This window comes from Peromyscus californicus, unplaced genomic scaffold (assembly GCF_007827085.1).
Source record: "Peromyscus californicus insignis strain IS unplaced genomic scaffold, ASM782708v3 Scaffold_6__1_contigs__length_162567912, whole genome shotgun sequence".
Taxonomy (NCBI): domain Eukaryota; kingdom Metazoa; phylum Chordata; class Mammalia; order Rodentia; family Cricetidae; genus Peromyscus; species Peromyscus californicus.
Window position 1 is genome coordinate 85,443,601 of NW_026294584.1, and position 66,558 is coordinate 85,510,158.

Genomic DNA, 66,558 nt, shown 5'->3' on the forward strand with positions numbered 1-66,558 from the left:
CTTTGCTAATATCTTAAATTTTCAGCCAAACATGCCCTTTTCAGTGACTTCCATGCTGCAGAGGAGGGAAGTGATTGTTAGAAAAGAGCATTATCTGGGACTTGGCTAGGATTTGTCTTCAAAGTTCCACCTTGGGCGGAATTGATGGTGACTCTGAGAAGAGTAACAAAGTACAATTATCGAAGCCTCCCCATGTTTCATAGTGAAGACAGTGCTGCTTTATCTGATTCTCTGCCCCCCAAACCAATCTGAGACTGCTGAGTTAGAAGCTGACTGACAGGATTCCTGGGTCCAGACTGAGTGACTGTTCCCAGCTTAAGTTCTCATGAGCACATCTTCTGTCTTTAGGGTTGATGATGACTTTCAGACCTTCAGTCCTCACACTTTCCTTGTAGTGAAGGGAAGTGACAAGAATGTTGGAGACTGACTCAGGACTGTTTGACCCAGGACTGTTATGTCTTGAGTTTTCTGCTGCGTGGAGTCTTGCAAAAACAGGGCGTCCTTGGCCTAACTGCAAAATGTACATTTAGATAAACCACTTGGCATAAACTGTAATCAGCCAGCTGCAAAAGCCTGGGACCAAAGAAACACCCACCTTGACCACCCTGACTTCTTCTCAAAAATTTTCCACTCTCCTTTCCCTGCTCCCCCTCCCTGCCTGAAATCCTGCTTATAAGCTGCAACATACTGCCAATAAACAAGACCTTGACACGACTCAGACTGACTCTGTCTTTCCTTATGTGCCTGGTCTCCTTCTTCTCTCGCCCCCATTGGCTTTCAGGTGGTTCCCTCCTCGAGACCCTCGAATAACCTGACCTGCTGGACGGGTCAAGTGGCGCCCAACGTGGGGCTTGAGGCACGGCGACCCAACGGACGACAGACGAAAAGGTCCGGCCGGACAAACATATTTTGGACAGCATCACTCGTGCGACGCGGGCTACCTTGAGGTAAGACTTGTCGTCCCACAAGCCATGGGCAAAGTTTTGACTAAAGAAGCTCTCTTCATAAAAGAGATGCAGGATAGTCTCAGGGAGAGGGGAATAAGAGTAAAAAACAAAGATTTGATAAAAAAATTTTTTTGTTGTTTTGTGGAGGAGAAGTGTCCCTGGCTGGTTATCAACGGCCCGGGCATTCACCCTCTGACTTGGAATAAAGTAGGAAAAGATATTAATAAGATGCTCAAAGATGGGGAAAACATCCCCGACACATTTTTTAGTTTCTATGGAGTAATAAGAGATATCCTAAAAGATTCAGAAAAGGATGGTAGGGTGTTGCATCTACTGGCACTCGCAGAGGATCTATTAAATGAGGTATCCTATCCAGAAGAAAAAAAGGGTGAAGTAGCTTCAAATAGGACAGGTCAAGAGAATAAGAACGTCAGCGCCGCAGCCAACACAGACAGACAGGGTAAAACCTATGGTAAAACTGAAAGTAAAAATGGTCTCGTTAACGAGGCCACAGGGGGGACTAGCTCTTGTGCTCCTTCCCTGATTGATGAGCCCGTATTAGAAAAGGACTTGGACCCCCCTTTAATCAAATCTCCCCCTCCCTTAGAAAAGGACTTGGACCCCCCTTTAATCAAATCTCCCCCTCCCGTTAAGTCTGTGTATCCTGTTATCCACAAAGACAAGGGTGATCATTGGCTAGACCCCACTTCGGAAGCCAGTTTAGAAGAAGAGGCAGCCCGTTATGAGAAGGAGAAAAACAATTAAGGGGGCTAGAATGGTAGGTTGGAAAAGATATTAACAAATTAATCAGAGACGGGAAAAATGTCCCCGACGCCTTTTTTAGTTTTTATGGTGTGATTAGAGATGTTCTAAAGGAAGCAGAGGGAGGTGGGCGTGTTTCACATTTACTAGCCCTTGCAGAGGATTTTCTCTCAAATTCCCCCTGCCTGACACCCAAGGGTCCAGAGGTTTATTGACATCTACTGGTAAGAGCGCTCTCTGTCTTGTCTGTGTCTCTCTGTCTTGTTACTTTTGTTTTGTACTTTGCAGGCTTGATTTGTACTTTGCAGGCTCACTGGGACAGACGTGTCCAGACAGTGAACCTGGCGGCGAAGGGAGACGTCCCAGAGCCCTAAGGCCACCTCAGAGGTGACTGTTTGGTTTAGGAGCATCTTTGGGTATCTTCCCCCACGGTGGGAGGAAGTGCCACTTTGTATTTTGTCCCGGGAAATTGTCAGAGCCATTTTATGTGTTTTTTTTTTTTGTATGTTTTGTTGTCATCATTGTTACTTTACTCTCTCCTTCTCTTCCAAGAAAAAAAGGTGCATGTCTGACAGGGATGTGGAAGCCCCTGATGTCTGTTTGATTAAGGACAGAGATCCTCTAGTCTGGATTGTTTTTGATGTGATTGAGCCTTGAGGGTTAGCCCCCCCCACACCCAGAGCACATCAGGCTGTCATTGTTCTTGGAGCTTTGTTGGTTGTTTTGTTGGGGCAAAGTTTTTTCGTGTGCCCTTGGTCTTGTGTGTAATGTATTAACTGTTCTCATTGTTGACTTGACTGTGATGGACGCTATGGGACAGTTCCCTTCTTCTCCACTAGACCTTTGCCTAGCCCACTGGAAGGATGTTTGAGCCACAATAGAGGGAACTGGGTCCCCCACCTCCACTCCCCGATTGAACTGAGATAAACAGGTAGCTCCTGCCAGGTGGGGCTTGCATACTGTAAGAGGGACTTGCTGGCTGTGAATGAGGCCGTCGTCTCAGTGCTGATGTACCAGTTCTTGGACTGTCTGTGTAAATGTTATTTGTTTCTGTCTACTAACCTCCCTTATTTTCCTAAAGGAAGAGGAGGAAAGAGAGGCATAAATAAGGCCCCCTCCCTCCCTCCATAGCTCTCTTGCTATCAGGACTGCAGCCAGCTGGCTGCTCTCACGAGGGTGGGGGTGCGTGCTCTCCATACAGGCGGGCAAAGACAGGAGCTCTGGACAGGGCAATGGGGACTGCCTGCAATTGACAAAAAACTGTGTGAACACTGAACAGAGAATCTGACTTTAGTCAGAGGAGTTAACAAAAACTTTTTTTCAGGAACACTGGCAGCCAAGGACACATTCTATGCCCACTGCTCCCCCTCCCTTCCTTTACTGTGATAACTTCAAGGTCTCTTCTGCCGGCCAGCAGCTTCTCTTGTTAACCCTTCTCTGTCCTGATACTGCTTAAAAAGAAATGTTAAATTACCAGTTCAAGATACAGGGAAAATTATGCTTTTGTTTCCACAGGAAAAATAAAAATTTACATGGGTTTTGGTCATTTGAGTTCAATGGGTTACAAATACTTGCCATCATTTAAGAGAATTGGTTTCAAATTATTGTTGGTTAAGATAAAAAAAATGTTTAAAAAATATGTAAAATGCAAGTTATTAGAATATGTAAAAGCAAGGTATAAAGGTCTGAGGATAAAAAGGCTTAAGTAATGATTTAAAAAATGAATGACTTGAGATATATATAAAAAATGAAACATGTTTCAGATTTCTTTGTCTTACTATTCTGCTGTTACATTGAGACTCCAAAGGGTCATAGTTGTAAAAAATGTCTGTCTACTCTATAGGTATGAATGAAAAATGTGGCCACATGTGTGTTTGGTTTTGAATGTCTGAGTTTGCATGTCCTTTATGTTAAGGAATACAAGTTAATACTAGTCATCTGGCTATTCAGATACTAGTTTAAAGCATAAACTGTTCTATTTTAATAAAAAAAAAAAACCTGAGAGGTATACTTAACTAATATAGCTATAAGAGAACAAATTGGCCTGGTTATTGTTACCAAACTTAGAGATATTTTCAAGATTGGGCCTAGATTTGTTTGGCTCAGATACATTTAATAGATAATGGTCCTCAAACCTGTCAAGGATCTGTTAAATATGGCATTTACATTATTTGATAAAAAGCTTACTATAGCAAACAGAGACTCCAAGCTCCCCAGCAGCCAAGACTGATGCTGTCCTGACACCTGTCCTGCCAACACTATGAAGACTATAGGAGCCTGGGATGATGGCAGTCTGGGTAATGGATAGTCTCTGTTGTTTTTAAATAGATTTAAAAGTCTGCACTCAGGTAGAGTTTATCCTTCTCAGATCTTTGATAACATTGATGACTGGGCTAGCTATACCTTTGTCAGCTTAGTAATTGATTGATCAATGGATTAATTAATTAAAGAGAATAAAGCTAATAAGGAAGAGAATAAAGCTAAAAAATAGAAGGCTGAGAGACACTGCCAGTCGCCACGATGGCAAACAGCATGTAAAGATGCCAGTAAGCCACGAGCCACGTGGCAAGGTATAGATTTATAGAAATAGATTAATTTAAGCTGTAAGAACAGTTAGCAAGAAGCCTGCCACGGCCATACAGTTTGTAACCAATATAAGTCCCTGTGTTTACTTGGTCAGGTCTGAGCGGCTGTGGGACTGGCAGGTGAGAGAGATTTATCCTGACTGTGGGCCAGGCAGGAAAACTCTAGCTACAAGTCTCTTTAAAAAAGATAAACAGGTTCTAAATATAGACTTACAGATGTTTTTCATTGGGCCAAAGAAATTTCAGTCCAATCTATACTTGGCTCTCTAGATAGAAAAGACGCTATGGATTTCAGGGCAAATTGATGATACTACAATGACTAAGACTATGGGTCTAAAAGTTCCAAATAAGTTCGTAAGTTTTAACTTCTGTTCCTAGTTTATATCTATCTCAACAGGTTTCTACTTGGCTGACAGATACATCCAAGCATCATTTGCTGGTGACAACTTCCTGCAAATGACTGTGAGCCCTGAACTTGCTGAAAGTTGATATGGACCAATTCAGCCGATACGCATACCATCTCTTCAGCTGGTCAATAAAACGTTCCCTCTTGTCTTTGACTAACATTCTGGCTTTCCAGGACCTTGACAACAACATCCCAATGTCAGCAGGAAGTAATTACAGAAGAGAAAACATCGCCCTTGTTCCCATCCCCTGGAATGTTAGATCAAAAGAAAATTTCTTGTTATGGGGAACCTGAGATATAGTTCCAAGTTCCTTGAGGATAAGGAACTCTGTCAGCCATCACAAGGCTTTTGGCCCTTGTGCTTGTGCTAATTACTGTTGGCTCTTATATCACTGATGTCTTAACTAAATGATGATTCATGTCTGGGTACCACTAAACTGAGGATGCTAGAATTCCAATATCCACCTCTGAACCCATGACACACTTGCAGATGGCAAAACCTGAATAAGGGGAAGCTCGCTTTGCCATTGCTAATGGGAAAACTCTTATGTTCTGGTCCAGTTTGTCTCCGATATGATCTACTACCCTGGTGATAAAGTCTTTTACCAAAAAGCAACATCTCCATGATTGGAGATGATATACAACTCAAGGGGGGGAATGATAGGAACAAGCAGATGCCATAACAGGCTGCTCAGTCTTCTCTCAGAGATCAGGCCTCAATTTCAATTTCCTGAGACTTGAGCAAGCAGTTTCTGGGAGGGCCATGAACAAAAGACATAGTCCTTTAGTAGCTCCCTTTCTGCACGTACTCTGACTGCTCAAAGTTCAGCCAGATGTTTACTGTCTGGGGCCCCTCACCAATTTAGAGTTATGTGCAGTATGTGCTTGGCCAGCCAGCCCCCATGGTGGCTCAAGGACAAAGCCTGAGACTTGTGCTGGACTGTCCCCCAAAGTGATAATTGTAACCACCAACCAGTAAATTCAAAGGTTACGTACCCTCACCCAATTAAAAGAAAACAGAGATAAAAATAAACCAATCCAAGTTGCACTCGTGCAAAACTCCCCCAACCCCCCTTATTATGAAGGAATTGCCTTCCAGTCCGCTGCCAGCAACCTCACTTCCCCTAGCAGCAGGTGCCAAACTAACCCTCATAGATTGACACTCTCTGAAATCTCAGGGCAAGGATTTTGTTTGGGTACGGTACCATCGACTCACCAACATCTCTGCAATCAGACAATAGCACCCACCAAGGGAGGCTACTATCTTGAGGCACCTAATGGGTCCTACTGGGCCTGCAACACCGGATTAACCCCCTGTGTGTCTGCTCAGATATTTAATAACTCCCATGAATTCTGTGTACTTGCTCAGCTGTGGCCTCGTGTCACATATCATGAGGAAAGCTCAGTGATAGAATTCTTTGAGCAGAGGGGTAGATACACTCAAGAGCCTGTATCTATGACTATTGCAAATGTTAGGCATTGGAGGCATTGCTGCTGGAGTCAGTACAGGAACCACTGCTCTTGTACAAAATAACCACCTGATGCAGTTACAAATGGCCATGACTACTGATCTAGAGGCTATAGAAAGATCCATTTCAGTCCTTGAAAAGTCCCTCACTTCACTTTCAGAGGTAGTACTGTGAAACAGAAGGGGTCTAGAAATGCTGTTCCTAAAGGAGGGAGGTTTATGTGCCGCCCTAAAGGAAGAATGTTGCTTTTATGCAGACCATACTGGTATTGTCAGAGAATCCACGGAAAAATTAAGGGAAAGGCTAGCTCAGAGAAAAAGGGAGTTTAAAAATCAGCGCGGATGATTTGAAGATTGGTTGCAAGGATCCCCCTGGCTCTCCACCCTGTTACCCACCATTTTAACTCCTTTGATTATTCTTCTCCTCCTCATCACCTTTGGCCCCTGGGCTTTTCAGCGGTTGACTCGATTTATCAAAAATCAAATTGATTCGACTTTGATTCGACTTTACCACAGCATATTTCAATTCACTATCACAGACTAGATACAGAGGAGAGTGGCCAGGAGCCCCCTCAAAGACTCAGGTTCAATGTCCTCGGGTCCTAACATCCCTTGGTTTCATTAGGACCATGATGAAGATGCCCCAAACAGACCCCTCGACTCGAGCAAGGCAACCCCTGTGTGAGGGAAAGCTCCAGGCATGACTGGAGTGCAGCTGTGACTTCACAGGCTGGGGACATGGGTGCCCTAATATCCCGAGAGCCTGGATTACATGCCCTGTTGCATAATGGTTGTGCGGTAGCAGCCTAACGCTCAGCACTTATCAATTTCCATTCCCTCCAAAAAACCGCATGGTCCGCTGATTCCCGCACTATGGGGATGCCTGTAGTGTTTGAATCTGGGGAGATGCTGTCTCCCGGACCTCTTTCTCATAGCATAGAGGGACGGGGCCCCTGTGATCCTCCAGAAGCCATTCCTTCAGACCCCCAGACCTCTTAAAGCTCAACCACAAACGTGGTTCATTTTTAAAGAAAAGAGGGGGATTTGTTGGAGACTGACTCAGGACTGTTTGACCCAGGACTGTTATGTCTTGAGTTTTCTGCTTCGTGGAGTCTTGCAAAAACAGGGCGTCCTTGACCTAACTGCAAAATGTACGTTTAGATAAACCACTTGGCATAAACTGTAATCAGCCAGCTGCAAAAGCCTGGGACCAAAGAAACACCCACCCTGACCACCCTGACTTCTCAAAAATTTTCCACTCTCCTTTCCCTGCTCCCCCTCCCTGCCTGAAATCCTGCTTATAAGCTGCAGCATACTGCCAATAAACGAGACCTTGACACGACTCAGACTGACTCTGTCTTTCCTTATGTGCCTAGTCTCCTTCTTCTCTCGCCCCCATTGGCTTTCAGGTGGTTCCCTCCTCGAGACCCTCGAATAACCTGACCTGCTGGACGGGTCACAAGAACTACAGCTTTACTGAAGCATTCTGGTCAATGTTGATTGGTGTACACAAAGGACTTTCTTAAGAGTGCTTGACAAAGATTTTGTTTACTTAATAAAAATAATGTCCTACAGAATTTAAAATAAATGAATAGAGTATATAGAGTAAAATAACTCATGTCTAACCAAAAATGTCAACTATCTGACACTATAATGTTTTTAACCCTTTGTATTAACTGATATATGTTTGTCTGTGGGTTTATTTAATAGAAATCTTTAAGATCTTTCAATTGACTCCTTTCATCTAAACCTCCAAGCAATGTTTTAAGTTAAAAACTTTAAGTGATTCTCTATTATTCTGAGAGAATATTAACAAGTTTTGGTGGGATCATTTTCAGACAGCATAGTTGAAGTAAAAATAGTGGTTATTTTACTTAGAAAATAAGGCAGAAGCCCTGCATTGGATCTTTGATAACGCATTTGTTATTACTTTGAATTTTAAAAGACCACAAAGTGCAGATTATCTTTAAAATACTCTAAATATTTGTATTCATATGTACATTTATTTATATATGTAACATGATTAAGGCACAGACATAAGTTACTATAATCTAAAGAGGGGAATCTTATCCAGTAGGAAACTTGTGCTCTAGAGCAGGAAGAATCACCTCTTTAGGCATTAAGACCCAGCATCTCTTCAGTGGCAACAGCTGGCATTATCCTTTAAGGATTTTTGCTTGTTTGTTATTCTGTTGTTGATGAAATCTTTCCATCCAAAAGTGTTAGCACTTTCTGTTAGTATGTCAGTGTTCTGTATCATGTGAAAACTGTATCAAAATTAAAACATTAAAATCAAAACATAGACATCTTTTTAGCCCAGGGAAGCTGAGTCCATGGGTAGTTGAGAGGGTGGTTGGAAGAGAGGAAGAATGATAAAATGGGTAACATTTAGCTCTCCCTAAGGAGTGTTACCAGCTCAGCTTTACCTTTAACTTTTTGTAATTACCTTTTAGACTGTTTCGTTTTCCTTTTTCAGGTCACAGAGTCAGAGGGCCCTCTTCCCCCAGAAAAGGAGTTCAGGATATCCGGAGAAATAACACATTTGATTCTGAAGTAGGAGGGCTGACTCCCACATTCCAGAGCCTTCTTCTCAGCTCAAACTTACACAGCACAGGACAGGTCATCAGCAGAGGCACTGCTTTGACAGGGAAGGGGCCATCGGCCTGATTAGGTGAGAGAGGGTTCAGGGAATTAAGTTTAGAGGTTTGAGCTGCCAAAACCTGATGTGCAGAAATGAAGAACTGGGGTGAAAACAGAACGGAGATGGTGGCAAATATTTTAGATCTTTTGTCATTTTGAAGTTGTCTGAGTCAATGCCTGCCTGTCCCTCGCACTCCTCTGTTTCACAGGGTGGCTCCCTTGCAACACTGTAAGCAGATTTCGGTCTCAGACAAGCTCCATGCTGGACCACACTATCAGGAAGAGATGGGGCCTTTCATCAGCTGGCATACACACACACACACACACACACACACACACACACACACACACACACACACACGCAAGCATGCACACACGCACTCACAGCACTTGACAGGAGCTAGAGCAACCTCCAGCTAGTACCTCCATCTGCTAAATCCTTACAGGGAATCTCTTGCTCTAGTAGATACAGTTAGTTCAGCTAAATGGATAAGAGCCATTTTAGGAGATCTCATAACTGCATTATCAAATGAAAACAGCAAGAAGAAAAGAAAAGAAAGAAACTCCCTCAATGTGCCACTATTGATCCAGCATATCGTGCAAACAGCTCACAGTTGTAGATTATGTATGTTCAATATTGGAGAAAGTTCCATGAGCTGCTGAGAAAAAGGTATATTCTTTTGCATTTGGCTGAAATGTTCCGTGAATATCTGCTAAACTCATTTGAAGTATGACATTATTAATTTCAGTGTTTCTTTGTACAGTTTTGTCTGGATGATGTTTATCAGCAAGTGTGGAATACTGAAGTCATCCACAATCTCACTTTGTGAGAGTCAATATGTGCTTTCAGCTGTAGAAGCAGTATTTCTTTTATGAACTTGAGTGCCTTTGTGTTTGGTGTATACACGTTTAGGGTTGCAATATCCTTTTGAAAGATATTTTTCTTTGATGATTATGTAGTGTCCTTCCATATATCTTCTGATTTGCTTTGGTTTGAAATCTATTTTGTCAGATATTAAAATAGCTATACCAGCTAGGTTCTTGGGTCCATTTACTTGGGATAGCTTTTTTCAAGCTTCTACACTGCAATGATGTCTATCCTTGATGTTAAGGTCTATTTCTTAGATGCAGCAGAAAGATGGATCCTGTTTTCTAATTCACTCTGTTATTCTATGTCTTTTGATTAGGGAATTGAGGTCATTGAGAGTATATTCTTTCATAATGTTTATTCTTTTAAATTCTATTTCCTGGAATTCGTTTAGTAAATTCTCATTTTCAAACATTTCTACTGTACTGGTAGGTTTTGAAGGGGAGATCTTGGCTTGATCTTTCATATTGTTGGTAATTTTGAGATGAGATCTGGGCATGAGGACTTCTTTGGTTAGTTCTATGCTGTGGATGATTGATAAAGTGCTGATTGGCCAGGAGCCAGGCAGGAAATATAGGCGGGACAAGGAGAGAGGAGAATTCTGGGAAGTAGAAGGCTGAGGCAAGGAGAAAAGCTGCCAGCCACTGCCATGAGAAACATGATGTAAGATACTAAGCCACTAGCCACGTGGCAAGGTATAGATTTATAGAAATGGGTTAATTTAAGATATAAAAACTAGATAACAAGAATCCTGCCACAGCCATACAGTTTATAAGTAATATAAGTCTGTGTGAGTTTTATTGGGTCCGAGCAGCTGCAGGACTGGCAGGTAAGAGAGATTTGTGCTGACTGTGGGCGAGGCAGGACCAGGAAAACTTCAGCTACAGTTCTAAGTTAACATGCACAAAGTATGTTGGGACATAAGGAAGATATGTGGGATGGTTGGGTCTAGAGGTTGGAAGTGGCTTGGGAGGAAGAAAGTCAGATAGATATAGGGTCCTGGAATGGTGAACAGAATGTGCCTCCTGGTCCAATCCTTGAATGTGTTTGTACATCTGGCTGGGTGAAAAGGTTGGGTTTCCATATGGGAAGGACCTGTAAGTTGAAGGATCAGCAGGAAGAAATCATAGCAGAATTCTAGATGTTGCTTGATGCACAGACAGGAGTAGCCAGATAAAGTTGGGACAATGAATATGGGACTGGGGCTTAGTCTGGCTAGTGGGGGAGGGTGTGTGTTGGAAGGGAGTCAGGGAGACTCACTGGGTTAGTCTGAGGAAAAGGATGTAGGAGATGTGGTTGGAGAGGTTTTGTATTCTATTTTCATTTAATTCTAGGAATTTCAAATTTTTCTTCTTGATTTCTTCCTTGACACAAATATCACTCAATAGTGTGTTTCCTAGTTCCTTGAATCTATGTATTTTATATGTTTTCCATTGCTCTTCTTATCCAGTTTTCTTACCTGTGGTCATATAAAATACATAATGTTTACTTACTTTACCTATATTCGTTGAGCCCTGCTTTCTGTCAAAATACATGGTAATTTTTGGAGTAATTCCATGAGCTGAGGAGAAGAAAGTATTTTTTTTTTAGGGTTCAATGGAATGTTCTGTGGAGATCTGTTAGGTCCATTTCATTATGCTTTCATTTAACTCCAGTGTTTCTCTGCTTAGGTTTCTCCCAAATGACTTGTAATTGGTGAGAGTGGGGCATTGAAGTCATCTGCTATAATTATACTGTGGTTAAACTATGGTTTCAGATCTAATTGTAGAGAGCTGTGCATGGCTGTGCCTCAAAGATGGCGCCGGCGTCCAGCTTCTGCCTTCCCGATGGAAGGTGCTCCTTATTTGGCTAAGGCTAGGATCTGGCTTGCTTCCGCACAACTGGACCTAATCTGGCTTGCTTGCACATGTCTGACCTATCGGCATTGTCCACGTGGCACTACGGAGTTGATTGTCCAGTGGCTATAAAGGGCGTGGGCTGGCTTTCCCCAAGAAGATAGGAGGAGATAGGAGATCAGAGTGAGAGTGAGAGAGAGTGAGAGTGAGAGTGAGAGTGAGAGTGAGAGTGAGAGTGAGAGTGAGAGTGAGAGTGAGAGTGAGAGTGAGAGTGAGAGTGAGAGTGAGAGTGAGAGTGAGAGTGAGAAGATGGCTTTCCCCAGGGTCAGAAGATTGTCTCAAGGTTCCTGAATAAACTGCTTGGAGAAGAGCCTGGCTTCGCGTCTTCCTTGCTGGTCGAGGCAGACGCGACATCTAATAATATCTCTTTTATGAAATTGAGTATCCCTGTTTTTAGAACATATGTGTTAATGATTTTATACTTCATATTTTGATCATATGAGGGAGTGAATCACCTCAAAACTTGAACTAAAATAAATCTTTATTTCTTAAACTGTTTCTAATGGGGATTTTAGACACAGCCATACAAAGGTAATTAATTATAAAATAATCTCTTGTTTCAAGGAAGTAGATATCTCTAATAGGAGATTTATTATTGCCCATTCAGATGCCTATGCTAAGGTAGAGACTTCAAAGTCTCTTCTCTTCAGATATGTCCAGGAAGCCCAGGATGGGGCCTTGATGTTCTTTTGTCCCCACAGTACTTTCCTGGTGATGCTCTAGTCCTCATTTCTACCAGCATCTTTATATGTATGCTTAGATATGTACATTGACGCCTTCCACTCTCACTCTCATACCACACAGTGGGACCCATAGTTGAAGGCCCTAGACAAGACAAACACTATCTAGGAAATGGGCTTCAAAAGTGCTGGTGATGAAGAGGAGCAGAAAACAGGTAGTATTAAGAGAAAATTCAGAATCCTCACTAAGTTATAATGGGAAAAGAAAAGGAGGAATGTCATCACATCTATAGAATTTTTAAAAAAATAGATTCCTTTTCTTAGTATGCAAATGACTTGATGCTCAAAATTTTCCAGAATGCAGAGTGCTAACTTAATCTGCATTTCCACAAAATGATTGCTATATAACTATTGCTCGTGAATTATGGACTGTATAAGTTTTCTCAAAGGTACACATTTATGAGCTCTCACATTAGATCTGAGAGTCAGAAAAAGCACAATACAATAAACAGCAACAACTGCAGACAGATGCAAGGATATATGTAAGGACTATAGAATACCATCATGCTGTTGCAGGCAGATGGGAGCCATGGCACTCCAACCCTGGGTCACAAGGCAAGTATCAGGAGCACATGTTTACCCAATATGGTGATATTTTATTTGTATTAAAATGTTATTTGTATGTTAATAAATAAAGTTGCCTGGGGGTCAGAGCTATTAGCAAGCCATAGGAAAGCAGGGCAGTGGTGGCGTACACTTGTAATTCCAGCACTTGGTAGGCAGAGCTGGGTAAGTCTCTGTGTGTTCAGGGATACAGCCATTATTGGATACACATGCCTTTAATCTTAATACCAATCATGGAAAACCTGGAGGCCTATACAGACAGGTCGTGAGGAGGCGGTCATGTGGTTGGGTTTACAACCAATGAGAAGGCAGGACAGGAACTCTATATAAAGACTTTAACACAGGGGTAGCTCTGGTTCGGAGAGGTAGGACCACCGCAGGAGGAAGGGTAAGGTTTTAGCTCTTAGCTCTGACCTCTTGGCTTTCTTCTTTGCATTGGTTCTGTGTTTCTTATTTAATAAGAAGGTTGGATACATCTACAACCCAGTCCACAAGTTCTTTGACAAATGAACTCTAACTTCTAGGCAAGCAGAATATTCCTCACTTACATCTACAAGCTTCCTGAACACCTGATACTACTTTACCTAAGCAAGGTAATGGCCCCAGAGTAGATTTCAAATTCTAGCTCCTTATGTCTATAGTGTCTTCTGCTTTGTTTCAGAATGTCAACTGAATATACAACTCAGACCACTAAGGGTAGTAACCTACGTATGCACTGCACTTGAGAGGATAGTAGTTGTTTCTGTGCTACACATGCTGAAAAGATGAAAAGTTGGGATTCACGAGATTCACCTGGCTGCTTACACTAAAAGCTCACAGTGTCCTTCAAGGGCAGACAGTACCTGACAAACATTCTCGCTGATGCAGGGACCAGGAGGAACAGGTGAGGCAGCCCAGGTTCACACTTCTGCTTCTCTGGATGATTTATGACATGACATGTGTCACTGTGGGAGGGGTGACAGAACCTTGCAGACAGTAGTAAGTGGCAGTATCTTCAGCCTCCAGGCTGCTAACTGGGAGAATATTGTGTCTCAGACCCACTGCACTGAACCTCAATGGGACCGCATCTTCCAAGTTGTTTGCACCATAGATCAGGAGCTTAGGAGCTTTCCCTGGTTTCTGCTGGTACCATGATAATATAGCATAAATGTCCTCACTGGACTTCCAAGCGATGGTGACTCTGTCTCCCAGAGATGTAGACAGGGAGGATACAGTTTGTGTCATTCGGATGTCACATCTGCCACCTTCAATTAAAAGCACAAAACATAGACGAGTAAGGTTGCTCAGTCTTCACAATTCAAAGGAGGATGGATAGTCATCAGAGGAGAATGGGGCCCATAAAAGAAGGGAAGAATGAAGAAATGCTGTTAAGTATGTATGTGTGTGGGGGTCATACCTTAAGTATAATTTATAGACCCTAGATATTATAGAAATCTAAATTCTCATATGTATATGAGTCTTAATTAGAAAGTGGGGGGGGGGAGCAAAGCAGAGCAAAACTAGAGAAAGAATGCACCAAGTAGGATGTAGAAAGGGGAGAAGGGTAAGAAGAGGGCAAATATTTTTCAAAATGTATGTTATATTTTAAAGGAATTGAAATGCTTTTAAGACAATTAATATATTACAGCAAAATTTTTGACCAAACTAAAAAACCAGAAAGAGTGGAGGTACTAGTCACAATGTGAGAGTAGGAAGCCCACCAAGAGATGGAAAACAAAAGAAGGTGTAGTGTCTTCCCGAGCCTCCATATGGAAATGTAGGGACTGGAGTGATGTCTCAGCAGCTAAGAGCACTGGCTGCTCTTCCTGAGTACCTAGGATCAATTCCTAGCACCCATATAGCAGTTTACTACTATTTGTAACTCCAGTTCCAGGGACCCAATGCCCTCTTCAGGCTTCTGTGGGCACTGTATGCACAAGGTGCAAGACTACATACAGGCAGAACACCCATGCACATAAAAATTACATAATTAATATTAAAGCCTTCACCTGGGATTGCAGGCTGCCAACATCTTACCTTCAGGCCACTGAGTCTTGTGTTAGACTTCTGGGTTGCAGTACTACAAAATGATGAATTTCCTTAGTTCAAGCCATAGTTTGTGGTAAATTGTTACAGAAAAATAGCCACTTAAAGTGAGAACTTAAATACACTGTGCTCCAGCGATCTAGGAGACAATGTGCTTATTAATATTCTGATGGGTCTCACAAGTTTATTCATCAATGTGCCAGGTTCACTGACTGTAAGGCAGATGAAGGAAGTGTCCGTGTGTCCGTGTGTGTGTGTGTGTGTGTGTGTGTGTGTGTGTGTGTGTGATGCAGGCAGCCGGTGAGACTCTCAGATGAGGTTTGTGTTGGAGGAGAGCTGTAATGCTGCTGACAGTAATAACATTCAGGGCTTCAGAATAGACAGCAATGATGGTGAGAGTGAAATATATCCTAGATCCACTTCCAGTAAACTTATCAGGAGCTCAAGATGCCTAAGAGACCAGCAGTTTGGAAGACTGCCCTGGTTTATTGCTGGTACCAGGCCAAGTGGTTCTTCTGGGTAGACCTTCGAAACAGATTCTGACTGGACTACAGTTGATGGAAACTCTCTCTCCTGCTGACACAGCCATAGAGTTTGGAGACTAAGTCATCATAATATCACCATAGTCACATGCAACTGAGAAGAGATGAATGTGATACATACACATTAGAGATTTCATGACACAATCACTGATATTTAAAATGTTCCTGCTCTACTACGAATAAAGCAATCTATGAGTCTACTCAAACTTGAGAGCCTAAAATTTCTCCCATCTTGCACTCTATCTCATCACTTAATTCATTGTTTCCTTTGAATACCTGAATCTTATGTCGTTAAAAGGGTGTGACAATGTCTTCAGCACTGTCTATTCTGTGGCTACAGTCATCATTTCCTGACTGTCCTTTACAGGCAGGAAGGTCTATTTAATTGCTGTTTTGCTACATTTCGCTATTTAATACTTATTTCCTTTTTTGGTTGCCTGACATAGAACATGAAATTAGGACTATGAACCATTCTTTATTTTGTGAAGACTCACTGCTCAATTTCCCATTGAGTGCTGATTTAGTGTAACCCACTAGTTTTCATCCCACATACTTATATTTTCAATCAGATTCAAATGTTATCTTATTATATTGGTCTGTGAGTTATTTGAAAACAGATAGGGAGTGACCAAATATTGGAAAATTTTTCAGATATATTTATTTATAGCTTCATGATGTTGTATGTCAATATTGTTTAATGTGTAAATGTGACCAAATGCACATACTATATGTCACTGTTTCAAGAAAGACTCATTGGGATTTTGAAAACAATACTTGTATTGCTGTGTTTAGAAATACAGTTCAACCAACTTCTCTTAGGCCAGGCTGATTAGAAGTAGTATCAAAATATTCTACATCCTTCATGACTTCCAGACTACATGTGTTGTGGTTTGAAAGAAGGGTGTTGCAGTCACAAAGCTGAAAGAAGTTGGAGATCTGAAGAGTGTTTTGACATTAGACATGGAGATACAGAGTTTGGAGTTTGCCAAGCTGGTTTTCAGTCTTGCTTTGGTCCAGTATCTCCTCCCTATGCTCCCTTTCCTTCATTTTGGAATGGCAATGTATATCCTGTGCCATTATATATTGGAAGTATGTGATCTGTTTTTTGACTTTGATTTTATAGGGCATTATAGTTAAGATATTGCATGAATCTCAGAAGAGACTTCAAACTTTGAACTTTAAAACATTGTTGAGACTTATAGACTCTGAGGCCTTTTGAAGTTGGAATTAATACAGTTTTTGCATTACGATATGGCTACAAGACTTTGGGGGCCAGGAAGTGGAATGTGGCAATTCGAAAGAATATGGCTCCCAAAGGAAGTAAGACTATTAGAAGGTGTGGATCTATTAGAGTAAGTGTGGCCTTGGTGAAGAAAGTGTGTTACTGTGGGTTTGGTCTTTGAGGTCTCATATATGCTTAAGACACTCCCAATGTATCAGACTACTTCCTGTTGCCTTTGGATCATGATGTAAGAATGCTCAGCTCCAGCACCATGTCTACCTGCATGCTACATTGCTTCCTGCCATGACAATAAGAGACTAAACCTCTGAAATATACGTTAGTCACCCCATTAAATGTTTTCCCTTGTAAGAGTTGCTGTGGTCATGATGTCTCTTCACAGTGACAGAAACCCTAACCCTGACAGCATGTGTGGTCAGTAACTGGGAAAGTCATTGGGCAGGATGGATCAGGCTTTTAATTCTGGCACATGAGTGAGTGACTGAGTCAGGATATTTGCAAAGTCAAGGTGAACTTGGGAAACAAAGTGAGACCCTATTTTTAAATGAAAACAAATAAATCAAGGCCTGGTAAAAGAGTTTGTTAATAGAACATAGGTCTGGCATGTATGATACCCATTTACAGTTGTAAAAATGATATAGAGAAACAGGTTTAACTCCCCCAGGTTTGTTAATTCCATGATATTACCTTAACACTTATTTCAGCCATGTTGAGAACTGCATGAATATGGAAATGACTATGTTTCCTATTAAATCCACCACTTCATTATTATGTAAAACCCTCCTTTATTCCAGGCATCTGCATATTCTCCACTCCTCCCCTTTTCTCTCTTTATCTTTCTCTCTCTTTCTCTCACTCTCTTTTTCTGTATCTTTCCAACCAAAATTCCAAACAAACAAATTTAAAAATAACTACACAAAAAAGTGCTGTATGGATGTTCTTCTGTAAAAATTATGAGAATTTTGGAATCACTTTGAAATCTCAATTATATCATGCTTTCAAGCAATAGTGCTTTTTACATTGTGTTCCTTAGCAAGAAGAGAAAGCAACTGAATTTTATTCAGTAGTGGAAAGATATGGCTTTCTCTTGGTTTCAAAGGGAATTTACAACACTAAGTGGACCTAAGCCAAATTATAAATGTCATCAAGAGCTAAAACGCTGAGACATATGAGCATGGAATGCAGATCATTGTGAATAAGCAGGTTCTCCCCATACACTAGTCCAAAAGCCAATTATGAGCCAACAAGATACCCTAAAGACAGAGCAATTGTCCAACTGGGACATATTCAGAGTGGGGAGCAGCTAGTCATCCAACCACCACTTTTTCTGTTCTCATCACTGGAAGTTTCAACTGATGAACCCAGGTTATTCTTTCAAAAGTTCTAATGTGTCTAAGAGACTGGAGTGATTACTAACTAATGTTAGATTGGTTATGAAAACATAAAGTCAAAACTATTACCATAAAATATCTTAGTGGTTAAAAATATAAAGTGTCAACTGAAAAATCTAGTGAAACAGTCTACTTTATGGTCATGAACAAACACATCAACTATCATAAAAGTTTTACAAATATTATATAGTCTTTGCAACAGAGAGAAACCATAGTAGAAAGCTATAACCAGTTGAAATCTGAGTTGTCAAGCCCAGTCCCAATGGATACACCTACAGAATAACTCCCTCACCCAAAATTAAGAGTGGTCAGAGTGATTGTAAGAGCCAGAGGTTCAGGAAGTTTTTTCCTATTGAGACTGTATCTCCTAGTGTGGTCAGAAGACATGCCTATAAAGTCTTCCCAGAATATCTGCCTAAACACAAACTGAACAAGGACAGCAATAGACATGCTAAAGTGAATAGGGAAAGATCTTAAGGCCTCAGTCCTATACAAAGAACCAGAGGCTACTAAGGAGTGCAGAGTGTGGAAGAGTCTTCTCCAGGAAGACCATCCAACACCCAGTGCTCATTCTGAAAACATACATACAATAACACTACACAGACTGAGCGGGTTGTATTCAGAAATATATGTGTATACAAATATACATATATGTATACAACAACCATTAGTGAAAAGAGATGCCATGAATTTGAAACAGAGCAAGGAGTGGTATACGGGAAGGATTAGAGGGAGAAAAGGGGAAAGTAAAATGATGGAACTACATTACAATCTCCAAAAACAAAAGAAGTAATAAACATTTTGAAAACTACTATATACTACAATAATTGACCTATTAGTTGCATATGACATTATGTATTGTCATATACTTATTTATATATATTTTGATTTTACAAAATTGTATCTTTTGAAGTGAACAAAATTCTAGGCAAGATCTCTGAAGAAAGAAATTAAATTACACAAACTGACTTTGAATAATGGGTACCCAAATTAATGCCCAAGATTTTGCCTTTTTCCTTCAATGTGTGTGTGTGTGTATGTGTGTTGTGTGTTTATAAAAATGAAATTAGACCCATATTTATCACCTTCCACAAAACTAACTTCAAATAGATCAAAGTCCTAAATTCAAAAATTAAAAAACAGAAACTTATACAAGAAAGTATAGGCAGATTTCTATATGGTATCAGCACAGGAAAGAACTTCTGAATAGAAATTCATTTACCCAAGAATCAAAGCCAATTATTAACCAGTGGAACTTCATTAAAACTAAAAGGCTCTCAGACAGTTAAAGACAATCAATTGGGTTAAGAGGAAACCCAAAGATTAGGATGAATATTTGCCAGGTAATATCTAAGAGAGAAATAATATCCAGAATATACAAAGAGTTCAAAAAACAAAGAATAAAGATAAAGCAAACAAACAGCATAGTTCATTCAAAAAATTAGCTTGTGATCTGAAAAGATATCACAAAATAGAACAGAAATAAAAATAACTGAGATATATCTTTAATAATTTGTCATTCCTAGCAATTAGTGATAGAATTAAAATAACTTTGAGATTTCATATTATCCCAGTGAGAATGGCAAAGATCAATGGAAAAACTGAAACAAATGCTGGGAAGGATGAAAAGAAAAGATAAATCTCATTCTCTGTTGGGGAACTGTAAACCAATCTAGTCACTCCAGAAATCTACATAGAGAATCAAATAAAGCTACAAAATAAATATGACAAAACTACTCCATTTCTTCCATATGCCTCAAAGACTCAATCAACAGCCTACTCCACAGATACTCGAACGTTCAGTCATATTCATTGGAAACAACCTAAGAGTCCCACAATGGATGAATGGATAATTAAAATGTTGCACATATACATTATGGAATATTATTCAACTATAAAGAAAAAAGTCATTTGAACATAATGAATGGAACTAGAAAAGATCATATTGGATGAGGTAACCGAGAACCTGAGAGACAAACATCATATGTTCTTCCTCATCAGAAACTCCTAGCTCCAAATCCACATTCAAGTGTATAACCTGGAGTAACTGCAGAAACCAAAAACGTATAAAGAAATCATTGTGGGGGAAGAGAAGCAATAGATAAGGGAATGGAAGGGTAAAAGTGATCTGAAGTGGAAAATACGGGCTGTAATTAAGTAGAGAGTGGGAGAAATATAGTAAAAGGAGATTGAAGAGTAAAGTAACTGTATAGATGTCTGAAATGTGTAGGCAATCATATATATTATTAACTATTTAATTGAAAATTCCTATAGTACATATAACTCTGTATATGTGTAGACCATATACATACGTATATAATATTTTAATGAAATTTCTCATTTATGCTGACAGTGTTCTCCCCAAGAGCCATAGACTAGCAAAGAAAGAAAAAGGAAAAAAAGAAAAATATCAGCCATGAAACACTGTCTTTTGAGTTGTTGCTCAGCGTTGTTCAAGAGACTCCCAAAACTTTTAGGCTATTGCTGTTGCCCTTGATCTTCACCCAGAGGCAGAAGAAGGTAAGTCCCTATTATACTTTGGACAGAAGATCCAGAGGACCCAAGCTGGATATGGCATGTATGCACACTCTCTGAAGACTAGCTTTAGGCAACATAGAAGCTTCCAAAGCAGGAAAGCAACCAATAATCCTTCCCAGCTATGATGCCTATGAACCACAATAATGACAACCATGGCACAATAACCCTACAATTACAGTAATCATACACATATCCTGAGAGTAACCAATAGTTCTCTGACCAAACTTAAAGCCTGTTCAACAAGAAAAACATTGTCCCTGGTACTGGAAAACTATCGAACTACTTGGTGTTAGTGAAGTCACGGGTACTGGAGGAGAACCTACAACTATCACTTTACTAAGGCAGCATAATCACTAACTACATTATTATTGTCTTTATACCCAAAGATCAGCACAGTTCTCACTCCTCATCAGGGAAACTACTCTTTGAAACATATGAAGATTAGTACAGAAAACCACAATAGATCAAAATACAGACTTGAGGAGTTTAGTGACAAGTGATACACCTAAAACACAACTCTTACACCTAAGGCCTAGGGATCGTTTAGGAAGAGGAGTTGAAAAGATTGTATGAGTCAGAAAAAACAGCAAGTTTTCTGTAAGGTTGTGTCTGCTATAAATGCCAGACATGTAGCTACACACATGAAGCCTCACCAACATGTCTGTCTAAACATGAACTGAACAAGAATGACACCAATAGACATTAATGTGAAAAGGAGAAAGCTCAGGAGGCATCAACCCTAACATAGAACTACAGGTAACTAAGGAATGCTGAGATTAAGAGAAACAGACTTCCTCAGGGAAGAGTATACTAACTGGTTATCCAGTATCAAATGGCTAACCCTGAAAATGTATGCATACAAGTCATATTATATGGATGGATTGGGCTGCATTTATATATTATATTTAGAAATATATTTATATATGTATACAAATGAGTACATATATAACAATTCAAAGAGATTGTGAATTTTAAAGAGACCAAGAGAGGTATGTGGGAAGGGTTGGTGAAAATTGGAGATACTCGTAAGGAATGTCTCTGATGCTAGTCTTGGAATAAGGGGAACCCCATTTAGGTTTTCTCTGTCTAAACATGAGAGGACCTTCTCACGCAACTCCAGGAGATCTCAGGCATGGGCTTGTAGGCAAATGAGCTGTTGCAACAATAGAAATTCATTAGTTGGTTAAAAAAATACAAATGCATCAGTGTCATGAGAAACTCGGAGATCTATACAGCCATCACCTTCCCCACTGAGCTCACTGCCAGGGAGATGCTGAACCTTTTAACTTAACCTGAATCAGACATGCCTCTGTTCTTTTTCGGCCACAGGAGTTTTCCTAAAAGCATCCATAGTCAAATGATCAGTGTTGAATGCTATTCTACAAAACTCAAGTAGGAACTGATTGGAAGGCCATGATCTGTCCCTTCTGACTTCCTGACCATGTTCCATAACCACTGAAGGAGCTCTGAGCAAGGACAGGAGAAAACCAATAGCAAGCTAAATGAACCTAATCTCATAGCTCAGCAGCCTGCACTCATGGTTAAGACAGCAACATTTCAAGCTCCCAAAACAGACATTTCCTTTGATGTGTGTCAACAAAATGTTCAAATTGTTATCTTATTCTAACATAAAGTACACTTTCCATCTCTCTTATAATTCATGTTGGAGATTCTTATTCTCCTCTTCTACATATATTTCAAAATGAATCCACTTGCATGTCCTTCCACTGCCTTTTTTTTATATTATAGTTCATTTCCACAATGTGAAAAGCTGCCCATGTGAAATAAATACTTGGTTCCAAAATTATGGCTCCAAGGATTCAAAGTGAGCGGATCATGAGTGCTCTGACTCAATTACTAGATGTATCCATTGCTGTGTCATAATTAAATGGCATTATCGGGAGCTTGCAGAAAGTATGAAGTCAGTGCTAACTGAGGAACTAGAGGAATGCTTCTAAAGACTGTGTCCAGTCCCTGGCTTCCTCCTACCTCCCTTGGCTTCTCAGCTGCCATAAGGTAAGCATCTTTCCCCTCTCATGCCCTTCTGCCATGGTATTCAACCTCAGCCTGGCATAGCTGTGTTTCTAGGCACAACCACATCATGAGTGTTTGGAGACATTAATTCCCAAGTACATATCTTTAAGGTCTTTGGAGATCTCCAGCAATTTCATGTAGTCTGTAACGCACTTGCTCCCTGCTGTTGTTGCTCAATAAGTTTCTTAATCAGAGCGCTGATGAGATTAGTCTGCTAATTCTTTACACAGGAGCACAAAGGATTGTCCTCTAAAACCACTAAATTCTATTATTCGATATGTGATGGAAAGACTGGAGAGCAGCACATGCTAACACAACATTACATCCAACATTAGAATGCAGAGAGGGTACCTGACCTCCACAGTTGGAAAGCAGATGAGGGGTCTTCAGAGGGAGATGTGGCCCCAGAAACATGGGCAACAAATATCACATTTTCATTCCTTTGTGGATCCTAAATATGTTGTGTGTTAAGTCTGTGTGTGCACATATATAAGTGTGTATGTATATGTATCTCTTTATGCATGCATGATCTTATATGTGCATGCTTGTGTGTATTTGTGTATGTGGATATGTGTGTGGTATATGTGTACAAATGTGTGTATGTACTTATGTATATATGTATGTCTCTGATAAAAATACAAGACATTACATGGATAATGTAAAAATGTGTAACAGCAGGAAAGGGAAGAAGAAATGAGGAAGATCAATAGATATGGTCAAAATTATAGTGTACTTGAAAGACACTGCTTTTATGGTGTTTGTTTTCAATGAATATACATTAATAAAGAAAATTAATGTGAAGCAAGATTGCTCAGAGAGCAAAGACTCTTGCCACAAAGCTTTATGTCAGACCTGAGATTTATCCCCAGAACCCATATCACAAAAAGAAAGACTCATGTCCAAGTTGTCCTCTGCCTGTACTTGTGCACCTACACACATATAAACATGCATGCTTGCATGCACAAAAAATGTAATTAACTAAAATGTAATTTAAAATTAAGATAATTTATAAAAATGGAAAGAAAAAACTTGAAAAATATTCAGCAGTAAAGAAGTAGAAAGTCCTATAGAAGCTAAAAACAAAAGAAATTTTCCTAGAGCAGCAAGCTGAAGTGAATTTTGCCTACATCATCACTTCAGCCAATAGAGTCATATGTTGGACACCAGAACTCGAGTACCATAAAAATACTAATCTCTAATATTGAAGCAACAGAATTTGTGGTAATGTATTACAGAAGGACAGAAAGATAATACTGGGTTCTTTCCTGCATTTTTCCGTATATAAGTTTTTCATACCGAAAGACATAAGAGACATTGAACCCATGATGTTTTACTTGGCTCAGCAAACTTTCACATCAGGGCTTCAGGCACACCAGCTCTCAGGCAGAAGGGGGAAGTGCACACATCCAGGGCTGTGTGTGGTGCAGGCAGCTGGTGAGACTCTCAGCTGACGCACTGTGGGAGGATAACTGTGTTGCTGCAGACAGTAGTAATCTGCCAGGTCCTCAGCCTGGACACTGCTGATGGTGAGAGTGAAATCTGTCTCAGACCCACTGCCTGTAAAGCGATCAGGGACCCCAGTGTCCCGAGTGGATGCCCAGTAGATCAGACGTTTAGGAGCCTGTCCTGGTTTCTGCTGGTACCAGTACAAGTAGTTCTTGTTATTGCTGCCATACAGACTCTGACTGGACTTGCAGTTGATGGTGACCTTTTCTCCTGCTGACACAGTCAGGGAGGATGGAGACTGGGTCATCAAGATGTCCCCACAGATACCTGTGATCATGAAAGGACACTGAATAACACAGAAACACAAACACACATTATGACAGTTAATTTGTCATTTAATGTCCTTATAATTTCATATTGTCAAAGTATTATTATGTAAGAAATATTATGCCCTAACCCTGAAATAATTATAATATTTTTTAATTTCTCACCAGACACCCAGAGCAGCAGGGACATGAGAACTTGATTTTGTGACTCCATCTTGCTCCCCCTGCTATATGATGCAGTTCTCACTGGAAAGCCCTGGTTTATAAATTCTGAGCAGCTGGGCTGGGCTGGAAGGGCTCATGCAAAGCAGTCAGCAAATACAAAAGCAAATGCCTAGGGGGTTTGTGTGAGAGCAGCTGGTGTCAATAAACAGGCAAAAATACCATCACAGAGAGCATGAGCAATCACTGAAAGGGATCCATTTACAGCATTTCCAAGAAAAATCTACTAGGTGCTCTAATAACAGCTGTGGGTTAAAATCCAAGACATATTTAAATCAGGAATGTGAGGAGTGCTATCTCAGATTGTCAGTCCTAGGGAAATCATGAGATATGCTCTCAAAAATTGCAACAACAAATTAGGAAACAGAGTAAGAAGACATGCAATAAAAGAAGGGAGAGAGATGGGGGAGGAGGGGTATTGGGTCAAAATTTGTTATCACCCATCTGCAAAGCCACTCTTACATTGAGGACAATGAACAGTGTCTCAGACATTTGGCCTCCAGTTTCAGGATAAGTATAGGACAGAGATGCAAAGAAAAACCCAGAAATCGCTCTGTGGAAATCATGGGGGTCATGAATTTAAGCCTGGGATCAGAGAAGCTTTAACCTTGAAGCAAAGATAAACCCAGAAGAAACTAGCAAGTATCATCCCCACCACTTTGATAACTGAAAGATGCCTCTAAACTTGGGGAAATGGAAGGGAAATAAAAGAAACCAAATGTATTGTGGGACTGGGAAACAAGTGGTAGGAATAAAAATTGTGTCATCTCTGCTGTATGATGTTCTGTATGTCAAATTGTTGCTGATTGGTCAATAAATAAAACACTGATTGGCCATTGGCTAGGAGGAAGTATAGGCGGGACAAGGAGGAGAATAAAGCTGGGAAGTGGAAGGCTGAGTCAGAGAGATACTGCCAGCCGCCATGATGACAAACAGCATGTGAAGATGCCAGTAAGCCACGAGCCACATGGCAAGGTATAGATTTATGGAAATGGATTAATTTAAGATATAAGAACAGTTAACAAGAAGCCTGCCATGGCCATACAGTTTGTAAGCAATATAAGTCTCTGTGTTTACTTGATCGGGTCTGAGTGGCTGCTGGACTGGCAGGTGAGAGAGATTTGTCCTGACTGTGGGCCAGGCAGGAAAACTCTAGCTACACATCTCCTTTAAAAAAAAAAAAGGAGCCGGGCGGTGGTGGTGCACGCCTTTAATCCCAGCACTCGGGAGGCAGAGCCAGGCGGATCTCTGTGAGTTTGAGGCCAGCCTGGACTACCAAGTGAGTTCCAGGAAAGGCGCAAAGCTACACAGAGAAACCCTGTCTTGAAAAACCAAAAAAAAAAAAAAAAAAAAAAAACCAAATTTCTCCAAGAAGTCATGGCTGTAGACAAACACTGCCAAGAGTGTTTATTCCAGAAATGCGTATTCCTTGGTAATTTAGAAATTAGCTATATTGAAATGAGTCAAGGTGGTCTTGCTGACATAGTGAACAGATAAAAACTTTGCCAGAAGGGGGCATAGCCATCCCAAATCAAGCAATAATTTTACAAAGACCAATAGACCACAACATCATAGATTTTTGCCATCCAAAGGAAAAAATATTTGTGTATGAATGAAAATCAATAGCGATAACAGAAATCAAAGAACCTTCCAAGATTCAGAGTACTGAATTATAAAATATATATAAGAAGTACATTATAGACCCAGTACTCTGTGTAAAGTACAACAAACAAAAATAAATAAAATATCATGATAAGGAGTTGAGATTCACATCTATAATCCCAGAACTGGGGAGACAGTAGCAAGAGGACCATTAGATTAAAGCTAGCCTGGGGTACACAGCAAGTTCTAGGTAAGTCTCTGTGATTTCCTGTTTTCATCAATCCTGTAGTGTCTGGAAGACACTGTTTCCTTGATGTCATCCATCCCTCTAACTATCACAATCTTTCCCCCTCCTCTTCCACAGAGATCCATGAGCCCTCAAGGAGGAGTTTGATGAAAACATTCCCTTTATGACTGAATGTTCCAAGGTCTACCACTCTCTGTACCTTGTCTACTTGTGATTCTCTGTATAAGTTCCTATCTACTGCTATAAGACGCTGCTTTGATGGAAGCTAAGCAAGACACTGACCTATGGGTACAACAGAATGTCATTAGGTCATTTCATTGCTGTGTTCCCTTAGCAGAAATAATATCTAGATTTCCATTGGGTCCATGACCTATCTAGTCTCAGGTTCTTGATCACCAGAGCAATATCAGGCATGGGTTGTATCTCATGGAGTAAGCATTGAATCCAATTACATAGAAGTTGGCTACTTCCACAACCATTCTAGATCACAGGGTTTATGGCTGGGTTGGTGGTCACCTCTCTCCTCTGGTAGAATGCAGATTATCTTTCAGCATCATGAACACTAGTCAGTAGGAGTGAAAGCTCTAGTTGGGCACCAGCTCAATTTCTCCATGTTCAATGAGATATGTAAGGGATAAAAGAGAGGAATAAGAGAAAGAATATAGGGAGGGACAATTAACACTAAGAGCCATTTGAGAGATCATATGGAAACCTACTTCAGTAGAGACTTCCTTAACATGTAAACATGTGAAAGAAACCTAAGTGAAATCAGCAAATAACAAAGGTTTGTCATACCTCAACTGGACATCTTTCACTACCATGTGAAACCTCCAGTGTCAGGAATGGGTTACATCTTAATAAGTTGTTGCTCAGAGAGTCCCCATGAAAACCCCAAACAACTCTGTCTGTTGCTCACTCTCCACAGACTGGTGACAAAGACCTATCGCTGAACACACTTGTTTCTTTTTTTTCTAAGTTTTTTTTAAATTTTATTTTATTTTATTTTACAATACAATTCAGTTCTTCATATCAGCCACGATTCCTTTGTTCTCCCTGCACCCCCCCTCCCCTTCCCCACAACCTACCACCTATTCTCACCTCCTCCAGGGCAAAGCCTCCCCTGAGGACTGAGATTAACCGGGTAGACTCAGTCCAGGCAGGTCCAGTCCCCTCCTCCCAGGCCGAGCCAAGCAACCCTGCATAGGCCCCAGGTTTCAAATAGACAACTCATGCAATGAGCAAAGGACCCGGTCCCACGGCCTGGATGCCTCCCAAAGAGATCAAGCCAATCAAATGTCTCACCCATTCAGAGGGCCTGATCCCATTGGGGACCCCTCAGTCATTGGTTCATAGTTCATGTGTTTCCATTAGTTTGGCTATTTGTCCCTGTGCTTTATCCAACCTTGGTCTCAACAATTCTCGCTCATATAAACCCTCCTCTTTCTCACAAATTGGACTCCTGGAACTCCATCTGGGGCCTAGCCATGGATCTCTGCATCCAGTTCCCTCAGTCAATGGATGGGGTTTCTAGCATGACACTTAGGGTGTTTGGCCATCCCATCACCAGAGTAGGTCAGTTCCGGCTGTCTCTCGACCATTGGCAGCGGTCTCTTGTGGGGGTATCTTTGTGGGTTTCTGTGGGCCTCTCTAGCACTTTGCTTCTTCCTATTCTCATGTGGTCTTCATTTACCATGGTCTCCTATTCCTTGTTCTCCCTCTCTGTTGTTCATCCAGCTGGGATCTCCTGCTCCCACAAGCTCTCTTTCCCTCGACTCTCGTCCTTCATTACCCCCACTCACATCCAGATTGTTCATGTAGATCTCATCCATTTCTCCATCATTGGGTAATCCCAGTGTCTTTCTTGGGGTCCTGTTTTCCAGGTAGCTTCCCTGGTGATGTGAGTAGCAGTCCAGTCATCCTTGTTCCACATCTAGTATCCTCAATGAGTGAGTACATACCATGTTTGTCTTTCTGAGTTTGGGTTACCTCATTCAGGATGATTTTTTCTAGATTCATCCATTTGCCTGCAAATCTCATGATGTCATTATTTCTCTCTGCTGAGTAGTATTCCATTGTGTATATGTACCACATTTTATTTATCCATTCTTCATTTGAAGGGCATCTAGGTTGTTTCCAGGTTCTGGCTATTACAAACAATGCTGACATGAACGTAGCTGAACAAGTGCTCTTGTGGTATGATTGGGCATTTTTGGGTATATTCCCAAGAGTGGTATAGCTGGATCTTGTGGGAGATTGATTCCCAATTTTCTAAGAAAACTCCATATTAATTTCCAAAGTGGTTGTACAAGCTTGCATTCCCACCAGCAGTAGAGGACAGTTCCCCTAGCTCCACATCCTCTCCAGCATAAGGTGTCTTCAGTGTTTTGATCTTAGCCATTCTGACAGGCGTAAGGTGGTATCTCAGAGTCGTTTTGATAATTAGGGATGTTGAGCAATTCCTCAAATGTCTTTCAGCCATTTGAGTTTCCTCTGTTGAGAATTCTCTATTTAGTTCTATAGCCCATTTCTTAATTGGACTGTTAGGCATTTTGATGTCTAATTTCTTGAGTTCCTTCTATATTCTGGATATCAGTCCTCTGTCAGATGTGGGATTGGTGAAGACATTTTCCCATTTTGTAGGCTGTTGCTTTGCCTTGTTCACTGTATCCTTTGCTCTAGAAAAGCTTCTCAGTTTCAGGTGGTCCCATTGATTGATTGTTTCTCTCAGTGTCTGTGCTACTTGTGTTATATTTAGGAAGTGATCTCCTATGCCAATGTGTTCAAGACTACTTCCTAATTTCTTTTCTATCAGGTTCAGAGTAGCTGGATTTATGTTGAGGTCCTTGATCCACTTGGACTTAAGTTTTGTGCACGGTGGTAGATATGGATCTATTTGCAGCCTTCTACATGTTGATACCCAGTTATGCCAGCACCATTTGTTGAAGATGCTTTCTTTTTTCCATTGTGCACTTTTGACTTCTTTGTCAAAAATTATATGTTCATAGGTGTGCGGATTAATGTCAGGGTCTTCAATTCGATTACATTAATCCACATGTCAGTTTTTATGCCAGTACCAAGCTGTTTTTATTACTGTAGCTCTAGAGTAGAGCTTGAAGTCAATGATTGTGATGCCTCCAGAGGTTGTTTTATTGTAGAGGATTCTTTTGGCTATCCTGGGTTTTTTGTTTTTCCATATGAAGTTGAGTATTATTCTTTCCAGGTCTGTGAAAAATTGTGTTGGTATTTTGATGGGAATTGCATTGAATCTGTAGATTGCTTTTGGTAAAATTGCCATTTTTACTATGTTAATCCTGCCTATCCATGAGCATGGGAGATCTTTCCATTTTCTGATATCTTCTTCAATTTCCTTTTTCAGGGACCTAATTTCTTGTCATATAGGTCCTTCACTTGCTTGGTTAGTATTACCCCAAGGTACTTTATGTCATTTGTGGCTATTGTAAAGGGTGATGTATCTCTGATTTCCTTCTCCGCTTCTTTGTCCATTGTATATAGGAGGGCTACTGATTTTTTTGAGTTGATCTTGTATCCTGCTATGTTGCTGAAGGTGTTTATAAGCCGTATCAGTTCCTTGGTTGAATATTTGTGGTCACTCAAGTATACTATCATGTCATCTACAAATAGACAAAGCTTGACTTCTTCCTTTCCAATTTATATCCCCTTAATCTCCTTATGTTGTCTTATTGCTCTGGCTAGAACTTCAAGTACTATATTGAATAAGTATGGGGAGCGGACAGCCTTGCCTTGTTCCTGATTTTAGTGGAATTGCTTTGAGTTTCTCTCCATTCAATATGATGTTGGCTGTTGGCTTGCTGTGAATTGTCTTTATTATGTTTAGGTATGTTGCCTGTATTCCTGATTGCTCCAAGACGTTTGTCATGAAGGGGTGTTGGATTTTGTCAAATGCCTTTTCTGCATCTAGTGAGATGATCATGTAGTTTTTTTTCTTTGAGTTTGTTTATATGGTGCATTACATTGAAGGACTTTCGTATGTTGAACCACCCTTGCATCCCTGGGATGAAGCCTGCTTGATCATGGTGGATAATTGTTTTGATGTGTTCTTGGAGTCTGTTTGCCAGTATTTTATTGAGTATTTTTGCATCAATGTTCATGAGGGAGATCGGTCTGTAGGTCTCTTTCTTTGTTGTATCCTTGTTTGGTTTAGGAATCAAGGTAATTGTAGCCTCATAGAAGGAGTTTGGTAATGTTCCTTCTGTTACTATTGTGTGGAACAATTTAGAGAGTATTGGTATTAACTCTTCTTTGAAGATCTGGTAGAATTCTGCGCTAAAACCATCTGGTCCTGGGCTTTTTTTGGTTGGGAGACTTTTAAAGACTGATTCTATTTCCTTAGGGGTTATTGGACTATTTAAATAATTTATCTGGTCTTGATTTAACCTATGTATGTGGTACCTATCCAGAAAGCTATCCATTTCTATTAGGTTTTCCAGTTTTGTGGAATAGAGGTTTTTGAAGTATGACCTGATGATTCTCTGGATTTCCTCAATGTCTGTTGTTATGTCCCCCTTTTCATTTCTGATTTTGTTAATTTGGATGCTCTCTCTCTGTCTTTTGGTTAGTTTGGATAAGGGCTTGTCTATCTTGTTGATTTTCTCAAAGAACCAACTCTTTGTTTCATTAATTTTTTGTATTGTTCTCTTTGTTTCTATTTTATTGATTTCAGCTCTCACTTTGATAATTTCCTGGCATCTATTCTTCCTGGGAGACTTTGCTTCTTCTTGTTCTAGAGCTTTCAGGTATGCTATTAAGTCACTAGTGTGAGATTTCTCCAACTTCTTTATGTGGGCATTTAGTGCTATGAATTTCCCTCTTAGCACTGCTTTCATAGTGTCCCATAAGTTTGGGTATGTGGTGTTTTCATTTTTGTTGATCTCTAGGAAGTCTTTAATTTCTTTCTTTATTTCTTCCTTAACCCATTGGTGATTCAGTTGGGTGTTATTCAGTTTCCATGAGATTGTAGGTTTTCTGTAGTTTTTGTTGTTGTTGAAATCTAACTTTAAACCATGGTGGTCTGATAGAACACAGGAGGTTATTCCAATTGTTTTGTATCTGTTGAGATTTGCTTTGTGACCAAGTATGTGGTCAATTTTAGAGAAGGTTCCATGGGGTGCTGAGAAGAAGGTATATTCTTTTTTGTTAGGATGGAATGTTCTGTAGATATCAATTAAGTCCATTTGAGTCATGACATCAGTTAAGTCCTTTATTTCTCTGTTAAGTTTCGATTTGGGAGATCTGTCCCGTGGTGAAAGTGGGGTGTTAAGGTCTCCCACTATTAATGTGTAGGGTTTTATATGTGGTTTAAGCTTTAGTAATGTTTCTTTTACATATGTCTGTGCCCTTGTGTTTGGGGCATAAATGTTCAGAATTGAAACTTCATCTTGGTGGCTCTTTCCTATGATGAGTATGTAATGCCCTTCTTGATCTCTTTTTATTGATTTTAGTTTGACGTCTATTGTGCTGGATATCAGGGTGGTTACACCTGCTTGTTTCTTAAGACTGTTTGATTGGAAAGTCTTTTCCCAGCCTTTTATTCTCAGGTAGTGTCTATCTTTGAATTTGAGATGTGTTTCTTGTATGCAGCAGAAAGATGGGTCCTGCTTTCGTACCCATTCTGTAAGCCTCTGTCTTTTTATAGGTGAATTAAGTCCATTGTTATTAAGGGATATTAATGACCAGTGTTTGTTCATTCCTGGTATTTTTGGTGGTAGTGTGTGTGTACTTCTCCTCTTTGGGGTTTACGGCTGTGGTTTTATCTATTGCCTGTGTTTTTGAGGGTATATCTGACTTCCTTAGGTTGGAATTTTCCTACTAGTGTTTTCTGTAGGGCTGGGTTTGTGGATAACTATTGTTTAAATCTGGCTTTATCTTGGAATGTCTTGTTCACTCCGTCTATGATGATTGAAAGTTTTGCTGGGTATATTAGTCTAGGCTGGCATCCATGGTCTCTTACTGTCTGCATTACATCTGTCCAGGTCCTTCAGGCTTTCAGAGTCTCCATTGAGAAATCAGGTGTTATTCTGATGGGTTTGCCTTTATAAGTCACTTGGCCTTTTTCCTTTCCTGCTCTTAATATTCTTTCTTTATTCTGTGCATTTAGTTGTTTAATTATTATGTGGCCAGGGGACTTTTTGGGGGGGTCTAGTCTGTTTGTTGTTCTATAGGCTTCTTGTATCTTCATAGGCATTTCCTTCTTTAAGTTGGGAAAGTTTTCTTCTATGATCTTGTTGAATATATTTTCTGTGCCTTTGAGTTGGTATTCTTCTCCTTCTATCCCTATTATTCGTAGGTTTGGTCTTTTCCTGGTGTCCCGAATTTCTTGTACATTCTGGGTCTTGACTTTGTTGGCTTTAGTGTTTTCTTTGACTGATGAATCTATTTCTTCTACTGTATCTTCAATGCCAGAGATCCTCTCTTCCATCTCTTGCATTCTGTTGGTTGTACTTGCATCTGAAGTTCCCAATCGTTTACTCAGATTTTCTATTTCCAACATTCCCTCTGTTTGTGTCTTCTTCATTTTTTCTATTTCCCTTTTCAGGTCTAGGACTGTTCTTTCATTTGTTTCATTGCTTTTTCATGATTTTCTTTCAGTGCTTTATTGTTTTCTTCCAGAACTTTATTGTTTTCTTCTACTTTATTTGTCCTTTTCACTAGTTTTTTATAGCATTCTTCCCATTTTTTGTCTTTTCCTCTTTATAAGCCTCTACCTTCTTCATGATGTTATTCATAAGGCTGTTTTCTTCTGCTTCTTCCAATTTTTGATGTTCAGATCTAGATGTTGGAGGAGGGCTAGGTTCTGGTGATGCTGTATTGCTCTTCATTTTGTTGTATGTACTTCTGCCTTGATGTCTGCCCATCTCCTTGTGGTTCATTCTTGGTCTTATCAGCGCACTTGGTTCAGACAGAGCTGACAGAATCAGCAAGTCTCTCTCTCTCTTGTCCAGCTGGGAACTCTCTTGTCCAAATGGGAACTCTGGGGCAGGATGGGAACTCTTGTCCAGGCGGGAATTCCAGGGCAGGATGGGAGCTCTTGTCCAGAAGGGAAGTCCAGGGCAGGATGGGAGCTCTTGTCCAGAAGGGAAGTCCAGGGCAGGATGGGAGCTCTTGTCCAGAAGGGATGTCCAGGGCAGGATGGGAGCTGGGGGCCAGTCTCTAAGTCTCAGCAAGTGGCTGGGGTCTCAGGCAGATGGGCGTGGGGGAAAGGCGTGGAGATTGCAGGGTCTGCCGAGGAGAAGGGGAACCTTCCCGGTAGGGCTAGAAGGGAACCTGACTGGTGACCAGAGCCTGGGGCCAAGTTGGGCAGGTCTTCCCTGGAGTGGCTGGTGCCCAGGGAAGGGGTCTAGGCTGAGCTGGGACACTTACCTCTGGTCCACAAGGGAAGTCCAGGGCAGGATGAAAGAGACTTGTTTCTTTTTAATGACAGACTGAGGGAGAGTCACAGAGTTGCCTGTGCAAAGTGCACACACACACATACACACACACATAAACACACACAGAGAGAGACCTGTACTTCCGGTGCTGTCATAAGGGGGCAGGGATATATAAAATGTATTCTCCACAGATCTCAGACATTCACCATGGAATAATGTAGGCTGGTTCAAAAAACATGGATTTTATGTCTATTGGTTTTCCTTCAAACATAAAAGATACTTATATCACTCCCCTCACCTCAGGGACTCATTACTTTTGTCTGGCTCTTTTACTTTACTCATCAAGAGATTTGCATATTGTTCTCTGAGCCTTCTTTGCAAGTGTGAAATAAAAGCTCACCTGCATACAACCTTGCTTTAACTGGTCTGGAATCCTTAGTTCAGCTTCTCAAGTGAGATTCTCTACTCAGTTCCTGGGGCTGCTGATGCTTTGGATTCCTAACAAGGATGTAGAAAAGAAATAAAGTGAATGGGGATGCATGGTGATCTGTGGGATGCTGTTGCCATCCATGTGTGTTCAGTTCACATATAACAAATGCTGGACCTATGATGTTTGTACCTGTGATTTTGAGAGAGATTTGAGAAGAAGGACCTGTGCTCTGATGAAGATTGCCACATAGAAAGAGTGGACTGTTATGAGCAAATCCTAGAACATTGTTTACAAATCTTGGCTCTTTCTAAAAACTATTTTTAGTACATAAGTCACAGTAAATGTTAAATTATTCAATAGATGACTGTATTGTATATGACAATGATTTTCTCTCCCAGGTGAACATCTTTCCTTCTCATTTAAGACCTACTGAAGATTGTGAGATGACCCAAACTACACTCTCTCAGTCCATCTTTGGAGAGCCAGTCTCCATCCCCTCAGCTCTAGTCAGCACCTCCAATACAGTGATGGAACCACTAATTATCTTAGCTTCTACATAAACCAGTCCAGTCTTTACAGTTTCTGAATTATGAGGCTTCCAGCTAAGGTCCCTGACTTGTTCAGTGGCACTGGGCTAGGGATAAATATGAGTGGGGTGGTGCCTGAGTATGTGGGAGTTTATTACCGCATTCAAAGTTTAGGGAGTCTCTATACAGAGTGGCTTCCATGAACAAAATCTGTTCTGCCTAAGCAGACCCAGCATCCACTCATGCTCATCTCTCAGGAGAGCCTCTCAGGAAGTGCTAGAGAGGCCCACAGATTCACTGAATCTATGTGAGAGAATTACATTGGAGAACTCAAAGCAGCCAGTCGGAGCTGAGGACTCTTTAACACTTCTTCAAACGCGCACTTAAGATAAACACATTAATCCACATCTAGTATCCTCCTATGAGTGAGTACATACCATGTTTGTCTTGCTAAGTCTGGGTTACCTCACTCAGGATGATTTTTTCTAGATTCTTCCATTTGCTTGCAAATTTCATGATGTCATTGTTTTTCTCTGCTGAGTAGTATTCCATTGTGTATATGTACCACATTTTGTTTATCCATTCTTCAGTTGAAGGGCATCTAGGTTGTTTCCAGGTTCTGGCTATTACAAACAATGCTGACATGAAGGTAGCTGAACAAGTGCTCTTATGGTATGATTGGGCATTCCTTGGGTATATGCCCAAGAGTGGTATAGCTGGATCTTGGGGGAGATGGATTCCCAATTTTCTAAGAAAGCACCATATTGATTTCCAAAGTGGTTGTACAAACTTGCATTCCCACCAGCAGTGGAAGAGAGCTCCCCTAGGTCTACATCCTCTCCAGGATAAGGTGTCTTCAGTATTTTTGATCTCAGCCATTCTGACAGGCGTGAGTTGGTATCTCAGAGTTGTTTTGATTTGCATTTCCCTGATAATTAGGGATGTTGAGCAATTCCTTAAATGTCTTTCAGCCATTTGAGTTTCCTCTGTTGAGAATTCTCTGTTTAGTTCTACAGCCCATTTCTTAATAGAATAGGAGACCATGGGAAGTGAAGATCACATGAGAATAGGAAGAAGCAAAGTGCTAGAGAGGCCCACAGAAATCCACAAAGATACCCCCACAACAGACTGCTGGCAATGGTCGAGAGACAGCCCTAACTGACCTATTCTGGTGATGGGATGGCCAAACACCCTAAGTGTCATGCTAGAAACCTCATCCAATGACTGAGGGATCTGGATGCAGAGATCCATGGCTAGGCCCTGGGTGGAGCTCTGGGAGTCCAATTAGCGAGAAAGAGGAGGGTTTATATGAGCGAGAATTGTTGAGACCAAGGTTGGATAAAGCACAGGGACTAATAGCCAAATTAATGGAAACACATGAACTATGAACCAATGACTGAGGGGTCCCCAATGGGATCAGGGCCTCTGAATGGGTGAGACATTTGATTGGCTTGATCTGTTTGGGAGGCATCCAGGCAGTGGGACTGGGTCCTGTGCTCAGTGCATGAGTTGGCTGTTTGAAACCTGGGGCCTATGCAAGGTCGCTTGGCTCAGCCTGGGAGGAGGGGACTGGACCTGCCTGGACTGAGTCTACCAGGTTGATCTCAGTCCTCAGGGGAGGCTTTGCCCTGGAGGAGGTGGGAATGGGGGATGGGCTGGGGGGAAGGTGAGGGGGGCTGGAGGGGGGAGAACAAGGGAATCCATGGCTGATATGTTGAACTGAATTGTATTGCAAAATAAAAAAATAAATAAAAATTAAATTTAAAAAAATTTAAACAAAAAAAAAATAACATAAATAGATAAACCCATTAGTGATCCATCACCTTTAACCACTGTGGATGACATACTAGCAGAGAAACAGAGACAATAGGAGTGCCTTCTTTATCTATTTTTAATTTTCATGTCTTTGGATTTTTTGGCTGCATGCATGTCTGTGCATGACCTGTTTACCTGGTGCCTACAGAAGCCAGAAGAGGGACTCAAAGCTTCTAGAATTTAAGTTACAGATTACTATGAACTGCCACCATGTGGGTACTGGGATTTAAATCTAGACCCTCTGAAAGAACAGCCTGTGGGTTCTCGTAGTCAATATGAATCTCTTCAGACCCACAAATGCCTTCTGAGTAAAGAGAAATGACTTCAAAGAAGAAATGAAAAATTCCCTTAAAGAAAAGGAGGAAAAGACAAACAAAAAAATGGAAGAATCAATAAATACCTTAAAGAAAGCCAAGAAAACAAAGGGGAAAAACAATCAAAGAGGTGAAAGAAACAGTTCAAGTCATGAAAATTGAAATGGAAGCAATAAAGAAGACATAAACAGAGGGAATGCTAGAAATAGCAAATCTGACTAAACAAACAGGAACTACAGATGCTACCATAATCAAGAGAATAAAAGAGATGAAAGAGAGAGTCTCTGGTGTGGAGGATACAATAGAGGAAACAGATTAATCAATCAAAGAAAACACTAAAGCAAAAAAAGTCATAACACAAAATATCCAGGAAATCTGGGGCACCATGAAAAGACCAAACCTAAAAATAATAGGGACAGAAGAAGGAGAAGAATTCCAACTCAAAGGCACAAAACAAAAACATATTCAATAAAATCATAGAAGAAAACATTCCCAACCTAAAGAAGGCTATGTCTATGAAGATACAAGAAGCTTACAGAACACCAAATAGACTGGATCCAAAAAATGTCCCCTGGCACATAATAATCAAACCACTAAACATACAGAATAAAGAAAAAATATTAAGAGCAGCAAAGGAAAAAGGCCAAGTGACTTATAATGGCAGACCCATCAGAATAACATCTGACTTCTCAATGGAGACTCTGAAAGCACAAAGGTCCTAGACAGATGTAGTGCATACACTAAGAGACCACAGATGCTAGCCTAGACTATTATACCAAGCAAAACTTTCAATCACTGTAGATGGAGTACACAAAATATTCCAAGACAAAACCAGAGTTAAACAATACCTATTCACAAATGCAGCCCTACAGAAAGCACAAGAAGGAAAACTGCAACCTAAGGAAGTTAGATGTACCCATACAAACACAGACAATAGATAAACCCAGACCATCAAATCCCAAAGAAGGGAAATACACACATACTATTATGAATATATAACAGGAATTAACAGTCACTGGTCATTAATATCCATTAATATCAAAGGACTCAATTTGCATATAAAAAGACACAGGATAACGGAATGGATAAGAAAACAGGATCCATCCTTCTGCTGCATACAAGAAACATACCTCAACTTCAAAGACAGACATTATCTCAGAGTAAATGGTTGGGAAAAGACTTTCCAATCAAGTGGACCTAAGAAGCAAGCTGGTGTAGCTATTCTAATACCTAGCAAAATAGACTTCAAACTAAAATTAATCAAAAGATATCAAGAAGGACATTAAACATTCATCACAGGAAAAAATCCATCAAGATGAAGTCTCAGTTCTGAACATCTATGCCCCAAACACAAGGGCAACCACACACATAAAAGAAATATTACTAAAGCTAAAATTATATATCAAGGCCCACACACCAATGGTGGGAAACATCAACAATGAACTCTCACCAATGGACATGTCTGCCAGACAGAAACTTGACAGAGAAATGAGGGAACTAAAAGATGTTATTACTCAAATGGATTTAACAGACATCTATAAAACACTTCACCCAATACAAAAGATTATACCTTCTTCTCAGCACAACATGGAACCTTCTCTAAAACTGACAACATACTGAATCACAAAGCAAATCTCAACAGATACAAAAAAATTGGAATAACCCCCTGTATCTTATCAGACCACCATGACTTAAAGTTAGAATTCAACAACACAAGTTACAGAAAGCCTACAAATTCATGGAAACTGAATAATGCGCAACTCTTTCACCAATGGACCAAGGAAGAAATAAAGAAAGAAATTAAAGACTTCCCAGAATTCAATGAAAATGAATGCACAACACACCCAAATGTATGGGAAACTATGAAAGCAGTGCTAAACGGAAAACTGATAACACTAAATGCAGACATAAAGAAGTTGTAAAAATCTTACACTAGTTACTTAACAGCACAACTGAAGCACTCCTGAAAGCTCTAGAACAAAAAGAAGCAAAATCATCCTGGAGGAATAGATGCCAGGCAATATTCAAACTGAGGGCTGAAATCAATAAAATAGAAACAAAGAGAAAACACAAAGAATCAATGAAACGAAGAGTTGGTTCTTCAAGAAAATCAACAAGATAGACAAGTCCTTATCCAAACTAACCAAAAGGCAGAGATATCATCCAAATTAACAAAATCAGAAATGAAAAGGGAGACATAAACAGACAATGAGGAAATCCAGAGAATAATCAGGTCATACTTCAAAACCTATACTTCATAAAATTGTAAAATCTAAAAGAAATGGACAATTTATTGGATAGGTACCACATATCAAAATTAAATCAAGAACAGATAAACAATATAAATAAAGATTTAACTCCTAAGGAAATAGAAATAGTCATTAAAAGACTCCCAACCAAAACCAGCCCAGGATCAGATGAAATCAGGTCAGAGTTCTACCAGAATTCAAAGAAAAGTTAATACAAATACTCCTGAAATTGTTCCACACAACAGAAACAGAACGAACACTGGCAAATTCTTTTTATGAGACTACAGTTACCCTGATACTCAAACCACACAAATATGCAACTAGGAAAGAGAATTACAGAATATTCTCCCTCATGAACATTAATGCAAAAATACTCAATAAAATACTGGCAAACTGAATCCAAGAACACATCAAAAGCCTTCTCCACCAAGACCAAGTAGGCTTCATCCCAGAGATGTAAGGATGGTTCAACATATGAAAATCTGTCAATGTAATCCACCATATAAACAAACTGAAGGAAAAAAACGCATTATCATCTCATTAGATGCTGAAAAAGCCTTTGAAAAAACCCAACATCCCTTCATTATAAAGGTGAGATCAGGAATACAAGAAACATATTTAAACATAATAAAGACAATTTACAGCAAGCCAATGGCCAACAACAAATTAAATGGAGAGAAACTCAAAGCAATTCCACTAAAATGGGGAACAGGATAAGGCTGTCCATTCTCCTCATATCTATTTAATATAGTACTTGGGGTTCTAGCTAGAGCAATAAGACAAGAAGAGGAGATCAAAGGTATACAAATAGGAAAGGAAGAAGACAAACTTTTGCTATTTACAGATGACATGATAGTATCATCAAGTGACCCCAAATATTATACCAGGGAACATCTATACCTGATAAACACCTTCAGTAAAATGGCAAGATACAAGATTACCTCAAAAAAATCAGAAGCTGTCCTATATGCAAATGATAAATAGGCCAAGAATGAAATCATAGAAACATTACCCTTTACAATAGCCACAAACAATATAAAATACCTTGAGTTAACTCTAACTAAGCAAATGAAAGACTTGTATGACAAGAACTTTAAGTCTTTGTTAAGAAAGAAATTGAAGAAGATATCAGAAAATGGAAAGATCTCCCATGTTCATGGATAGGCAAATTTAACATGGCAATTTTAACAAAATCAATCTACAGATTCAATAAAATCCCCATCAAAATTCCGACACACTTCTTCACAGACCCGGAAAGAACAATACTCAACACCATATGGGAAAAAAAGATAGCTAAAACAATTATTCAATAAAGCAACTTCTGGAGGCATTACCATCCCTGACCTTAAGCTCTATTATAGAGCTATAGTAATTAAAAAAAACAAGCTTGGTATTGACATAAAAACCTGATAATTGGACCAATGGAATAAAATTGAAAACCCTGACATTAACCCACACACCTGATTTTTGACAAAGAAAAAACTGCATAATGAAAAAAAGAAAGCATCTTCAACAAATAGTGCTGGCATTACTGGATGTCAACATGTAGAAGATTGCAAATAGATCCATATTTATCCCCATGCACAAAACTTAAGTCCAAGTGAATCAAAGACCTCAGCATATATCCAGTTATAATGATCCTGATAGAAGAGAAAAGAGAAAGTATAGCCTTTAATGCATTGGCACAGGAGACCAATTCAAAAATATAACATAAGTAGCACAGACACTGAGAGCAACGATTAATAAATGGAACCTCCTGAAACTGAGAAGGTTCTGTAAGGCAAAGGACACAATAAACAAGACAAAATGAGAGCCTACAGAATGGGAAAAGATCTTCACCAACCCACATCTGACAGAATGCTGATCTCCAAAATGTATAAAGAACTCAAGAAACTAGAAATCAAAATAATAAACAATCTAATTAAAAAATGGGCTACAGAGCTGAACAGCGAATTCCCAACAGAAGAACCTCAAATGGCCAAAAAAAATTTAAGGAATTGCTCAACATCCTTAGTTATCAAAGATATGCAAATGAAAACAATTCTGAGATACCATCTTACAGCAGTCAGAACGGCTAAGATAAAAAGCCCTGGAAACAGCTTATGTTGGAAAGGATTTGGAGGAAGGGGAACACTCCCCCACTGTTGGTTGGAGTGCAAACTTGTACAGCCACTTTGGAAATCAGTATGGCGGTTTCTCAGAAAATTGGGAATCAATCTTCCTCAAGACCCAGCTATACCACTCTTGGGCATATACCCAAAGATATGATGGTAGAACTACCTCAGAATAATAATCCTTGAGAAACAATAAACATGTTGAGTAAAAATAGAAAACAGCAAAGTGAAAGAAATTAAATTGGAATAAAGGACAAAGGACAGAAGAGAAAAAGAGGGGATGGAAGAAAGGAAGGAAAATGGGAGGGAGGAGGAGAAAGAGAAGTAGAGGGAAGGGAAAGAGAAAAGGAAAATCTAAAAATGAGAAGAGAGCAGAAATAACACAGGGGGTGAATAAAGGGAAGGGTAAAGAAGGAAAATCAGAAGGCAAAAGTAAAAAAATTTGGTCCAATTATTTACCGCACTGGACCAAAATTGACAAGCACTGAAACTCCTTCTTTCCTAAGACTTTGAAAAGTTAATGCAAACTACTGAGCTGAAGTTTCTACACTGGGCATTGACCAAGGAGGCAAAGATAGGTTCAGAGTTCATTCCATGGTTTTATTTGTCATCCTTTTAATATCATTGCAAATGTAAACCAAATAGAAACTTGGCACTACCCTTCCAAATGTTAGAGACTGAAAAGAATGGTACAAAAAATAGAAAATGTAAAGAAGAATGAACAAGCAATATTTCCTCAGGAAGTCATGTTATAATCCAACACTGAAGCCCAACACTGACAAATTTTTCACTTTTTCTAAAAGTTCATATCCTAGAGCTCAGGTACTAAATTGGTGGTCATGTAACTGAATTTGTAGACCATAAAACATTGCCTACAACAAAATACTATGAAAGCATGTCAACCAAGAAGAATGATTTTGAGATGTTTCTGGCAGTCCAGACCCCTGTTACATAACTGAACTTCACTGAAGCCTTGAATCTGAACACAAAACATGAAAATTTTCACTATGCACGTCAACATATCATGTGACACTGCAATTGAGACACTGGCTCAGATTTCAGACTGCTGCATGTTGTATTAGGCATTGCAGTCATTTTGCTGAACATACAAGTCTTTCTGCCCTGATAAAAACAGTAATTTAGTCACCTACCATTATTTCTAACCATGAAAGTATCAATTTTATACATCTTTGGGTTCTATGGTGTTAAAATGTCTAACTCTACCTGTTGCTGTGTAAGTTGATGACTTGACTTACATGTTGCTTAAATGGTTTAGCTTGAGATTAGGAAAGAATTTCAAAAAAAAATTCCTGAAATGCCCCTAAGCATACTTCTGCTACTTTCTCTAATGTATTCATGTGAAGTGGGAATCTTAGCACTGATGATTATAAAATCAAAATATCTACTGACTCTGAAATATTTTGAAGTTGTGTTACATAGTATGAAATCAAATATTCAGACAAGATCAATTTCATTTGTAAAATTAAGCAAGCATACCCATGTCACTAACACCCATATTTCATTTTATCACTAATAAAAAATATTATAGTGTAACAAAATTGTTTTAAAACAAATTTTCTCATAATTTGTTATCAATTAATGTTTATTGACTATACCTATGTTATAAACCTATATGCCTGATGTTGCATTAAAGTTTCACAGGTGATATTGCCCCATGCAACTACAGACAAAGGTCCCAGAGGTCTCTGTACTGGATTTGACTTTAGGCCTCCTCCATGAGGAAAATATTTCATGATAACCAGAAGATACCATACAAACGTCCAAAGGAGAGAAGCAACCAATAGTCCCACCCAGCTATGACACCTGTGAACCCCAAGGAGCAGCACTGTACAATAACCCTAAGAGGGCATGAACAGTATATATACCTAGATGGTAACCAAGAGGTTTCTAATTGGACTTGAAGAACTACTCAACAAGAGGGAAATCATGTCTGGTACCAGAAGCCTCACCAACTACCCAAACTGAGTAAAGTCATAGAATAGCAAGCAGAGAAGATGCAGAGAAAAATAAGATAGGCATGCTAAACTGAGGAAAGATACCAAGTCACATGGCAAGGAATAGATAAGAAATATCGATTATTTTAAATTTAAGAGTTAGCTAGTAACAAGCCTGACCTATTGGACAAATATTTATCATTAATATTGAATTTCCATGTCGAATATTTGGGAAGTGGTGGATGGGAAAGAAGAGTCTGCCTAAAAAGCACCAAAGGCAATGGGAACTAGCAGGAAAGCAAGGACTTGAACAAGGTACAATCTGTGGCTCAACAATGTAGAAGAAGGTTGAGGAAGATGAAGACTGTGTCTGAGGGAATGCATCACGACAAACATAGGTATTAGAAACTCAATCCTCAAATTCAGATCAAAGTATCTGATAGTATTTTGTTTGGGAGGTAGACAGGATTATATGAAGTCGTAAAGGAAAAAGTGCCATAACGGCACTATTAGCTTTATAATTAGAGGCAAAAAGAGCAGATCTGGCACACTGTTGATCTCAGCACGTGATGTCTTCCACTACGTTATGAAACACCAAGGAAGCCCTCAGGAGATGTGGTCCAATCATGGCAACATGCTCATAGGATTCCTCAAGCCCGGTGTGGTGATATTTCATTTGCGCTGAAATGTGGTGAAAATTTAATTGTACTGAAATGTGGTGATATTTTATTTGTGCTTTAATAAATAAAGCTTGCCTGGAGCCCAGAGGAAAAAGCCAACCACAACCCAGAAGTTATGCAATGTTAGCACATGCCCTTAATCCCATCACGTGTCAGGCAGAGATCTGTCTGAATCCCTGTAAATTCAAAGCCACACAGAGCCAGGGGTGGGGGCACCCACCTTAATTCCAACACTAGTTGACCATAAAGTTCGGGAGCTCTATACAGACAGAAAGAAAGTGACAGAGCTGTGTAGGAAGAGGGAGTGATTTAGCAGGGCTAAGAGAGCCAATGAGAGAACAGAACAGAAAAGGCATATAAACATGAATATACAGGAAAAAGCTCTCTTTGGAAGCTGTAGAGTTGGTGAGATGAGGTTAGCTCATAGCTTTCTGTATTTTTCCCTGATCTCTCTAAGAGTTTCACCCCTATATATTTAGCTATATATTAGTGTTTTTGTATTTAATAAGGCCATTAGAAATTTGTCTACAGCCCAGAGCTATAATAAATAGATGTATTTTCTGTGTTAGGTTCCTGGTTTCTGGTATTCAATTATGGCAACAGTAAACAAATCAAAGCTGAATAGAAGTAACAGATAAATGTCAAAGAAAAGTAAGATGTGAGAACTCACAGAGTAGGTGTTGAAGGCTGGGTAGTACTGCACTCCATGTATTTGCTGGCTGCCATCTTTGCAGAAAGAATGGTGCAAATATCCTCACTGGCCTTGGAAAAAGATTCTCTGAATGCCAAAATGAAGGTGCAGCCCTGAGAGCACCTTGACTGTAGCCTCTAAGACCCTCCATAGAGGACCCAGATATTTCCTGCCTAGGTTATAGGTGTTGTGGTTGTAAATCCATGATCCAATACTAATTCCCTACTGTAATCTAGGACTGTAACCTTGAAAAACTCAGAGATGTGCATCTTGGAGAAGGTGCTAGGGATCATTCTGTTGAGCTTTCATGCTCCACACTGGGAGGATGCAGAGACACAAAAAAGGCTCATGTAGAAGTAGAGGATGACTGGGAAGAAAACCTTCCATGATCATGGCTGTGCACCCTTGGCTGTGCGCCAGCAATGGTAGAACAATTGCAAAAGGAAAAAAAGCTGGACATGGTGTCATGTAATCCAGCAGTCAGAAGGAAGAGGTAGGTTGGCTACAAGTTTAGGGTCACTGGGGTCTAGATAGTGATTTCCAGGTGAGCCTCAACTATATAGTGAGACTTCGTACTCCTCAAAGTAAGAAGACAGCAAAAAGTAAAAGAAGGCAAGAAGAGAATGTGGCTATGTTGTGGAAGTTATTATAGAGAAAGATGTGGGTATTGGATGAGGAGAAAAGAACAGCAAATGAGTATAACACTGTGGATGAGCATCTGTGATGGACACAGAGATGCAGATAAGAAGCTGAGCAATAAATTAGCCAGAAAAGGCTTGTATGTGATCCTCTGAAGAAAGACTTGAGAAATTTTAAGCAAATAAAAGAGGGAATATAACATTAGGTTGAAAATGTAAGCTTGTGTCTGCAAGACAACAATCTTCAAAGTTCAAGCTCTGATTATTTTGGGCAACTGGGGAAAGTTTCCTGTAAGTTTAATATGATTGATTATTCAGTATATTGAACACAAAAAAAAACCAACAAATTTTATTGAAATTGCCCATTGAAAATAGTATCAAGGAGGTCTTTATTATGTAAGCAAACAGATGAATTATAAAGTATAAATGGTGGGACAAACACACATACTATTATTTTAAACATCTGTTCCAGAATTTCACTGTTTTTACAAACAAGATTTCTAAAATTACACGGTTGACATGCCTGGGGAAAAACACAGCTCAGACACTGAACTTCAGTCAGCAGCCACACCAGGAGTTTTTTGTTTAGCCCTGCAGCACTGTGGGAGGAAGCTCTCTAGTCTGCTGACAGTAATAGGTTGCAGCATCATCAGCCTCCACAGGATTGATGGTGAGGGTGAAGTCTGTCCCAGACCCACTGCCACTGAACCTGGCAGGGACCCCAGATTCTAGGTTGGATGCTGCATAGATGAGGAGTTTGGGGGGCTGTCCTGGTTTCTGTTGATACCAGTGAAGATAATGAATAATACTACCTATAGTGACACTCTGGCTGGACCTACAAGACACGGTGGCCCTTTGCCCTAGAGACACAGTCAGTGAAGGCAGAGACTGGGTCAGCACAATGTCTGCAGTAGAACCTGGAATGATAAACACACAATGCTGTCACAGAAATACTGCAAATACCCATGAAAAAAACATATGTATGTGGAATGTGTAACAGCAATCAAGAGATATACCCTGAGAAAAATAAAATAAAAAGGAAGATCAAAACCAATTAAATTTCAATGATCAGGAAAGACACCAAGGCATACAAAACAATGATGGCCACAGAAGATGCTCCTATCACTGCAAACTCTCACCTGGAACCCAGAGCAGCAGTACCCATAGCAGGAGAGAAGCTGACCCCATCTTTGTGAGCTGGACTAGAGGCTGCTTCTTGGGTATAGGCAAGCTGCCTTTAAAGATGCTTTGAGCAATCTGCACTGTGGCTAAAGTCTCAATATGCAAATCAGCTCAGAAAAGCCTGACTTTTTGCTCACAGGACACCTGCTCTTATGTCACCCTATGGTAGTTAGGATTAACAAAAATTTCACTAGGGTATTGTAAGTGTATACCAAGTGTTTTTGTGGCTGGCACTGTGCAGACATGTTCTGTTATTTTGGTTATTCTGGGGAGTGCACTATCACTGCTCTGCTGTAGAGGATATTATACGTAAGAGCACTTTTATCCTTCAGAATTGTTTTAAATCATTTTATTGATTCTTTGTGGGTTTCACATCATGCCTACCAATCCTATCCATCTCCCCATTCCCTTGCTTCCTCCTTCTGTCCTTACAGCCTCCCCCAAAATAAAATTTAAAAGTTAAACCCAAGACTCAAAAAATCAAAAAGAAAAAAGGGAAAAAGAAAAAGACAAGACAAAAACCTTGGCATGGAAACTGTAGTGTGGCCCGATGAGTCACACAGTATATACTTTAGTCCATATATCTTTACTTGTAAGTATTTATTGCAAAGAGTCATTGGTCTGGTTGAATTCCTGAAGAGGGCAATGGATCCACTAGAACACAGTTACAGATGGCTGTGAACTGCCACATGAATGCTGGAATCTGGACCCATGTCATCTGTAAGAGCAAGAAAAACTCTTAATCACTGAGCCATCTCTCCAGCCTCAAACTGATTTTTTTAATCTCATGACAACAAAGTGTTTTGCATTGTGATACTTCTCCCAAACAGAAACTAGTTGGATATAATGAGATAAAGAAAAAAAAACAAGGTGGCTTGGTTCAGATGAGAAGAAGAAGTCGGCTCCTCTGGGAGGCTGTAATTTAAATGTCATCAGGAGCAGAAGAGGCAGTGAGCAGTGAACATGGGATGAAGAAGGAAGCAGGAAAACTAAACTTAGAACAAACAGGCCGCACTGAGGATAAGTCAAGATGATTTCCATTGAGGCCCCAGTATTGATAGTGTAGCATAAACCAAAGGTCTTAAACCAGACCAAGGACTCATTGCAATGAACACATGCAAAAGGATATACTGTCTGACGCATTGTGCCACACCAAAGCTTCCACGATGAGATTTTTCTTTTTTTCTTCTTCTTTTCTTTTAAATTTTACTTTGTGTTATCCTGTTGGGGGGAGGTTGCAAGGGCAGAGGCAGATGTGAAGGGGCTGGAGATGAATGGGATTAAGATGCATGATGTGAAATCCACAAAGAATCAATAAAAACTTCTTTAAAAGTATGGAGGGCAATAATTAACCAGCAGAATGTAGTAAACCTCCAGGAGCTGTAGTAAACAAAGGTATACCATCTTCTCAAGACATGAGAAGGTAGGTCCTGGAGTGATGACTCAGTGGTTAAGGGCACTGGCTATACTCTTCCAGAGGACACAGGATCCATTCCTGACACCCACATGGCAGTTAACTACCATCTGTAATCCAGTTCCGGGAGAACCAATGCCATCTTCTGGCATCTGAGGGTACTACATGCACAAGATGCACAGCCTACAAACGGGCAGAACACTCATATTTATAAAAATTAACTCAATTAATCAATCAATTAGGTGACTAACATCTTTACTTAAGGCAAATGAGTTCTGTTTGGAAATTCTAGATTCTAGAACTACAAAATGATGATTTCTTACACAGAGAACTTAACTGTGTTTTGCTCCAAGGTTAAGGGACACACTGTGCTAATTAATTCTCTGCAGCATTTTGTAAGTTTTCTCATCACTGTGCCAGGCACAATGGCTATTAGGCAGATGAGGGAAGTGTCCATACCTGCGTGTAGTTCAGGAAGCTGGTGAGACTCAGAGAGGAGTTTTGGGTTGGAGCCTGAAACACTATGGGAGGAGAGCAGTAATGCTGTATGCAGTAATACTCTGCCAGGTTTTCAGCCTGGACGCTGCTGAGGGCAAGAGTGAAATCTGTCCCAGATCAACATTCTATGAAGCCATCAGGGACCCCAGAGTTCCCAGTGGATACCCAGTAGATCCACACTTTAGGAACCTGCCCTGATTTCTGCTGATAAACAAGCAAAGGGGTTCTTCTGGATATAGCTGCCAAACAGACTCTGGCTGGACTTATCATTAATGGAAGCCTCTCTCTCCTGCTGACACACAGCCATGGAGGATAGAGACTGGGTCATCATGATGCCCCCTTAGGCATCTGCAATTGATAAGAGAAAACTGTCATGCATTCACATTCAAGGACTTTGTAACACAAACATTGATATTAAAAATATCTTTTCTAAGCAAGTGTAGTGTCACACACCTTTAATCCCTGCACATGGAGGCAGAGGCAGGAGGATTTCTGTGAGATTGAGGGCAGTCTGGTTAACAAAGTGAGTTCTAGAATAGTTTTTTCTCCCAGTTATTGTATGCTTGCATGACCTTTCTCAGCAAAAGCGTCACTCTAAAAAGATTATAATAATTTTAAATTTGTTACCAGACACTCAGAGCAGCAGGGACATGAGTACCTGGGTCGCTGATTCCATCTTGTTACCCATGCTTGTCTGATGCGGCTCAATTCTCAATGGAAAAGCCTGTTTTATATAACCTGAGCAGCTGGAATATCCTGTAGGAGCCCATGCAAAGTGGTCAGCAAATGAGGAAGCAAACAGCATGGCAGTCTGTGTGAGAGAGACTGAAGAAATCAACAGCCAATAATATCAGAGGGAACAAGCAATCACTAGGGTGGAAATCAACATAGAAGCTAATTGTCCAACTAAGAGCTCTCCACCCACAAACATCTAGAGGCTCTAATGACAGGCTTCCATTCACAGTCAATGACATGTTTATATCAGTTCACAGACCTGATGGTAGAGCTAACTCAGAATAGCAATCCCTGGGAAATAATTAACATGAATTATTTCTGTTAACAGAAAACAACAAAGGGGAAGTGGAGGAAAAGGAAGTGAAAATGAATGAAGGCTGAAGGACAAAAAGAAGAAAGGGAAGAGAAGGAGGAAAGACAGAAGAAAGGAGGAAGGGAAAGAGCAGGAGAGAGGAGGAAAAGAAAGAAGGGAAATTCAGTGATGGGAAGGGAGGAGAAAGGAGAAGAGGGGAATAAAGAAAAGGGAGAAGTAAAAAATGAAAATCAGAAGGAAAGGTGACAAATTTTGGACCAATTTTGTGTAACACTGACCCAAAATTTCCCAGCTCCAAAACCATTTACATTCTGCTGTGAACGGAGAACACTAAACACTCCAGAGCTACAGTTTCCAAGCTGAGCATACACCAGAGAGCAAAGACAGGCCCAGAGTTCACTCCATGGATATATGTGGCATCCTCATTTAATCATAGAGTTATAAGGGTTTAATGTCATTGTAAACATAAACCAAACAGAATCTTGACACTACCCTTCCAAATGCTAGAGACTGAAAATGTGCTACCAAAAATAGCAAATGGAGGGAGAGAGCGAAAAAGCAGGAATTCCACTGAAAGTTTTGTTGTAATCTAACACTGAAGCCCAACACTGACAAAGTTTGCTTTACTGGAGAAATGCATGCCCTAGACCTAAATCTATGGGTCATGTAACTGATCCCATAGGTCATCAAACATTGGCAAAAATAAAAATTCTGAATGCACATCAACCATGAGCAATTGGAAAGCTAATGTAGAATGAATTTGAGATGTTTCTGGCATTGCTTTGTGTTGTATCATAGGACTTCACTGTAGCCTTGGTCCTGAACACACAACATGCACACTTTGCATTATGCATGCCGACATGCCATGTAACACTGCAAATGAAGTCTTTTCTTGGATTTTAGACTATTATGCTATGCACAGAATTGTTCTCACCATACTTACAAGGTTTTTTGCTCTCATAAAACATAATAATTTAGTTACCAACCATTATTCCTTACCATATAAGTATCAGTTTGCTATATCTTTGGGTTGTATACCATTACAGTGCTGAACTACAGATGTTACTGTTTGAGTTCATGATTTGAGTCACATGAAAAGTGGTTAAAAGGATTTTACTTTTGGATTTGATAAAATTTCCCAAAATTCCTGAATTGCCTTTAAGCACATTTCTGTCATTTTCTGCTGGGACTCTGAGCATTGATGATTATAAATTACATTATCTATATACTTTGAAATATGTTGATACTGTACTACATAGTATGAAATCAAACATTAGAACAGATTAACTTTGTCATAATAAGCAGCGCACAACATCACTAACATGCAGATTAGCTTTAATAAACAGTAAAGTTATATAATACCAAAAGTATTTTAAAATAGATTTCCCTATGATTTATTATCAGTTAATCTTTGTCTTCTACATACCTTCTACATACCTAATATGTAACTTGTATGCCTAAGGTTGCAGTAAATATTTTATAAATGATATTGCACTTCAGACAAATGTGACAGGATTCAGAGGCCTCTGAGCTGGAACTGAATGCATTCTCCCTGAGGACTAGCATTCTCCATACTGTAAGTTTCCATGCAAGCTTCCAATAGAGGGAAGCAACCAGCAGCTCTACCCAGCTATGACACCTATGAACCACAAGGAACAATAGGTATTTTACTATATACCAAAGTGGGCAGTAGAGACATGTATACCTTGATGGTAAGCAACAGCTTTCTAATTGAATTTAAGACTTACGCAACAAGGGAGAAATCATGCCATATACCTGAAACCTAGCCAACTATCCAGGGCTAGTGAAGTCATGCATCTTGGAGGAGTCTCTAAACTCTCTATCTCACTAAACCTGCATAATCCCTGACTGCATGCTAAGTAATTTGTCCTATTACCACAGATAATGGTTGTCTTCACACCTCATCAAAGAAACCTTTCATTGCAACAGATGGAAACCATTATAGAAAGTCATTCCAATCTATATAGAGATGTGTGGAACCCAGCCCCAATAGATATATCTACAAAACAATCTCACATCTCAGACTCAAGAAACACTGAGAAACAGGGAGAAGATAGCTTGTAAGACCCAGAGGATCAGGGAGTTTCCTGTCAAATTGTGTATCTTAGTATATCAGAAGCTGTATCCATGAAGTCTCACCAACATGGTTTTATAAATTTTAATCCACTATGTTCAGAAAAGGACTATTTTTAACATCTCTTGGCATTATTATTTTATTTTACTTGGTAGCAAGAGATCTTGAAGAAGCTGAAATCTATGGTATGAATGACAGAAACTCTTAAGTTCTTGTAAATATCAGCTTTTCCTTTGTCTGTGTTAGTTTTTCCCTTTTGAGAGATGGACCAGCATATGCATTTCCAAGGTCTCTAATACTGTATTAGCATTGAGAATCATGTTCATCATGTCATTCAAACAGAGACAGAATTTCAGAGCTGACTCTGTTCACTGCTGTGGGTAGCATGAACTTATTTTGGTTTTCTTCCCAAGATAGAAAGAAATTTATACCAATGGCTCACCAAATAGACTGCCCACCTTTTCCCTGGCTCTTTCCATATCACATTACCCACTAGGCAGTTTACATATGGCTCTCCAGGGAGACTTTTCTCTCCAAGGATTAGAAGAAATCTCAGTTGTGCTTGGCTCCACTAGATGAGTTCTCAAAATGAAGATCTTTCTCTATAGCTTAGGTATTAATGTTCAGGATTGCAGATGAGGTCAGAGATGATAAAGCAAAGCAGCACAGAATGAGATCTAAGGTCATATTGCTTCCTGTGTGTTTTCTGTACACATGAGAGATGAGCAGTATTTGTCATGCAAAGTGGGACAGGGATATTACACTTGTCATAGAAAGCATCCACAAAGAACAGGCACCTGGACTCTGGTGATGATTGTCATTTGCAAAGAGTGAAATGCTGTGAGGAAATCTCTGAGGGCATTTTATTGGGTGAAAATACTGAAGTATGTATTCAAATTGGATATTGAGGGTGTACAAAACAAAATCACATGGTAGTTAGTATAAAATGTCAGATAACACTTAAATATTTAAATGGCTAATGATTTTGCATGACCTCATACTTGTCTCTCATTCTTTTAGGATCCTCTGAAGATGCTGAGATGACTCAGACTTTGTTATCTCTGGCTGTCATCGTGAGAGACCTTACCTCCATCTCTTGCAGGTCAAATCAGAGTCTCCTAAAAACTAACCTACTGCAAATGAATTGTATACAAGACAAGAAATTGGCCACAGCTACCAATTTATAATATTTTGAAACTTGATTCTGGGATTCTTGACAGGCTCAGTGGCACTGTGTCAAGGAACATACTTATTTCATACTTAAAACCAGCAGAATGGAGGCAGAGGATGTTGTCATTTACTACAGTATAAAAGGCACACAATCTCCTCATACAGTGCTATAACCTAAAATGAAATCGTCCCTACTTAGGTAGACCAACTGCCAATATGTGTTACTTTTCTTTGGAACATCATAGAAGATTGCATGAACTTGACTGAGAGGAAGAACAGATCAACAAGTTACAGATGAGTTCTGTGCCCCATGGGAAACATATCTTCATCCAGGAAAAGTCTTAATGGTGCTTTCAGCTACTCCATACTCAACACAGAAATACCAAGCAGAAAAAAAAAACATTACCCAAATCTCTTCTAAATAATTATATATAATTGAAGGTAAAGGGAGTTCCAGTGTACCAATAACCTGTGTTCTTCTGAAAATTGTTAGTAATTTATAGAGGACCCTTGTGGCTTGTAGAGTCTTCTCATTTTTGATAGTGAGATAGAAACCAACACAAACACACAAAAATCACTCTACGTGAAAAAATAATAAAAAGGAAATCACAAAAAGGAATAGAAATGATGGGATGACTGTACAGAAAGAGTAAGACTTAAAGGCTGCTGAAGGGACTGCAAGCTGATACAGAAACCAAGGAATACAGTGTGGAGGGTCCTCAAGAAAACATGGAACTACCATGTGAAGCAGCTACTCCTACACTAGGTATATTCCTGAACAAATCTAAATCATTATTAAATAGATCAACTCCCACACCCATGTTCATTGCTGCACTACTCACAGTAGTAAGAATTTAAATAAGCCTACTGGATATCAACAGATGAACTGATAATAAAAGTGGTACATATGTACAAGGGATATTATTCAGCCATAGTAAAAGCAGAGATCATAGAAATGTGACTGTTAAGTTTCAAACCTGGGACAAATGACTGAGATACCTATTTAACATATCAAAGCAGACATAGCCTCCAGATTCTCTCAGCAATCCCTCTTTCCCTACCTGTTACAGGATATGGCTGGCATACAATACTCTCTACCCTGACCTCTCCAGCCCAGAGTCTGGGCTGCCCTTCCCCCAGAGGATCTTCCCTATATAATTCAAACATTTTGCCTACCTGCCCTTTTTTGTACCTTTGACCTCCTGGTCCTCCTGCACCTGGTACCCCTCTCTCCCCTCTCCCACATGGCCCAGCTCAGTTTGTTCAAGTCTACTCAGAACTCTCCCAGATGTTCCTGTCCATCCTCTACCAAAGCTTTCGATCTTATCTACAATAAACTCCCCTCCATCATATGTAGGAGTAGTCATGTCCTTTCCTTTACTTTTTATTTCTTTTTTCATTCAATGACAACTTTTGATCTGTGACTCACTATATGAGTTTGTTTCATGAAAGGCTCCTTGTGAATTTGAATAAAATATATATGTTTTTCTATGTTTAGGGATAAAGTTCATGCATCCCCTCCTCATCAAGGCTGATTAGTAGTACTCTTAAAATCTTCTACCTCCTTCATGATTTCCTTACTGCATGTATATCAGTAACTGTGAAAGCCACTGTGACACTCAGGTGGATCAGGATTCCATCCTGGCACATGAGGGATTGAGGGAGAACATTTGTAAACTCAAAGTAATCTTTGGAAACTTTGTGAAAATCCATTTCAAAATTAAAAGATAAACAAAAGTTGTGCCATCATCCTCACTCGCCCTAGAAGGAGATTCATTTGTGTACCTACATGAGAATGCAGCCTTGACAACATCTTAACTGTAGCCTATGAGAGCCTGAAGAGAGAACCCAGACAAACCCTGTCCAGAATATACCTGTTAGGATTGTAGTCACTATGCTTGTGCTAACTTATTGTGCATCACTAGGACTAACACAACACGGTCTCACTATCCTGAACTAGGACTATAAACTTGAAAAACTCAGAGACCTGTATCTCAGAAAAATTGCTAGGGATCATTCCATTCATCTTTCTCACTCCACATGGGGAGGATGCAGAAGCCCAAGAAGGCTCATGCAGAAGTGGAGAGTGTGTACAAACTAAACCTTCAATGACCACGGCTGTGCACACTTGGGCCTCTAGAGTTCATGTGTCTGCAATGGTAGAATTATAAAATGAAAAGGAACAGGACATGGTGACATGTTATCCAGCAGTCATGGAGAAAGGGCAGTTGGGTTGCAGGTTCAGGGTCACTAGGCACTAAATAATAATTTCCAGGTCAGCTGGTGATTATATATATATATATATATATATATATATATATATATATATATATATATATATATATATATATATATATATCACTCCTCCCATATTAGAAAACAGCAAAAGGTGAATCAGGCAAGAAGAGAATATGACCACATTGTGGAAGATATTATAGAGAAGGATATGAGTATTGGATGAGGAGAAAATAACAGCTAATGAGTCTAAGACCATGGATGAGCATCTATGATGGACACGGAGATGCAGAACAGAATACAAGCAGTAAATCAGCTGAAGGAAGCTTGTCTGTGTGATCTGCTGAAGAGGGACTTTGAAATCTCAAGAAAATAAGAGAGAAAATGTGACATTAGGGTGAGAACGTCAACTTGTGTCTGTAAGACAACTAACAATCTTCAGTTCTCAAGCTCTGATTATTTTCAGAGAATGAGGAAAGCTTCCTGTAAGTTTAAAATGATCATCTATTCAGTCTATTGAACACACAAATACACATACAGATGCATGCATGTACACGTATATGTGTACACACATATTATATTTTTAAAAGGAAATCTTTAATAAGGAAGCAAATTGAAAAATTCTAAAGCGTCTGTGTTTAGACAAACAGGCATATCAGTTTAAGATATCTGTGTTTCACAGCTTCATTCTTTGTACAAACAAGATTTCTAAAATCACATAGTTGAGATATGTTGGCAAAGACACAGATAAAACTGAGACTCAGTGAGGAGCAACCCCAAGAGGGTTTTGCTTAGCCCTGGAGCACTGTAGGAGGAAACTTCCTACTCTACTGACAGTAATAGCTTACAGCATCATCAGCCTCCACAGGATGGATGGTGAGGGTGAAGTCTGTCCCAGACCCACTGCTGCTGAACCTGGCAGGGACTGCAGATGCTAGGTTGGATGCTCCATAGATGAGGAGTTTGTGGGGCTGTGCTGGTTTCTGTTGGTACCAGTGCATATAACTATTATCAAATAAACTGACACTTTCACTGGCCTTGCAAGAGTTGGTGGCTCTCTGCCCTAGAGACACAATCAATGAAGCTGCAGACTGGGTTAGCACAATGTCCCCAGCAGAACCGAAAATGATAAGCACACACTGCTGTCACAGATGTACGTACCCCAGTGTAAAACAATCATTTTTGTGGAATCTGTGTTAGTTATGAGCTACACTCTGAGAAGCGATAAAATCAAAGGGAAACTTTAAACCAATTAAAGGTGATCATTTCAATGATCAGGACACCAAAGCATGGAAGACAACAAAGGCTACAAGGGATGCTCCCAATAATGTAACTTCTCACCTAGAACCCAGATTAGCGGTACCCATAGCAGGAGAGGGGCTGACCCAATCTCAGAGAGCTTGAATAGAGGCTGCCTCATGGGAACTGGTAAGCTGCCTTGTCTCAATTTGCAAATCAGCTGAGAAAATCTTGACTTGGTGCTTAAAGGACACCTGCTCTTGTGTCACCCTATGGCAGTTAGGATTAGCAAAGAATTCCCTAGATTATTTTAAGTGTATCCCTAGTGATTTTCTTGCAAGCCCTGTGGAATCACATTCTGTTATTTTGAGGTTCCATCTGGGGAGTGCACTATCACTGCTCTCCTTGCTGTGAAGGATCTGAGTTGAAGGAGCACTGTGATTCCTCAGAATTAAACTTTTCATAAGCACGTTTTTTATTTGTAATTTATGAGAATATGTGTTTTGTCTCCATGTATATCTGTTCACCACATTATGTGGCTGTTGCCCTTGGATTCCACAACAGAAAATTGGATCCCCTGAAACTAGTGTGGCTGATGGTTGTGAACTGCAATAGGGTTGCTAAGAACTGAACCCATGTCCTCTTCAAGAGTAGGAAGGGTTCTTAACCACTGAGCCATCTCTCTAGCCCCAAATTAAATTTTGTATGTCATAACAAACTGTCTTGCGTTGTGATATTTCTCACCAAGAGTTGAAAACAATCAGGTATAATAAGATGGAGAAAGAACAAGGTGTCATGTGTAGATGAGAAGGGCATTGGCTCCACTAAGAGACTGTAATCTGAAGGTCATCAGGAGCAGAAGAGGCAGTGAGCCATGAGCATGGGATAAAGAAGGAGGCTGAAAACCTAACTTAGAATGAACAGACATCACTGAGGATAAGGCAGGTCTCTCCATCTTCTCACTCCAAAGCCAATGCTGAGTCCACATGAAGCCTTCACAAATGGAGGGACATTTCCCCCTCTAACCAGTTACACCTCCTTATAATCCACAATTCCTATCATTCGGCAGCCAGCTTAGGAACCACAGCTCAGTATGTGGACAGAGTGACAGACACCCTGGCAGTGTCTCTACTATGAAACAAAAGGAGGATAATGATGCTGGACTTTGTGTCCCTCTGGACAATCACTATCTATTCCACACAGGACCACAGCCTGTAAGACAAACCCCATATTTGCTAAACAGTGGGGCTCATTCATAATGAGCATTTTTCTTCTCACTGGCACCTGAACTGGAGGCATTAAAAATGGCAGAATACCATATACAATGACAGGAAACAGTCCCAAGTTTCAGCTTCCTGGTATTTGTTAGTGAGAAATGTCGTAGATCCTCACACCCTCACATAGTATCATTATAATTTAAGGGACTGAGTGAAGCTCAGTACTCCCCAATCAAGGATTGCAGTACACTGCAATCTGACTGTCCCCAGAAGGCCCATGTGGTTAAAGCCTTGGTCTCCAGTCTGTTTTGTTTGGTGGGGAAATGTGTATGGATACAGCACCACTGGAAAGGTTTGAGGTCACTAACACTGTGCTCATGAGGAGAACTGTGTGCCTGTGATCCCCTGCTCTTTCCTGCTCAACATGCTCAGCTTTGCTCCACACTCCTGTCCTGATGGACTGCCTCACCACAGACTCACACAGGACGTTACTCCCATGGAGAAGAACCTCCACAACTGAGCCAATGTTAAGTTCATTATGTCATTGTCTTCTAGTGATGGACACAATGGGCTTCAACTTTTCAATGTAATTCAGAGCAAGGGATGCTTAAGTGATTGCACAACTGAATATTGTGAAACACATGCTTCAATTAATGTCAGTGAGATGATTTTTACTTGCTTTCCCATCTCTGTAAGAAATGACTCCAAGGATGTTGATGTAGATTACATTCTTGTGTGACACTGGTGCCACAGCCTACATAACTTTCTCTATTAATGAGTGTGGCAGATCTTTCCATCCTCTTTCTTCTTCAACTTAATTATTCAATGTCCCAGTGATTCCATTGTAGGCAGCTTTAACTTCCTTGCTTAAACTGGTTCCTAGGTATTTTGCTTTGGAGTTAGAAATGGAATTTGCCCCTGATTTCTTTTTTTAGTGCATTTGTTACTATTACGTACAAATGCTACTGATTGTTGTATGTTGACTTTGTATCCTGCTCTTTGTTTATATCCTGCTCTTTGCTGAAAGTATTTTCAGGTCTAAGAGTATTCTGGCAGCTTTGAGAGACATTCTAAGTGAAGAACACATTATGTGTGAATGTTTGTAATTTGATTTCTTCATTTACTATTTATATCTCTTTCATCTCTGCTCTTGCCTTCTTTTTTTTTTTTTTTTTTTTTTTTTTTTTTTTTTTTTTTTTTTTTTGGTTTTTCGAGACAGGGTTTCTCTGAGTAGCTTTGCGCCTTTCCTGGAACTCACTTGGTAGCCCAGGCTGGCCTCGAACTCACAGAGATCCGCCTGCCTCTGCCTCCCGAGTGCTGGGATTAAAGGCGTGCGCCACCACCGCCCGGCTGCCTTCTTTCTGTGACTGAGATTTGAGCATTACATTGAATACGAGTGAGACAGTGAGCATCCATTTCTCATTTCAGATTTGAGAAGCAGTTTTCTGGTTTATAATAATTTGCCCACTTGGTACAATTATAATGTTATTTTTATCATTAATAATCTTTATTTTTGTTTATTGTTCTTTTGCTTTGTCACTATAAATTTCACTGAGAAACCCACTTTATTTCCTTGATTTTGTTTATAAATCTTATTGTAAACTGGCTTGTCAATCAACTACAACTCAGTCTTCTAGACCCACAGTAAAAATGGTTTGGCTCAGAATCGCCCAGATCTGTCACTCTCTCATGCTCTACCACCTCTGCCCTAACCAGGTTCCTGTTCTCTGGATCAGTAATGCAGCTCCAGGGATAGGGAACTAGATCTATGCTTCTTGAGCTGGCACCCATGCAGCTCTCTTAGGAGCTCTATCAAGATGTTCCAGCCGGGCGGTGGTGGTGCTCGCCTTTAATCCCAGCACTCGAGAGGCAGAGCCAGGTGGATCTCTGTGAGTTCGAGGCCAGCCTGGGCTACCAAGTGAGTTCCAGGAAAGGCGCAAAGCTACACAGAGAAACCCTGTCTCAAAAAAAAAAAAAAAAAAAAAAAAAAAAAAAAAAAAAAAAAAAAAAAAAAGATGTTCCAGATGCATGAAGTTGCAGAAGCCTCTCTTGTGCAAGCTCCCATTTCCTACTGGAGGCTCCAGGCTTTTTAAAAATTATTCATTCTGAGACAGCTGTTTATTGATCAGCAGCTCATTAAACCTAAGGTAATTCAGCTCCACCACAATCTTCTCAGCATTCTCTTCAAGGAGAAATGTGGCATACATGTTCTTCTAACAGGGTGGTCCCCCATGTTGTTGCAAATATCCATCTCCTCGACATCCCAGAACTTTTGTTCCACCTCAGTAAAGATTTCATCAAAGAACCCATCACAGTGCTCCTGTGTCTCCACATCATTCACAGAACAGTGTGAGCCATCAGCTCTTTGTGAATTGTTTGCAGAATTTTTGATGTTTTCAATGAAGATGGTGCAGCAAAATGTCATTTTTTGAGCAGCTAAGAACATCTATCTCCTTGATGACATGCTCCAAAATTGAAAGCAGATGAACAGTTAACTTTGTCTGTCTTGGATGGAAACCAAGTGTTCCACCTTCTTCCAACAGAAGTTGCAAACATAGCTTCAAGATGCCACCAACTATGTTCTATATTCTTTATTATATCCAGTAACGATCCTTCTATTACTAATCCCTTCAGGGATTTTATTACGAGTTTAGAAGAGTTTTCTGCACTCATGGAAAGGATGATAGGATTTCAGCTTCTTAAGCACTTTGTGCTGACCTACAGTTAAGTGATTTTGAATGAAAGCAGACCAACCTTTCACCCCTGAATCGAAACCAATTTGGTTACAGGTTACATACCTCTCAGTTAATCCTAGATTTCATTTGCAAGAATTGGGGTGATCCTTATGTTAATCATGTAAACATGTATATAATATACATGCATAATATATACATATATACAAGATAGATAAGATATATTTTAGATGTCTGATTTGTCCATTCTTTCTCATGCAGATTAATTTTAAATTTTCTTTGGTGGTTTTCAGTTTGAGTCCAAAGAGTGGTGCACTGGAAATACCCTCTGCTATTGTCTCAAGACATATCTGACCTTCTATGTCCATTGCATCCTGGTTTGTTTTATAAAATTTGAGCCCCAAAGTTTGGTGTGTATGCATTTGGAATTGTTGCATATGTTCTGTGACTCATTCCCTGTATTGCTGTCTTTATGAATTTGATTAATCTTTGTTTGGATTCTACTGTACCAGATAACAGCAGAGCTGTGCTTGAGCCCCCATTCTCATGGTAGATTTATGTCCATCATGTGACTCTCAGTACCTGTGTGTCATTACCAGTTAGGTGTGTTTCCTGGATAAAACAGACAGTTAGATATAGTTTTTAACCTAGTTCAACAATATCTGTATCTTTATTGCTAAATTGTGGTCACATATGGTCATTAAGAAATGTTTTATTAATTCTTATAATATTGTTGGGGTTACTTGATTTATTAGATTGCTTGTTTTCCATTTCCCTACTCAACTATATTGGAGTTTTCTGTCTTATAGTGTTGGACACACTGGACTTCTTTCCTGATAACCATTGTTCATCTATTACTCCCATGACATGAACGTTTATCTGTTCACTCATGATTGAAACACTCTTTCTCCTATGTGCGTAGTATTTTATACTATCTTCCGCAGTGCTGTCTTCATGGTCATGAAATACCTTATTTTGTTATTGTCTTGCAATGTTCTTATTTTTCCCTCAATTTATAATACAGTTTTGCTTTTTTTAAACCACTGAGTAATATTTCATTGTGTAAATGTACCACATTTTCTTTATCCATTCATAGAGTTGTATGCAGGTTCTGGCTATCATAACTACACAAAACCATCCTGAGTGAGATAACCCACACCCGGAAAGATGAACACAGTATGTACTCACTCATAAGTGGATATGAAACATAAAGCAAAGGATAACCAGGCTACAATCCACAACCCCAGAGAGCTAGGTAACAAAAAGTACTCTAAGAGGGACATGCATAAATCTCCCTGGGAGGGGAAAAGAGATAAGATCTCTAGGGTAAACTGGGAGCATGCATGGTGGGGAGGGCATGGGTGAGTGGAAGAGATGGCAGATGAGCACTTGAGGGAACAGGATTGTTGAGTTGGGGCAGGGACAGAAAGGGAGAGCAAGGAAAGGGATATCTTGACACAGGGAGTCATGGGGTTGGGGGGAAAATGGTGCTAGAGAAATTCCCAAGTATCCACAAAGATGACCCCACCTAAGACTCCAAGCAATAGTGGAGTAGGTGCCTGAACTGGTCTCCCCATGTAATCAGATTGATGACTACCCTACCTAATTGTCATCATAGAACCTTCATCCAGTAACTGAAGGAAGCAGATGCAGAGATCCATAGCTAAGCACTAGGCTGAGCTCCTGGAGTCCAGTCTAAGAGAGGGAGGAGGGATTATATGAGCAAGGGGGGTCAAGACCATGATGGGAAAATACACAGAGATAGCTGATCCAAGCTAGTGGGAGCTCAGGGGAATCTGCACAGGACCTAACTAGATCCTCTGAATGTGGGTGACAGTTGTGTGTCTTGATCTGTTTGTGGGGCCCCTGGCAGTGGGACCAGAATTTATCCCTAGCACATGAACTGGGTATTTGGAGATCATTCCCTCATGAGGGATATCTTGCTTAGATTTGATGCAGGGCTTAGGGGCTTGGCCCTGCCTCAACTTGATATTCCAGACTTTTTTGACTCCTCATGGAGGCCTTACACTCTCTGAGGAGTGGATGGGAGGTAGGGAAGATAGAAGGAGTGAGAGGAGGGGAGGGAAGGGAAACTATGGTAAGTATATTAAAAAATTTTTGAATAAAAAATGCAATTATACTGGACATGGCTAACTTATTTAACAATTACTTACTATCAAGACCTGAAATACACTGTTCCATGCTTTTCTAGTCTTTACAATTTCAAATGAGAGTTCAGATGTCATTCTGATGTGTCTGTCTTTGGAGTTGAGTTGGCATTTGTCCATTATATCATTAGACTTTGATTTTTTCCTTCGTATTTTTTACATTATAGACACAATCCATGACATGGGGAGGTGTTTCTCTGGTGTTGTCCATTAGACAACTAAATGCCTTTCTGTGTTTGTCACTTTTTTCTCTTTATATGAAATTTTCTGTACTCACGTACTCATTTCATTCAACATGTCCCCTATGTCTTTGGTTTTTATCTCTGCTCTTCTATATCCTATGATTCTTGGTATGGTTCTCTTCCTCATGTGCTAGAATTCTTTGACATTATAGTCATGATAATTTTTAACCAATGATAATTCAATGCTGTTTTTTCTACTGCAACCTTGATCCAGGATATCTTTCTTCTGTTTTAATGAGACTGTTGGTGAGTTCTTTGTTCTGTGTGTTGTATTTAATGCATTAAAATTTAGTTTCCAGCATTTCAATTGTGTTTTCCCCTTACTCACTTTTTCTGCTGTGTAACTGATTGTTTTATCTATCAAGCTTATGTTTGCCTGTATATATCACTAGCTTTCTGACTGAATAAATTTTTGTTTGTATCTGGATAATTTGTATATTGATACAAATACAGAACTATATTTGTTGTAATGATTATATATTTCTGCTCCTATTTGAAATGTTTGTATATTGATACAAATGTAAAATTATATTTGTCATACTGTATGTATGTTCTACCAATTTAGAATATTTTGTATATTGATACATATATAGGATTATGTCATATTGAATATTGCACTATACATTCCTATCTCTGCTTGAGCTGTTTTATGCATTATCACAATTTTGAGATCATTGTCCTTTTACCGTACATTGGCTTACAGACTGTTTACCTTGTTTATGTGAAGCGTCAGTCCTTAGGTTATTTAGGTAGATAAGACTTACAGATTTATAGTCACCTATACTTGTCATTTCTATAGTGATGTAAGTTAGGTTCTCCAGATTTACAGAAACATATATCAGATGGATAGGTAATCTTCAAACACTTCATAGACCTACAGAATATGGCATTTAAATGTTTTGATTACTTAGAATTCTCTTGACGTGAGACACAATTGCCCCTGGCAGCACCAATCTGATCTTGAGAGAATGTTGTGCTTCTGAGACATTTCCATTTGGAAGTTTATCTTATTCTTGGCACAAAATGGCCTACTGGGCAAAGAATTGCCCTTGCCACAACTGCTGACAGTATGAATACTGTCCTTTCTGGACAAGCAGGACACAAGGAAAAGTGACTTCTGAACTCTGCCAAGACAGGGTAAAATGATCTTTCAAAATTCCTGCTTCTAAAAATGGTCTATCAGATATTCTAAGCCTATAGCCAATCTGAATACACCATCGACGCTGTGAAACTTTAATTCTCCAGGCTGCCTGTTGTCTCTGTCTACTCTAGCAAAATTCCTGAAAGTTGCTTGCATTCATCTCCTGTTTTCTCAGGTATTGTTATAACCTTCTGGGGTCTTTGAAGTAGTTGAAGACTAGATAGTTATAATTATAGTTTTCCTTAGTCATGACAAAAGATAAATTAGATATGAAACCTTAGACTCACAAATATAGGATACATAGAATATTACCTTTAATTTTGACAAATACAAAGACCAGATATTGTAACTGTAATGCTGTGGGATGGTCTGTATGTCAAATGTGTTGCTGATTGGTCAATGAATAAATCACTGATTGGTCAGTGGCCAGGCAGGAAGTATAGGCGGGACTAACAGAGAGGAGAATGGAGAGAACAGGAAGCTGGGTGGAGGAGACACTGCCAGCCGCCATCAGGACAAGGAAGATGTAAAGTACCGGTAAGCCACAAGCCACGTGGCAAAGTATAGATTAATAGAAATGGATTAATTTAAGCTGTAAGAACAGTTAGCAAGAAGCCTGCCACGGCCATACAGTTTGAAACCAATATAAGTGTCTGTGTTTACTTGATCGGGTTTGAGCGGCTTGGGACTGGCGGGTGAGAGAGATTTGTCCTGACTGTGGGCCAGGCAGGAAAGCTCAAGCTACACTGTAATTCTTGCTTAATAGCTGTTTGTTACATATAATTTTACTATGTTAAAGTTAAAACCTTCCTTTTTGAAAAAATATATTACAGCAGAATGAATTTTCGCAGTGCTTAGGTCAAATGCAGTTACATCATAGCAACAGTATGTTTTGCACAATTTAAGGCTTTGGCTGGTTCTTTAGTCAGCTTCTTCCTCTGATTCTTCTTCTTCAGCAGTTTCTAGCCAGGTTAGCCACTGATGTACCTGAAACAAAGCCTTGCCTTTTCCTGGAAACTCTTGAGTAGAAGCACGTCAATAAGGTTTCCTTCTGCATAAGGTTTTTGTAGTGTGATGTCTTAATCATAGTCTACCATCAAATACTTTAGGAGTATCCGTAATGTTTAGATAGAATATTATTAGCAGCATGCAATAATTGCATCCTAAGTTCTCAAGCAGAGGCACTCTACTGCAAGGACCCTCTTAGTTGCCAGTTGCCATAGGCTGTTTTAAGTTAGAAAACTGAATAGCAGCACTGAATACTGTAGAGATGCACTTTGCTCAGTAATACTTGAGTTGTTGCAATATTTGATTATCCATTTGGTTGTTACAGAAAAATTCTTAGCTGTAATTGATGGCTGTTGCCATAATAGTATATTGTCTGTATTTCTACCTCTAGTAATGGGCTTTATGTGCTAGATTTTAATATCCTTGAGCCTGGGCAAGTGCACAAGTCTTTTTAAAAGAAACATGGTTTACTTGCACAAAACTGATCAGTTTTGAGAGATCTTTAATGCCCTTGAAGTGGTTTTTGTGGGTGTGAAACAAATGGTGAGAATTTGAATTGGTCCCTCTTATTATAGTATTGAAATTAAGTCTACTTAATTTATCAAGTCATGTTCATGCCCTGATTTTATATACTTGTATCTATCAATAAACATTGTGATACTTGGAAAAAAAAAACCTTTTTTTTGATTAGACAGAAAAGGGGAAGTGTTGTGGGATGTCTTTTTGTATGCTGTGAGTATATGTTACTCTGGTTGATAAATAAAGGTGCATTAGCCTATGGCAGAGCAAGATAGAGCAAGGTGGGAAAATCCAAAAGAGATAGTCAGAGGAGAAAGGAGAAAAAGGAGATGCTAGCAGCCACCAGGAGGGACAAGTTGTAAAAGTACCAGTAAGCCACGACCATGTGGCGACATATAGATTAATAGAAATGGGTCAAGTTATAAGAGCTAGCTAGTAAGAAGCCTGCCATAGGCTATGCAATTAGGAACTAATATTAAGACTCTTAATGACTATTTTATAAGCAGGTGAGTGACTGCAGATGGGAGAGCTTTGTTCCAATCATGGGTCAGGCTGGACACAGGAAACCTTCTGACTACAGTATCTTTTATGGTGATTCACCATTTTTATGAGTATGTTTTTGAAATCTTCACCCAACATTTTACCTATTTCAGATCTTTGAGTTGAATCCATATGGGAATTATGGTCCTTTGAAACATCATTTTTTATCTGTTTGTAAGGATCATGTGTTTCTGTGTTATGATTTGTATCTGTTGGTTTACACACCCCTTTTGGTTTATTTGAGGCTTTTCTAAATTTAGCAACCTACACTCAAGGTTCACTGCCAAGAATCACTCAGCTTTAAGGTATCTGGCACTCTACAGAAATTTTACATACTCTGTAACACATTTGTTCCCTGCCATATCTCCAAAATAGGTACTCAGTAAGTTTCTTATTCAGAATATGGACACAATTAGTTAGCACATTGATATTACATGGAAGCACAAAGTATTCCTTTCTGGAAACATTAAGCTTTATTAATTGATATAAAATGTAAAGACTGGAAGGTAGCATCTGCTGACACAGAATTATATCCAACATTAGTGTGAAGGGAGCTTTCTCAGTTTCCACAGTTGGAAATCAGATAGGGAGACCTTAGAGGGAGATGTGGCCTGAGAAATTAGGGGAAGAAATATCACATTTTCTCTCTTTTTTTGGATCCTAAGTATATGGATTTGGGGTATGTGAGTTCATGACTGCATGTGTGTATATATATGTATACATGTGGATATGTGTGTATCTATGTATGTATATGTGTGATGTTCATATATGCTTATGTATATGTAAGTGTAGGATGGGTGAGTGTGGGTGTGTCTGTATGTAAGACAGAGACAGAGAGATAA

At 39.8% G+C, this 66,558-nt stretch overlaps 2 gene segments (V, D, J or C); both read right to left on the reverse strand.

Moving 5' to 3' along the window:
• Nucleotides 1-13,799: 13,799 nt before the first annotated feature.
• On the reverse strand, nucleotides 13,800-24,631 carry LOC128099674 (immunoglobulin kappa variable 4-1-like). The segment is given in 3 exon segments: nucleotides 13,800-14,119; nucleotides 24,098-24,418; nucleotides 24,583-24,631. Coding segments are annotated over 3 exon segments (690 nt in total).
• A 12,267-nt stretch (nucleotides 24,632-36,898) lies between these two features.
• Nucleotides 36,899-46,495, reverse strand: LOC128099675 (Ig kappa chain V-III region MOPC 63-like). The segment is given in 3 exon segments: nucleotides 36,899-37,013; nucleotides 45,933-46,224; nucleotides 46,447-46,495. Coding segments are annotated over 3 exon segments (456 nt in total).
• Nucleotides 46,496-66,558: the final 20,063 nt, after the last annotated feature.